This window comes from Euleptes europaea, chromosome 16 (genome assembly GCF_029931775.1).
Source record: "Euleptes europaea isolate rEulEur1 chromosome 16, rEulEur1.hap1, whole genome shotgun sequence".
Taxonomy (NCBI): domain Eukaryota; kingdom Metazoa; phylum Chordata; class Lepidosauria; order Squamata; family Sphaerodactylidae; genus Euleptes; species Euleptes europaea.
Window position 1 is genome coordinate 40,229,638 of NC_079327.1, and position 72,089 is coordinate 40,301,726.

The window sequence follows — 72,089 nt, forward strand, 5'->3', positions numbered from 1 at the left end:
CCTTCCAAATATAGAGTGATGCTCATTAAGAACAGTGTAATTCATTTTCTGGAACAATAAGTAGCCAAACTCCCTTCATATATAGTCTGCGTGGATTTCATACACTGAAATATATATTGTTGTAGACAGAGGGTCAAACAGTGTGTATGGAGAAGTATGGCCTACTACCAATTTGCATGGCCCTTGACCCTCTTCGTTTATAACATCTTGCTGGGATAGGGTTGCCAGGTCCCTCTTTGCCACTGTTGGGAGGTTTTTGGGTCAGAGCCTGAGGAGGGCGGGGTTTGGGGAGGGGAGCAACTTCAATGCCATAGAGTCCAATTGCCAAAGCGGCCATTTTCTCCAGGTGAACTGATCTCTATCGGCTGGAGATCAGTTGTAATAGCAGGAGATCTCCAGCTACTACCTGGAGGTTGCTGGGTATGCCTGGTTGATTGTAGGGAATATCATTTTAAGAGAGAGGATGATCCCCTGCTGCCATAGAAATTGTCACTAGGCTACTTTTAAAGGACCCAGTTACGAATATCCTTCTTTGGCAAATGCCTAGAAAAGGGAAAACAAACAATTGTGTACCTCACTTCCAGAATGCAGAGTTATAGGAAGAGGCTGAGGTAAAACGTCTGTCCTCAGGGCATGCATGGTTTGAAGCTGTGTTTCTGAGGGGAGGAGGTATTTGTCTCTAAATCTACAAGTTTACAAATCATTGGCTGTGCACAGGTGCAAAGCCGATCACTATGAAGCAGAGGGACCACAAAGAAGTCAATAGTCCTATATAAAGAATAAAGTCCCATCTAATGCAACTGTGTTCTGATAGGTTTGAATAACTAACTATGAATACAAGGAAAGAATATAAATGCATGTGAAGGTCTGTATCCTTACCAGTTTGACAGTGCTGGATGTGGGAGGATGTGTATGTGTGTGTGTTTAGCAGGTTGCCTTCTTTGTTCTGTATAGTTTCCTGTTCATTCTTCCTAACTAGCAGAAGCAGAACTACCAAAAACAAAACATTTGCAAATGTCTGCAATTCGTAATATTTATTCAGAACAGATTCTGGATGTGGGTGAGTAATAAATACAGACAATTCTATTTTCCATAAATAACATTGGAGATGAGATCACTATATATACGGTGGATACGGTTGAAACCTGCAATGTACAGAGCCTCTCTAGAATATGGTAAAGAAATCAGTTTAAATGCTATAATGGCAATTTGGGAGGAAGAGGAGGGGGAGAAATGATATTTTACTTAGCAGAATTCCAAGAGCAAAAGGTTTGTGGAAACTAGAAGAAATGTTTTATGTACTGTTGGTACTGAAAGGAAACAAATGGCAAAAAAAATGTGAAAATAAAAACTGGGAAAAATATGAAACAGGAAAATAAAGATTCTTGTACAAAAAAGTCAAGAACAAAGAAATACTTACGTGGGCTGGTAATGGTTACCTGAATAAAGAGGCTAATACTACTATTTCTAATCGATTTCTTTCGAAGTGCTTAAAACTGCCAAGTGTCAGATAAAGGTAAAAATTAACAAGACCCTGCCTGAAAGCTTCATATGCTTTGATGATCCCATTCAAGTTAAAAATGGAAATTTCATGTGACCTGCTTAGCATACATTGAGGAACAGAAGATTGCAGAAATGTGGAATGTCAAACAAGGCAATACAATAGAGATGATTCAGAGCCCTTTTAGGCACACAAAAGAGTTTTTAATCCACGGATTTCTCTATTTTACTTCTGGCAGCAGCTCATTGCACAGAATCTCAGAGCCTGCTAAAGTGGTTCTGAGATTTGGGGTGATGAAGTCTGGGAGGAAAGAGGAGGCTATAATATATGTTCTGCATGCAGAATTTACAAGGCCCATCTTTCCATCTAGCACCAGTAGATTTGAATAAATGAGTTACTCCTACCATTAATTATAAACATGGAACATATAATTGCAATAGGATTTGTGTGCACTCTGAATAAGTAGTCTATCCCCCCACCAATAAAGAATGGCTACATTAAAACAACAGTAATAAAACACTGCTCAGGGAAATGGTGGTAGACCAAACAATTCTGGCTTAAAATGATTCATAGACTGAAGTACTAGAGTTGCTTCTTTTGTGAGATCTTTGTTCAGGTTTTCATCTGGAACCATGACCACTTGCATCCCAGCTGCCAGACCTGCTCTGACTCCAGTTGGAGCATCTTCAAATACAAGACACTGAGAATTGAAAAGGAAAAAAAAAGTATCAAAGGGCTACCACTGGGTAAGGTAAATTCAGACTTTTATGCTCATGAAAGAGCAATTCAATACACTGTTTTCCATAGATATCACTGTGAAAAAACTTACTTATTTCACAGAACATTATTGCAGTGCTATGATTAGAACTATGTATTACAGTTGTCATTAAAAGCCAAGCACATTACCACTAAAATATTTTTGAACTTGTATTGATATATTGCTCAGTTCTCAGCTTGAGACAAATGTTCAAAACGGAGCCTTGGCTTACCTGTGAGCGCTCCTTCTCTGAGGGAAGGGGACATCTTCAGCGATGGGTGTTTCCGTTCCTATGCTCAGGGAGAGGCAGGATCTTAAACTTGCAGCTTCCTGCCCTTGTCCTGCAACGCCCCCTAACTTCCAATTCGAGGACTTCCAAAGCAGGTAGAAGACAGGAAGCACATAACATGTTAAACAGAACAAATACAAATACAAACAGTAAAACTTGTTGGTTCGCCAATTCAGACCTAATAAACTTGTTGACGAGACCTCACATGAAATGCCACACATGCAACACACAGCAAGGTGCTAGTTGCCTATTTTAGTGGGAACCTATATTGATCAGATGACAAGTCCATCACTTCTCAGGTTCTGGAAATCATCATTTCTCAGGCTCCCTCGACTGGTTTTGTTTTATTCTTTTTTTCTTTTTTTTCCTTTTCTTTTTTTTATATCCTTCGCCCTGGGTGGGCAAGATGTCCCCTTCCCTCAGAGAAGAAGGAGCCCTCACAGGTAAGCCAAGGCTCAGCTCTCTCTCTGAGCTCAGGGGATATCTTCAGCGATGGGATCTTCTAAAGCTGCTCCATCCGGGTGGGACCACTGCTTCGCACTACTTGCTGTAACACTCGTCTTCCAAAGGCCGCATCTGCTGAGGTGTATGCGTCGATCTTGTAGTGCCTTGTGAATGTGGAGAGACTTGACCAAGTGGCTGCTCTGCAGATCTCTGACGGTGAAGCTTGTCCGTCAAAGGCCGCCGAGCTTGCTGCTCCATGAACTGAGTGAGCAGTAATCCCTTGAGGGCATGGAGTGCCCGAATGCTGGTAACATAACCGTATGCACTGTCGTATACATCTACTGATGGAGGCATTAGATAACTTGAGCCCTTTGTTTGGAGGCGAGATGGAGACGAAGAGGGCTTCTGATCTTCTGAACGACTTAGTGCGCTTGAGGTAGACTCGAATGGCTCTCCGTAGATCCAAGAGATGCCAGTTCTTTTCCCTTGGATGTTGTGGCTTTGGGCAAAAGGAGGGAAGGATAAGCTCCTGTTGTCTATGGAAATGCGTGTTTACTTTAGGCATGAAGGTCGGGTCTAGTCAAAGGATGACCTTGTCAGCATGAAAGATACAAAGACTGACCCTTGATGAGAGAGCTCCCAGTTCTGACACCCTTCTCGCCAATGTCACCGCCACGAGGAACAGCACCTTCATGTTCAGAAAGGAAAATGGGACCTCTCTTAAAGGTTCAAAGGGAGGTCCGGTCAGCACGTTAAGCACCAGGTTGAGGCGCCATGTAGGGAATCTGTGGACAGTCGGAGGTGAAAGGTATGACACCCCTTTCAGAAAGGAAGCTATATGCGGATGTCGCATGGTCGCGTATCCATCTAGATGAGTGACTACGGTGGCTATTGCCGCACACTTGTCTCCATAGCGTGGATGGTTTTAATTTCTGAATCATGCCGTTCTGAAGAAATGCTAGAAGGCTGGCCGTCGATATGGTGAGAGGATCTAGATGTTTCCTGTCGCACCAGCGCACAAAGGCCTTCCATGTAAAGTTGTATATGCGCTTCGTGAAAAGCTTTCTAGCCTCTAGCATGGTGAAGACAACTTCTTGAGAATAACCCAGATCTAGCATCTGCTGCCTTTCAAGTCCCAGGCGGTCAGTTTTAGCCACGCTGGATCCGGGTGCAGAATGGGTCCTTGATGAAGGAGGTCTCTTGTCACTGGTAGTTCCCATGGTTGCTATATTGAAAGTTCCTTCAGGGTTGGGAACCATGGGCGACGAGGCCAATGTGGAGCAATTAGGATAACGAGAGCCCTCTCCTTCTGAATCTTCCGCAGCACCTTGGGAAGAATTGGAAGTGGCATAAAGTAGACCCTGTGGCCAAGGAGTCTCCAAGGCGTCCACTCCTTCTGCCTCGGGGTGGAAGAACCGTGAAAGGAACCTGCTCGTCTGCTTGTTCTCATGGGACGCAAACAGGTCTACCTCTGGGCGGTCGAATTGCGCTTGTATGACTTGGAACGTCCTCTTGTTGAGTGACCATTCGCCCTCGTCCACTCGTTGCCTGCTTAGCCAGTCAGCTTGAAGGTTTTGCACTCCCTTGATGTGTTCCGACCTGATAGACGCTAGATGTTTTTCCGCCCAGTTGAGAATCTTCAGAGCCATTGGTGGACACATTGTCTGTCCTCACCAGTATGTGTTGATTCTCTATCATGGGTTGGAATTGTAGAAGCGCGTTGTAAACCGCTTGCAGCTCTAGTCGATTGATATGTAGGCATGCCTCCATCCGATTCCACTGTCCCTGTGCTAGGTGCTGGTGAAGGGTAGCTCCCCAGCCCTCTAGGCTGGCGTTGGTGAAAATTTGTGTTGTCTGTTCTTGTATGTATGGTAGACCTTTTTAAAGGTTGGATCTCTTGGCCCACCACTGTAAGCTGTCCTTGACTTGACGAGACAGAATGAGTAGAGGATTTCTCTTCTGGGAAACCTGTAGCTGGTACGGTTTCAAGAACCATTGAAGATCCCGCATGTGTAGACACGCCCATGGAACCATGCTTATGCACGCCACCATGAGGCCTTGCAATCTCACTAGAGACAAGAGGCCTATCCTTCTGGAGGCTATAATGGTCTTTGTCAGCGTAATTAGTGTGGATATCTTGTCTGCTGGAAGAAATAGCCTACCCTGGACCGAGTCTGTGACGGCCCCTAAGTGGTGAATGGACTGTGTTGGATTTAAGCGGCTCTTGGCCATATTTACCAAGAAACCGTGTTGTTGTAATGTTCAGATGACTATGGCTGTATGGCGGCTGGCTAGTGACCTTGACGGTGCAGTCACTAGGTAGGGAAAGATGTGGATCCCTTGCCACTAGGGTGACCAGCACTTTGGTGATTACCCTTGGGGCTGAAGTCAACCCGAAAAGCAACACCCTGAACTGTAGGTGCGCGTGGTTGTGTGTGAACCTCAGGTATTTGCGGAAATCTGGGTGAATCATGATGTGCATGTAAGCCTCCATCAGGTCTAAGGATGTCATAAAGACCTGGGGCCGTAGTGCCTCCACGATTGACCGGAGGGTCTCCATTTTGAAGTGTTTTTTGCACACGAAGCGGTTCAGAAATTTGAGGTCTAAGATGGCTCTCCAATCTTTGTTTTTCTTTGGCACGGTGAAGAAAAAAGAGTAGACCCTGTTGTGCCGTTGCGAAGTTGGTACATGTTCTGTTGCTTGGATGGTTAGAAGGAGTTGAATGGCCTTTTGCGTGCGTAGAGCCTTTTCTGGGTTCTGAGGGACGGGGGAGACCAAGAACCGGTCTAGGGGTTGTCTGTAAAATTCTATTCCGCAGCCCTGAGATATTGTTTTCTGCACCCAGGCATCCGGTTTTGACAGTTCCCAAGTTTTTGCGAATAACCGGAGCCTTCCCCCCACCGGGCTGGACTGGGAGTCATGGCTTGGTGGACTTATCCCCAAAGCGGCCAGATTTGTCTGATCCCTGGTTGAAGGATTGGAATCCTCTATTAAACCTGGATCCTCGTCTGAAGGAGCCTCTGGACTGGCTCCAGTTGTGACGCCTACCGTCTGGTCTGGGTCTCTGGAGAAAATGCGACGTCCTGAAGGGACAAAAGGAAGAGGAGAAAGGGGGTTCCCCATCCTTCTTGATGAATTTTGGAAGGGCCTTCTTTTCGTCTTCTTTGTTTCTCCCCTCCTTGTTCCGCCGTCTTGCGCTTGCTGGAGGGAAGGATCCCCTCGGTGACAATTTCGTCCCCGGAGAGTATCTCCTCTCCGGACTGGTTGTCCGTAGCCACCATTTTCCCTGATCGGGAAGATGCGAGGGGGGGGGGGGAGGTTAAGTCAGGCGGAGAGTTTAAGCAGCCGACTTTGACACTCACACAGGGAACACAGGGGTATCAGGCTAGAAGGAAGAATATTTAGAAGGAAAAAGATATGTTTAGTAAGGATTTAATTAGTTAGAAGGAAGCTTAGCTCAAGAGCTCGCTCTCGACACAGCTTCTCCCTATGAGGCAGGAGTAGAATTGGAAGTTAGGGGGCGTTGCAGGACAAGGGCCGGAAGCTGCAAGTTTAAGATCCTGCCTCTCCCTGAGCATAGGAATGGAAACACCCATCGCTGAAGATGTCCCCTGAGCTCAGAGAGAGAACAAACATTTTATTTAAGCCATTCTTATTGTTTATTAAGCAATAAATATGCATCAGACCTGTATTTTGAAAATTAAATGTACTCATTTTAGTCATAAAATATCACTTCCTTGCATTTTCTCTGTTCTCTTCCCTCCAATTATGTTATAAGTTTGGGGATTTTATATCCACAGATATACACTCTTCATCTACATTTTGTCTCAAATGTGCTGGTAGAAAGTAAAGGTGATAATGAAGAGTGTGTCAACTTTGCATTTATACAATGGAAATACCCTGCAAATGCTTTGCACAGAACTTACTACACACTATGAGTTTACATCCTACTGTAGGTGAAGTGAGAAATCTTGCTCCAAGCTAAGACTTTCTCCAAATAAAGTGAATTTTCTGCCAGATAAAGGCTGCTTCCATCAGTTGAGACTGATTAGGCTGGAGGAAGGTTTCAAATGTTGCAGGGCTAAGTGGTAGGACTTGCATCCACCAGAAATTCTCACAGATTGAAGGATTTCCACCCACAAAGAGTGACTTTCTCACCTTCCCTTTCCTTTTAAAAGCACAAAATGCCCTCCCAATGTTTTGGTTAAATTTTGGGCTGCAACAGAAGGGGGAGATGAGAAAGTGGTGCTCCAAGGGCAGAAATGCTTCCATCTTTGGAATGCTCTGGTGGATCCAAGCTTATGTCTTTTGTAATATCACAGGTTTAGAGATCAGTGTAAAATATATCCTTTATAATAGATAAAAACTTGATTTCATCAGTCAGAATTGTAGTACATATTCCTTCCAAACAGATGTCTTAAGAAAATATAATCAAATGTGTTTGGTCAAAATCTTCTGGAAGTTTTGCTTAATGTGTGTATCACAGGCACATCTCACTACTGTATATGGAAGTTACCATAGATCCACATATTTGAAGACTTCCATCCTTTTACCTATATTTCCACTTTTTCAGAGCTTTTACTATCCCCATCCCTTACTTAAAATCCACTATGACACAACTGCTTTTACAGTGGACTTTTCTGCATGTTGGTTTTGGCCCCATACGGCTTCACTTAATCCCTTGATTTTCACATTTGTTTTTGCTCCTTTAGTTTTCACTTCTTGTTTTAGTTTGTTTTTCCAACTCTTTTGAGACCACTTTTACTCCAGTGCTTTTTTCTGGAAGCTGATTTTGGATTGGCTTTTTCCTAGTGCATAATTTTTCTACCAGTTTTCTTTGTTTAACCCACCTCCAGACTACTTTACAATGACTGGACTCTTGTCATCATTAAACCACTCCCCTTCTCTACCCCACTCCCTCTCCCCCCCAAGATGATTTAAAAAATGGTCCTAAAATATCAACATAGCGCCATAATGTTATAATGATAGTTTAAGCAGGTTCTCTGAATTCCCAGCTTTCATTTTTTTAAAAAGTAAGCCTCTAGTCTCTTCCCTTGCAGAAATATAAGGAAAAGGGCATGTCTCCATGAGGAAAGATGCTAGAGACTTACTTTTTTGTTTTAATGTAAGCTGGGAATTAGAGAACCTGCTTAAACTATCGTTACAAGACTACAGTATTAGATTGATATTTTAGGGGAATTTTCTTTTTAAAAAATAAGGGGGTGCTGTGATATCACTGATAACCACACCGTTGACAACAGCACGCTCCCTTGAAAATTCTCATTATTTAAGCCATGTGTGGAAGAAAATAAACTGGTTCCACAACTATAAAAATGCACAGGGTTAGCAGATGTGCAGAAGAACCCTGTCCAAACTGATTCCAATGCTTGTGGACTGACTCCCAAGAAAATCAGGAGTAACTTGAGCATGTGGAAAAGGTCAGTCTCTGCTGTACTTTGCATTACAAAGAAGGGGAGACACACAAAATAAACAGAGAAAAAGTGGGAGTGTAAAGACTGCACCCTCATATTTGCGCAAAAGTAAAATCTCAGATTCTTTCAAGCTAGTGTCCTCTTTTACTTTTCTATTGATTCATGGATTCTCTTTTGAGCATCTGATAGCTCATAAGTAGTAGGCATGTATGTAGCATAACCTAGAAGCAAAATGCATAATCTCACAATTAACTGGAGGAGGAGGAGGAGGAAGAGGAAGAAGAAGAAGAAGAAAAGTTGGTTTATATGCCAACCTTCTCTGCCACTTAAGGGAGAATCAAACCGGCTTACAATCACCTTCCCTTCCCCTCCCCACAACAGATTCCCTGTGAAGTAGGTGAGGCTGAGAGAGAATGACTTGCCCAAGGTCACTCATCTGGCTTCGTGTGTAAGAGTGGGGAAACCAACCCAGTTCACCAGATTAGCGTCTGCCGCTCACGTGGAGGAGTGGGGAATCAAACCTGGTTCTCCAGATCAGACTCCACCAAACCACCGTTCTTAACCACTACACCACACTGGCTCTCTAAATTGTGCGGTTTCCAGAACTAGCGGGCTTGGGTTCCAACCCTCACTTGGAAACGAAGCTCAGTAGGTAGTGAGTCAGCATCTCTCAGCCTAACCTACTTCACAGAGATGTTTTGAGGATAAAACAGAATAATCACATGTAACTGCCCTGTGGTCCTTCTAGGAAGGGAAAGATAAAGGTCTGATGGATTAGATACACAGATAAACCTGTTCACAAACAACATTCATCTGAGTGATTTTCTAAATGTTACTAGTTCACATAAACAAGTGACTTATCAGATGTTAAATCCAAAGGAAGATGCATTCTTTAGCCTTTATTCAACCTTTATTTAAACTGAAAACATGTTTAAATACTTTATAATAGTCACTTGCAGACTATATATCAGATCAACACCACTGTGTTCAAATATTGCTCATTATGTTCTTCTGTGCCAGTGCATTACTAAGCATGTTTTCTGCTCTTGATGAATAAATGTAGTTTTTGCTTTCCACAGCTAAATGTTCCATGGCCAGGAGTATCTCAAAGATGGAGCAAATTGATATAGAGAAGTATTTTCATCCCAGATCATAATTAAGCTAACATTTTTACAGAACTTCAAATGACTCCTCCATGAATAAAAATGTTTTCTTTGTAGACTGTAAATGGTCATAATTGTGACTAATTATCTACAAAAGAAATTCTCAGAGAAAATAAAATTTTGGGATAAAATCTAGAAGCATTTGAGGGTCTGAGACATATAAAGAAGCACTGATGCTACCTACCATTAAAGATTTTCTCCTGAAAACAATGCACCTATAGCAGACAGATCCTTCCATCTTTATGCAGGAACATTGTTTCCATATAGAAATTTTCTCCCCAGATGGAATATAGTGGGCTCCCATTTCATTTGGGGGCTTCCACATGATGCCTTGATCTTTCTGAAGACATAGGGCTCCTCAGGAATTCACTTTTAAGCTGGAGCAAAGGAAAACCTGCTTTGCTCTGACTTTAAGAGGAAATGGCATTACAGCTGTGGGCAGAGCCCCTGAGTGAAAACTTTGCCAATGGAAGGGCATACTTTTGTGTTGCCTTTGAAATGGTGGAGCTGAACTCCGTTCTTCTCTTCCCCTTTCAGCTCTGAGCTTTTTTTCTTCAACAGTTTAGGGGCAGGTCAGCTGTGAGCTTAGGGTTGCCAGGTCTGGGCTGGGAAATACTTGGAGATTTTGGGGGCAGAGCCTGAGGAGGGTGGGGTTTGGAGAGGGGAGGGGCTTCAATGCCATAGAGGCCAACTGTCAAAGCAGCCATTTTATCCAGGTGAACTGATCTCTATCAGCTGGAGTTCAGTTGTAATAGTGGGAGAATTCCAGCCACCACCTGGAAGTTGGTAACCCTGTGTGAGCTGCATCTTGGCTGTTGAAGGAAGGTGGGTTGCCAGGCTGCAAGAGAGCCCAGAAATATTCTTTGAATCAGTGCTTCTGCACTGATGTGACTAAGGGGTGTGGAGGGGAGCCGCGAGGAGATGGCAGTGTATGAATGCTGTCCCTGCCTACCTCTAACTTGCTTGCTGCTGCTTCTACTATGGGGGTCACATTTTTGTGCCCCTGTATTGAACCAGCCAATGTTTCACAGGGAATTCTTCAACAATGTGACTTATGACTATGCAAACTGCCCTGCTTGAATTCTTTAAAAGAGACTGGCGGAGACAGAATAATAAATAGTAATGAATGTTGTGACTTTCCATATTCATTTGCTGTTATAACGAACATTAATAGAGCTTTCATTTGTTCATAAACAAATGCAAAATGTTTAGTAGGGATAAATTTTCACTGGGCCAAGGCACTTCAGTCCATCTATATTCTACCAAATAATGTAGCCAAATTAATTTGAATATATTGGGTTGGATCCAACCAGGGGTTCCCCTAGTGTAAAATGGAGGAGGGGGTTCCCTTTTATCATGGGACCAGAATGGATAAAAGCCGTGGAATGGCAGAGGAACTGAACAAGACTGAATGAAAAGTTTGGCTGGATCCAACCCAATGCCTTCTATAAATCAAACTAAACAAAGACTGAATATCTGAGTCAATATGAACTCTGTTTCACTTTTCATCTTTGCATAGCACTGGATTCTTTCACTTTGTTTTCTTTTCAATGCAGATAAAGAGCAATTTCATATATAAGGCTGAATGCTTCTTTTAGCCTAGAATGAGACACTTACAAATATGAATGCAGTACAGAAAGCAGAGCATTTACAAATTGAATGTTTTTTCTAGCTATGTCAGTTTTTCATTTGAATTAAAAATGCCACACTGCCTATCCCCAACAGACTGTTGATCACTACCGATAATAAACAGCTGACAAATATTGTCATGCTTTGAACAATTCCAGTTAACTTCTTGAGGAACTGTTCAGTCTATGAGCTAGTTTTATGGAGGAATTGTCTTATCTGTAGGTTTGTTTCGTTAGAAGCATAAAACCATGGTCTTCAACTTCTCACTGCATTTAGTCTTGATATCTGCAGATATCTGGCCCTTTTAAATGCTTATATTTCACATAAAACATTATCAAGTTTGTTCAAAAACTTTCTCTAATCCATACCGTACAAAGAAACATACTTCAGTAGAAAGACCAAATAGATTTCAATGATGTCATTAAGCTTATTGTATGAAAGATAACTAACTATGGAATACAGTATGAATAATGAAAATGCTCACCTAATTCTCTGGAACCAGATGCAATTAAAACACTTAATTACCACGGAAGCTAGGGAAATGACCCATAATTATGGCAGTTTTAAATGTCACAACAAATAAATGAAGCCAGATCTCCCTTTAGTTTTCTTTGGCTATTGACACCCATTGTTTGCCAAAAATAAAAATAAAAAAAGGATCCATTATAGTCTATGGGGATTTTTTTTCAAAGCTCCTGTGAGGGCATTTTTTGAGTCACCAAATTTGTAGAATGGCTGCAAGGGACTCTCCTTAGACAGTTACCCAAGTTTGGTGAACTTTGGGACAGGGAGTCCATTTTATGGGCCTGCAAAGGAGTCACCTCCATCCCCCAGGCATTTGTGAGCCAAACCATCCATTGGTTTTCAGGTTCAGAAGTTCAGCATTGCTGAGGACTGGTGGAAAGAGCTGATTGGCAGGCTGGCGCCTAAAAGTCTGGGAGCTCTCTTCGTATCTGGGGCGCGTAGCATGATGTCCATGCAAATTAGCTTCCAAACTGAGGAAAATGGCTTAAATGCAAGAAAAATAAGGCACGGAAAAAAATCTTTTGTTGGCAAATGACATCCTGTGAGCAGTCCTTTATTATAGTAATCAAAAATCTGATTTGAACAGATGGTCATGGTGTGGGGAAACAAAACCTCTACTCGGGGCAACCTTCAGTTTGAGAGCAGGTTTTCGGGGGGGGGGTGATTTTGGAGTCAGCCGATGTCATGACCAAAGCAGCTGTTGTGATGAAGATTGCTCAGCCGTGTGGGTGAGGAGTCTTTTTCAGAAGCTTGGTGGTCAGCAGCTATAGAAGCTGGCACTTTTTAGTTGGAGGGTATATCCCTCTGGAAGGGACTGGGTGAGCCCTGTCTTTTAAATAACCCTTATGCTTGATGCAGAATTGCAGATCATCCCACTGAATAGTTGTCAGACCAAGTTGGCTCCAATTACATGACGCCTACGTCTAAAGGGCCCCAACCATGGGGCCCTAAGAAAACAAGTCAAAAGATAGAAAAATGGGAGAAAGCACAGAACTGCGCATCTGAGCAGAGGTGACTAGCCAAACCCCAAAAAGCCAAATATATATTCGGCTTTTTCAGGCATCGCCTATTCGACTTTGGACAGATTCCCAGGTTTTGGTATTCGGTCTACCCAAAACCCAAATATTGCCAAAATGGCTAATTTTGGGTTTATTTTCGGTTTGAGCATATCGATATGCACAACCCAGGTGCTCATTACAGACTTCAGGGGCACTGAAAAAGCCTGTGCAGTAGTAGTCGTCATCGTCGTAGAAGAAGAATAGGTTTTTATATGCCGACTTTCTTTACCTTTTAAGGAGAATCAAACCGGTTTACAATCTCCTTCCCTTCCACTTCTCACAACAGACACCTTGTGAGGCAGGTGGGGCTGAGAGTTCAGAGAGAACTGAGACTAGCCCAAGGTCACGCAGCAGGCTTCATGTGTAGTAGTGGGGAAACAAATCCGGTTCACCAGATTAGAGTCCACCTCTCTTAACTTCTACACCACTCTGGCTCTTGAATGGGTAGCAGCAGATAACCAGGCTAGAGATGGGACAAGCTGCTTTGTTGGTATTTATTTTTATCCACTTGGTGAAGTTATCAGTGAAAAAGTGGTCTAACCCACCCAATGAATGGTGATTCCTTGATTAGGGATGGGTTACAGTAGTAGGGATGATGACTCTGAATTAAACCCTTCTTTAATGCTAACGTTATAAACTGATTTTCACCTGAACTCAGGAGAAAATGTAAATGTAAACAAATAAATTTGTGCAGGGGCAAAAAAATATGATGCTAATGTACAATGTGTTGCTTTAATTGCACAGCCTTGTATCAACAGAAATCTAGCACACTTGTCTTGTTCTTCCAAACACTAGAAGCACTTTTAACATACTATTCATTAATGCCATCTGAAGCCATAAATACACAAAGTGTCTTTTCAGTTAGCTTTGTAAATATCTCCTATACTATCACCCTGCCGATATTTATTGGGCTAAATAACATGGTTTGATGGCTATTGTTCTTGCTATTGGATATTAATATCATTTGTCTAGAAATGTTTGAATAATTTAAATGAACAATTGCTAAGGAGGTAAAATTGTTCTGCTTAGCATTCTTTCAAACTGAGTCATTTGTGAATGGCCCAGCAAACACTGAGAGTGTATAGTAGACATTCCATTAAGCTTTTACAAATGCATTGAACAGATCTACATAGTGTTCACAGTGCTTTAGCATTATGGCATCAAAGCTATTTCTGAGAAAATATATGTGCTTTTGATCCATGTTTAAAAACTGGTCTTGGACCTTTTAAATAATCTGAAATATGCTGGAATGAGTTGTTAAAGATTAATTGAGGCTCCATTTAAGCACTGGTTTAATTAATTAATTTTCTACAATGTGTTATAATGGAGTATGGAAATTAAACGAAGTAGTCAACCTATAGTTGTTTCTTCTGGCTGCCTCTTTGCTGCTATATCAACTAAATGAATCAGTTTGGTTATCATTTCACTACAACAAAGTAATCCCACATGCATTTTAACATCACACAAAGAGAACTAAATTAGTGTTGGGTTGACTGTCGTGAATGCATACGGCACTGTGCCTCCCACAGATATTACTCCCAAATCTGTCTTGCAGTTCATGGGTTAAGCAGGTAAGTGAGTTGAACATTCTCAATATAAATCTGAAGTACTTTATATCCAGATATGGGAACAGCTTGTTGGATACAAGTCAGTCCTGGAAAATGCAACACATGTATCAGCCCAGATAGCTGAATGTGTAATTTTCACTAAAATTCACTGGGGCAAGGGCTCTGCAGGGAGTACCAGCAGGTGCTTTCGGGAAATTTTCAATTACAGGCAGCCTCAATGCTTCTCTTATCCCTATCCTTTTAGAAATAACATCACAAAGTCTAAAATGAATGGAACACTGATAGAAGGTGGCCCCGCAAGGAAAGTTACAATTTCCAGAAATGCAGTGGTTGCACCTTAAATAAACTGAAGGATTAGATCTATGGATTAGATCCAGTGTGCCTTGCTACCTACTCTTTTTAGGTTATGTGAGAGTGTTTTTCCCAAGGGTTAATTCCAAAAATTGTTTTTGCATGCCAGGGACCATGTAGTGTAATAATCAGAATCCCTGAGCATGTACAGATTGCTTTCTCACACCATTTAAGAAATAATAGTGCAACTCCATGCTATTCAACTTGTAGAACAAAGAGTTGTCAGACAATAGTCCATAGGCTGAGCCATAGCATTGAGTATACTGTTGCCCTATCTCCTTTGCAGTTGATTATCATGGTGGTCACTAATCAATAGTGCTTATTATATTTCTTGTAGTGCTAATTCATACTTTACAAAGTATGGTTGTGGCAAGCATGTGAATACAAGCAATATATCACTAAAATATGCAACTGTAGAACTGAGACTGGGTAGAGCTGAATGTCAACAATGGAAAACGTGGGTTTGTGACTGAGTAATGTATGAAAATATTCCTTACTTGTTTTGCTTCAAATCCTCATTCTCAACAGTGGCTGCACTATAAGAAAAAATGGAAACGTTGCAAGATATTTTGTACCTTTCAAATCAAGGACAGATCAATAGTGGCCACAGGACAGAAATATTGTGCGGTCTGTGGAAAAGTGACACTGTCTCGCAGGCAGTACGATGTGTTAAAAAAGCTGTGACATAAATACAATGTATTGCTTAGCTAGTGGAAAGATTACTGTCTCTCGCTCTATGTAGGGCTGCCCTTGAGACTGATCCAAAGGCTCCGAATGTGGCGGTGAGGCTCCTTACAGGGGCCTCGCTCGGAGAACATACGCAGCCAGTGCTCCAACAACTGCACTGGCTCCAGCTGGAGTATCAGATCAGGTTTAAGGTGCTGATTTTGACCTTTAAAGCCTTACATGGTCTGGGACCCTCGTATCTTTGGGACTGCCTCTCCTAGTACACCCCCTAAAGAGCATTGTGTTCTGCTGATAATAACTTGTTGGTGGTCCCCGGCTTTAGGAGTGTGCGGCTGTCCTCAACAACAACCAGGGCCTTTTCAGCCCTGGCTCTGGCCTGGTAGAATGCTCCGCCTAGTAACATCAGGGCCCTGCGGGACTTGAAAGAATTCTGCAGGGCCTATAAGAGGGAGCTATTCCACCAGGCCTACAACTAAGGACAGCTGCAGGTGGTATTAATGCTGGCCTCCCTACTCCCCTCTCTTACTTTTACAACTGGTGTTACTGGAGGTGGGGTCTGCTGGCTTGGCTTTGGCACTTACTATGCTGCAGCGGGTTTCTGTATTAATTGGTGTGACATCTGTTTTAATAACTTTTGAGCTTGTTTTTATGGTTTAGATATTTTATTGCTAAATATATATTTGTGATTTTAATGTTGTTACCCGCCCTGAACCTGGTTTTGGCCGGGGAGGAAAAGTTAGAAATTTGAAAAATAAATAAATAAAAATAAATTTAGATACAATTTAATTGGCAGATCCTGTTGTATAAGCTTGTTTCTAACAGTTTATGTAAATGAAAGTAATTACATTATAGATATAGCCTTTTGCATATTATTCAGACCAGAAATATTTATTTGAAACATTTTAATGCTACCTTAACACAGGGTCAGAATCACCAAGGCGGCACACATCAAACATTAGAACAATTAAAAACAACATTAAAATTATAAAATAATAAAAACACATAAATACAACAGTAGAACCAGGGAGAAAGACCAATAACGGTTAATGGAGGTATGAAAAATGAAAAAAAAAGTATTCACCTGCTGGCGAAAGACATGGATAGAGGGAAGCAGATGACTCTCACAGGGGAGGGAGTTCCAAAGTTTTGATGCCATGATTGAGAAAGCCCGAGAAAATAGGAATTTTACATAGACTTTCTCTAAAACATTATTTTTAAGAATAGCTTAAACATATGAAAATGAAACCCCCAGATTAGAGCAGCAATATACATTCCTTTTAAAATCAGAATTGCATGGTTTTCCTTTTAAAAACTTTTAGCTATACTTGGTTATACACATGCACATGTCTTTCATTTCATTACTTAGCCCCATTATCAGTTTTATTTCAGCAACATTCAAAGCAAGCCTGAATCTGACAGACAAAATAGAACAGAACATTTTTGGGAGCAGAGAATTTGATGATTTAACAATGGGCTCACAACAACAGCATAAAAAGATATTGGCATAAGTTTTATGTTACTGTTATAGTGGTTTTTGAGATAGTTCTCAAAATAAGACACATTAGCCAGCTTCAGCATTAACTTAGAAAAATACAAAATGTAATTTACAAGTGTACCATCTTAGCAATGTGTAATAAAGCTTTTGGAGGATTTAACTTTTCTTATTTTCTACTTTGGTGTACAGAGTATCTAGGGAAAAGGGAAAACATAGTTGACTGACTCGCTTAACAGTACAGTATAGTGAAGTATTACCAAATAAATTAATTTTAAATAGCAACAAAATTTGCAATTTCTGGATTCTTGCTGTCTGTTACTGATGCTCCTACTATGTAATTTATGCATTGTTGAACATGTCACGTTTACACGCTTTTGCTTTGTTATCTGGGTGGTTTTAGCTCTATGTCAGATTTCTGCAGTCCAAACTCTATTGCACTGTTTATTGGATGCTACATCCTGTTGACTGTATTTGACTCACTGTATTATCCACTTTGACTCTCAGTCAAAAAGGCAGACTACAAACAACATCAATAAAGTAAATTTTAAAAAGAAATAACACTTTTTACTTGGATTCCTCAAGAGGGGGGTGTGTGTATTAAAGAATCTGTTTTACTGTCCAAGAATTGTCTGGAAATGAATTTAAATTACAATCATTAGCTAGGCTTCAGTATAAAATGAAAATTTGCACCCTTGGAAATTCTAACAGGGGAATGGAATTAGAAGGCATGGAATATATTCAGCCCCTTAGACCAATTCTGCAGAAGCAATATAATATGTAGAGATGAAGCATCCTCATGATTTTATGGATAAACCAACATACACCACTAAAGTTTAAAAATGGAGGGTGGATTTTCAAAGAAAGTCCAAGATGTCTGTTAAACTCCAAACAAATATGCAAGGAGCTGTGAAAGCCATAACGCTAGTCCCAAAATACAAAGATCAGAGGATCTCTTGGAGTCGTACAGTCCTTGAGCCAACTTAAAAGGGAAAGGCTTTCCAGGCTTGAAGGGAAATGAACTATGCAGTTTTGAATCTGGGCAACAGGACAAGGCTCATCTTGTCTAAGCTCAATCATACAATCTTTATATAACCTATGCAATCTCACCCAGTGCACATAATTACTGATGGCTTTTTGCCAAAGATGCTGAAGTAGGCTGGTTGAGTCAGGAAGCTTCCCTGGGTATTTTGGGCTACCTTCCTGGATGACATGGCACCTGACAGTGAGGTTCTCTGTTGGGGTAGCCCAGGGACTGAAAGTCTCTCTCACCTGCAAATTACTATGTTTATTGGAAATCTGCAGATAGGTATTTCAGGACATGCATTCAACACAGTATAAACCTTATCTACTTAATACAGAATTCTCTTGGCTACCCCTAACCTAATACAACAGTCAGAACCCATGCTCATAAAAGTTTAATTGATGAATGACATTGCCATTTCACTAAGGTTGGCTATTGCTTGGATATTCAAATATTCATATAGGATGGCAATTGAGAAACAACATATTTGCATTATTTTTTATAACAAAATTTTTATATTAACTTGCTGATGCTACACAATGGGAACTCTGAAAAACTAGTTTATGGCACAGGTGCAAAGCTAAACTGAACACCATTTGAAGAAGTCAGGAGCACAGAAATAGAAACTCTTACATTTACATGTTTTAAATGCCCTTCAGCAAGTTGTTAATTAGAACACTCAGCAATTTTAGCAGTTGCATAAATAACACTTCATAAAACCAGAAGCTGTTTTTTTCTGAAAAATTCACAGGAAGTTCTCTCACAGGGGTTCAGAAGACAGACATGTAGTGATGGATGCAGCTTTGCATGTATTTATTTACATCCTGCTTTTCTCCCAAACGGGATTCAGAGAGGTTTAAGAACACTGTTCTCCCTTCTTCCATTTTCTCACAACAACCCTGTGAGGTAGGTCAGACTGAAAGTTTGTGATGGGCCCAAGGTCACCCAGTAAGCTTCCCTGGTAGAAGTGGGGATTCAGATCCGGTCTCCTACGATCTTAATTTGACACTCTATCCACTACACCATGTCGGCTCTCAAGAAGCCAGGAAAATATAACTTTCTTATAGTTGTTCAAGTGAAAGAATTTGCTCCAATAAGTGACATCTAGACACAAACAACATGATTCTAAAGTAACGAGAAAGTCATATTTACATGCCAGATTATCCTTATTTTTTTCAAATGGCTGGCATACAGTGCAGTGACTGGCCATCTCCAAACCAGCCCTATGATGGCTCGAGGAGAACATTCAAAAATCAGGGTTTCAGCGGTCAATCAGTTGCTCAATATATGCAATCAAATTCCAATATCTGGATATAAAATGCCTCAACTACACAGATACTTCCTTAAAATGTAAACCATTTGTTGATCAAATATGATTCTTCCTGTGCATGAACCAAATTTAATTAGCACAAATATGTGCTGGCATTATTGTGAGATTTAAAAACAAAGCTACATTATATTGTTAAATACCTGCTTATCAGAAAATTCTTACTGGTGTGTCATTAGATATTGGGGCAAGCATGTCTTGCTATTATTTGATACACTGAGTTTGGCACGCAGAATTAGAATTTATTATTTAGAGCGAAATATAGTTTGAAAAGTACATACAGTTGTGTGTGTCCACAGAAAGTTATTCTCCTCTAAAATGTTATCTTCTTGACCTTGAAACAGATGTGTCAAAATGCTTTCTGTAAGTATGGTATTTCATTTTATGTATGTATGTATGTTTTTATTGTACAATAGGATATTGGTCAGGCCTTGAAAAACTAGGGTGCAGGAAGGAAGTCACATAGAATTTTTTTGCAGATATACTGTCTACTCTTCACATCTTTGGGGGGGTCTATTTTCTTATCTCTTTAATTTTATACTAGTAAAAAGCTGCCTAATTTCATTATTATAGAATTTAGATGACAATTATGATCAATCTTCAATGTTTTTAGTTTTCTCATTACGAAGTCTATTTAGTGACCTTCCCAGCATTTGTTTCAAACAATATTTGCTCCCTTGCAGGGGATTATTATTATTTTATTCTGTTTTATAGGTGTATTTATTTTATGCTGTCTTTATGACCAACTTGAAAGTGAGCCATTAAGAAGGAACAAAAAGTGCATTTCTGTCAGGATCAAGGTTTCCTTTAACATTTACAAGGGCATACTGTAAGAAGGTACAAAATGAGGGGAGATTTGGCAATACAGGGAAGCTCATGGTCTGTTTTATTTAGGTGTAATGAAAATTTCCTTTCCATTATCTAAGTCACTGAGTCCCAGTACAAGAAGCATTAGAGAAGCCTTGAAATGTAAGATTTATATAGTTCTTAAAATAAAAAAAAAAAGATAATGGGCAGGCATCGTTATAAACACATCTTAAATATGTGGACTTGTTTTTACAGCAACAGTCATGGAAGAAACTGGATTAAATTCTGTGGGCCATCTGGAACTACAGAAAGCCAATATACGGTACTCAATACTTTTTAGATTCCATTATAGCTGGCAGATGACTCTGCATATCCTATTGGTTTCAGGTCAAGAATCTGGATTTGTTTACTACAACTATTGTCATCCTCTGGTACTATTCTTCTGACTTTTTAAATACAAGAATGTTTTTGCTATCATGGTCCTTATTTTCAGTTCTGTACTTGGATCCTCTCTTTCTTACCCGCTGCTCCCTTTGGGCTTGGTATTCAACATTGTCAATTTCAGGCACAGACTTTTATTTTACTATTCTATTCAGCCTGTGACACCCCTTGGTCTGAAGCAATTTATATCAGGATCCTCAGAAGTTTTACAATAAAATGGGTCTGAAAAAAATGGATGAATGGTGGACCAGCCTTAGCTAACGTAGATTAAAATAGATGTGAATGATTCTGATTTGTTAAAGTTCTGAAAATCCATGTAGTGGGCTTACAATTCACTGTGAAATTCCCATCTTTAGCTAAAGCAGTTCAAACTTCCTTTTAATAAGAACTTTATCATCATTAGAGGTAACTAGTCATTATGTGTAGGTAATAGCACTTACCATCTGTGAGACACTATAATAAAGAGTAGTAATAAATAGTAAAAAGGGTGTAGTATTACTACACCCAAAATAGGACTGATTTTTATTCAGTACTAAAACATAATCTTGGGTTGAGATGTAATGACTTCTTTTTAATATTAACTATGAAAGTTAAGCTGAATATACAATGTTATGCTATTAAAGTATTTCCTATTCCTCCCTGTATAAAATTTACTTCCTAACGTCTGTCACACTCTAATGTGCCCAAGAAAGGCAATGTATGATAGAGCTATGGAAGAAGAACCAGGTTTAATTGAACTCATGGTGAGGACCCAGATATGGTGAAGGGGAAGAAAGGATGAGGCACAATACATTGTGTGTGTAAAGTGCCATCAAGTTGTAGATGACTTATGGCAACTTCATAAGGGGCTTTTAAGACAAGTAAGAAGCAGAGGTAGTTTGCCATTGCCTTCCTCTACAAAGTCTTCCTTAGAGGTCTCCCTTTTAAGTACCAACCCTGCTTAGCTTCAGAAATCTGATGAGATCGGGTTATACCATGCTGCCTTCCCTTCCACAACACATTAGTTTGGATGAAAGCAAGGACTCTGTAGCTTCCAGCACAATTTTTAATGTTATCTGTGGTGTCTCTGTGAGTGTGTTCTAGGTGCTATCAAGTCGCTGCCGAATCAAGATGACCCTATGGATCAATGGGTGTTTCCACACCAATCTTTTAAAACGTTTAATGAAACGTTATATTTATTCTTGACCGCACCATTTTCCTTCTATTTGGAGTTGGAGCCATCTCACACTCCCTCCACCATCTCTCCCCTGTCACTCTCTTATTCTTTACTTTTGCACAATAACACAACCACATACACACTTCAGAGAAGGATCTGAGTGTACATGGGCCTTGAGTGGGGTGATGCTGGGGGGGAAAGGAGTGTGCCGGCATGCATGAGCTGGGGAGGGTGGTGGTTTAAGTTGGGGAGGACCAGTTTCCCTCTATTAAAATTATTGCTTGCTTGCTTAAAAAACCTCTCCAGAAAAGGAAGCCAGGCGCAGTGACCAATCACAGTGCACCATTGCTACAACACATGCTCACAAACAAACAAAAATGGGCAAGGAGGAGCTACCACAACATAACGAATGCCTAGGAATCATTTTTTTAATGTATTGTTTGGACATTTATTTTTTACCTCATTGTAAGATAATCTCACTCCTTTTATCTGATAGATCTCCTAACATTATCCTCGCTGTTGTGAATTTTTTCATTGTTCAGGCTTAAAAGCTTGAAGATGATATTTATCAGAGGAAGGTATACAACTGCTTAAGACATTTGATCAAAAGAGTTTTAATCAGATGAAAGGAAAGGAAAGTAGTGCCCTGCTGGATCAGACCAGTGGTCCATCAAGTCCAGCATAATGCTCCACACAGTGGCCAACCAGCTTCCCTGAAGGGCCATGAAACATAATGTTAACATGACATAAACTAAATCCTATTCCCTGGCCCACCTGCTGGGAATCCAGGAGGAAAACTGGCTTTAGAAGAATACCATATATGGACATTATACCTGCTTCCACTAGCATCCTGGGAACATCACATACGCATCTTTTGTGAGCTAGAAGGACTAACATAGGGTTTGCCAACTTCCAGGTGGTGGCTGGATATCTCCTGCTATTACAATTGATCTCCAGTTGTTAGAAATCAGTTCCCCTGGAGAAAATGGCCACTTTGGCAATTGAATTCTATGGCACTGAAGTCCCTCTTCTCTCCAACCCTGCCCTCCTCAGACTCCACCCCAAAAATCTCCAGATATTTCCCAACTCGGAGCTGGTAATCATAGGACTAACATCTTATCCCTGGGTTTCTTACCAGAGACCTCCTTTTTATGTAGGATTGCCAAACTCCAGGTACTAGCTGGAGATCTCCTGCTATTACAACTGATCTCCAGCCGATAGAGATCAGTTCACCTGGAGAAAATGGTCGCTTTGGCAATTGATCTCTATGGCATTCAATTCCCTCCTCAAACCCCACCCTCCCCAGGCTCTGCCCCAAAAACCTCTAGGTATTTCCCAACCCGGAGCTAGCAACTAACTTTATGGGGCCTGTGAAAATCCTACTTTTGCCTGCTCCTTGACTGTGGTCCTTGCCCAAATTCAACCACAAATCCAGTTGTGACAAGATTCACATAAACACTAGAGAATAGGTTGTACATAAACACACAGCCTAATGTGATTCTTCATCAAAAAGACTGCTTGCTATGAGGAAGACAAAACAAAGAACAACAAACAAAAAACCCTGCAAGAGTTTGACCCAGTTTTCCAGCTATGTAAAATTCTTTCTTTGTCCTGATAATCAGTGACTGCATGATGGTTCATAGCAAAATTATGTAGTATCCCTGCCAAGCCCTGTTTAAGGGTGGGCTTAGCTGCAGCCCCAAAAGAGACTGCGATGAAAGACCCCGAAGCCCCTTTTATAGAGCAACAGCGGATCAGAGGGAAGTCTTCTTCACCCAGGTCTACATTTTATGGTGCCATCCTGGAACTCAAGTGGAATGACCAGGTGGAATGTGTGTGGCAAACACCACCAGCCCAAGCCTACACACTCCCATACCACAACCCCATACTGCACTGGTTGCAATAGGGTGCCCTGCTGAATGTAGCGGAACTCTTCTTAATGACTGCTGTTTTTAGGTATATGAAGCAGCTTAGCCCCTGCCCCTTGATATTCCTAAAAGCAACCCTTCCCCCCTTGCATACAAATGAGTGGTTAAAAGCCACTCCTTTTGGGGGAAACCCCCCAAAATGTTACACATGAAACACTTATCTGGTTAGCTCAGAATTTACCTTCCATCTCTGAAATATTCATCCCCCCTACCCATTATAATGGCACAAGTTTCAATAGTTTGCAATGAAAAAATTATAAAGGGTCTGAACAGAGGGAATTAAGAAATGACAAACTATTACCAACAAAAGATATCAAATGCCATTCACGTTTTGGCCTTCTAATGTGAAGCTTGACTCTGACTTTCTTAAATTGAAAATGGGTTGATCGTTAGAACCTGTGGACAATACTTTCAACATTTCAAGAGAAACAGTTTCAATAATGCTGTTTTATGAACAGCAACTTCAAAATCAAATTTCAGGCATAATAGTTTCATACAAAACAGCTGAGACAAACACTGACTGAGATATTAACATGCATCTTATTTTTAAAAGTCTTCAAAATACAAGGTTATCAAGGAAGCATCTTTCCTCTCACTTGTGTATGTGTTAAGTGCCGTCAAGTCGCTTCTGACTCATGGCGACCCTATGAATCAAAGCCCTCTCACTTACTTTATAGGAAAGAGGACGAGAAAAAGAAACCGAGACAAAAGATACTCTGGCCAGGATTTTAAATAAACAGAACATGGGGCTTCAGATGTACTTTATTTGTATCCCTTTCTCTCCCAGTGTTTCACAGGAAAACATTTTCAAAACTCAGGTTAATTTCCAAAAGCAGCAGTAAAAACAAACAAACCCCTTTCCATTAATGTGGTAGACCCTGATCTCTGATATCAAGATTTCCTCTGCGAAAGAATCAAAGACAAAACAAGAAGTCTCTCAGAAATTAGTAACTACAATTTGTATTTCAAATACTGAAAGGAAGAATAGGAAAGCAAGCACTCATTTTCAGATGTTAGAAGAATTACTATGATACATTGAACAAATGATGAGTCAAGACAGGTTACTAACAATATAATGTAACTAACTATTTAAAGAAATGCTTGACTAACGAAATTAACTAGGTTGTTCACTGTACCATTACTCAATATATGGTTCTATATAGAACTCTTTCTCACTGAGACTCAAGGAAGATTACATAATGCAAATCAGTTAATCAATATGTGAGGAGAGATCTAATAAACAATGTAAAAAGAATAGGATTGCAGAAATCTGACACAAGGCATAAGTATTAAGCATGATATGTTAAACCGTTCAAAAATTGATATTACATGAGTAGAAATATAATGAAGTGAGAGCAAAGATTAAAACATATGGCAACAGATAATAGTAGTATAGTCCACAGTCCCGTTCCCTCTACTGAAGCATCTTTCTCAATCAGTTTATTATAATGCAGCCCTACTTCTTTTATAAAAATGCCCTTCTGAACAGTTTTGTTGGACATAGTTTGTGGGAAGCCAAGAGCACGGCAACCTTCCTGACCTCCTTGGGCAGGCCATTCCATACAGTGGATGCCACAACAGAGAATACTTGTGTACAGGCAACTGCTGATTTTGCCTATTTGCAGGGTGGCACCCGTAGGTGGACCTGTTCAGATGAGCAAAGTTGTGGCAACAGAATGAAAATATTTGCTATGAAAAACCTGACTATCAATTACTGTCAAGAGTGATTTTTGTAAAAATTAAAAATGTTCGGCTAAAAAGCTCACTCTTTCTTGATACGGCACTTAATATGCAGTATTATATATTTCTTAACATGCTCTGTGTGAAATACATGCTACAGATTTCATCGTAATTACTATATCTTATGCAGATGAAACTAATTTTGTTGCAGAAAAAGAGGATTTTGTACTCTAGCATGACTTGGTTCAACCTGTGGTAAACTCAACTCATAAACAGCTGCTACTTATAACTAGAGCAAACCTCTCTGCTTTCTAACAAAGCCTCCACTGAGGATGCAACCTCATTTCCTTACAAGTAAATGGCATAGATATCTTCCCTATCCACCATTAGCAGTAAAAAAAAGAGAACAATTTGCAAAATCCAAATACATATAAAGGAACTTTACAGGTTGGAACAAAGAATGGATCTTGACACGATTAAACTGACGCTTAAAATTTTCATAAGCATAAGGGAAGTAAGCTAACAGTGTGATCTACTAATCTGCTGAAATGGTAAAAGAAAACCTTATGTCCAAGCATGTTAAAGAGCAGGATGGTTCTGCTGCCCCCTGCTGATGCAACCCCTCTTATCAAACACTCCCCCCCCCCCCAGGAAAGCCATAGAAAGAGCTGTTCTGGATTCCCTTTTACCCTTTCCAAATTCAGTGCATTTTACTTTGGGAGAGGAGGGAATCTTACAGATTGCTGTTATGTGCAGCATAGCACAGTTTCTTGTTTTGCATTTTGCAGGGCAAGACAACATCAACATAAATGAAGTAGAAGGCACTGTTTTTTAGAACATCAGGATAATCAAATCCTAAAACAGAAACTGTAAAGACAAGGCAGCAATCTAGACAACTTGACATGCAGGTCAGTGGCATTCTAAGCAACTTTCTGTTAACTTGGAAGATTGAACTCAGAAGCAGTTATAAGACTCCCCAGGGAAACTTACCAGCTTCAAGCATGTCAAGATGACAAAGCATTCCCTACCACACAATCTATTGACTGGAGTTTTCGGGCAAAAGAATAAATACTATAACAATATCAAAAATGGTGAAAACCTGTGATTACATATAGGTGAAGAGCGGTGTTATTCTAGTTTGAAGAAAGAGAGTGAGCCTGGCTGGCTGTACTGAACAGTAACTTCTGTTATTTTAAAAGCATAAACTTTTGCAGGCTGCAATTAGAACCATTTATGACTATCGTACAGAACTTTTTCCCCCTGATATGTGAACTCCTTTGAAAAATAGCCGTGAGGGCACATTAATTTTAACCATGCCAGCAAATCTTATTTTCCTGGAGCTGAAAAAGCCCAAATCATGAGTACTACTGTACACAATAAACAACAGTAATTGGTACTGGATGGTTTTGCTTGAGAATGTCATGTTTATATACCTCTATGTTTGTCAAAACAAGGTAAATAATGATTCACAAGGCTGTTTCGGGTTGGGAAAACAGCATAGGGAGACTGTATGTTGTGGTTTTGATTGGCGTGGGAACCCTATGTGTCTGATCATTTACAGAAAACACTTGGGGAGCACTACTTACCAATCTCTGAACATCATGTCTGGTTTGGCCCTCACACAAGTCTGAGCATTTTCAAAGAGACATTCCTCTGTGTGAGAACTTATTTAAATCAGGAGCACATAGCAAAGTAGTCAACTGCAGAGATACCAAGTTTTTCAAGATGGTGGAAACACACACTGTGAAGAGCATCAAAATGATTTTTGCAAACAGGGCAAGTGTGTAATAAAATGGCAAAGGTTCAATGAAGCAAAAAGCTGAAACAGATGTATATGCTAGTATCAAAACAAATAGAAATCTGGGGGGGGTGATGGTAGGGTAGTTTGGTATGTAGTAATAGTGAAAAAGGCTAAATTCATGTTAGTGCTTATAAGGAAAGGCATTTAAAATAAAATTATGTGGCTGCTCAAAATATTGTCGAAGGCTTTCACGGTCAGAGTTCATTGGTTCTTGTAGGTTATCCAGGCTGTGTGACCGTGGTCTTGGTATTTTCTTTCGCCAGCAGCTGTGGTAGGCATCTTCAGAGGAGTAACACTGAGACAGTGTCCTTCAGTGTTACTCCTCTGACGATGCCTGCCACAGCTGCTGGCGAAACGTCAGGAAAGAAAATACCAAGACCACGGTCACACAGCCCGGATAACCTACAAGAACCTATGTGGCTGCATTTGGAATATTGCATATGGCATCTGAAGACAAAAAAAAAAAAAGGACAGCTCCTCCACAAAACTGGGAAAATCTCTTCTGAAATGGTGCATATCCACAGTTTGTCTAGGTACTTGTTTTAAAATGTAATTTAAAATGTCCTAAAAGTCTGCTATCAGGGACAGTTTGACAGACAGCAAAACTGTAGCAAACTTTGCAGTACTGACACAACACCTCTCCACCTTAATAAAACCTCCTGATCTATTCTTCTGTTCCATTTGAGATGTGTTACAATTTCATTCCTTACAGATGTGCACACAGAGACAAAAACAAATCTCTTAGAACAGGGGATGTCAAGTTCTGAAAGGTTGGTAGATTTAAATTTTCTACAGTTCATAACACAACTGATCCTGGAAAGAGCTTATAATGTCAACAGAAGGTTAGCATTTCAACATCTGTACTTTGTATGTGCTAGCTGTTCAACCACTGTTGTATTTTTTAGAGACTTTGCCAATTAAGGTAATTTGTGTTTTGCACTAAAAATGTGAACCAGGCAAAAAACTGTAAACAAACCACAAGTGAGTGTGATGTACTTGTAAGAAATACAAAAGGAGAGAAAGGATCGTTGTTTTGTCAGGCTATGCATGCTTTTAATATCGCTAGTCATTCAGATTTTCAATTGAGATTTATTAACCTGTCAAAACAAAAAGCAATTTTATAACATACACAATTGCAGTTCATTTTAGCACATTTATTGCTCTATAAACAAAACATCCGGCCTTGCCTTTAAAGAGGCTAAACCTTTGTTTTTTTCTTCCCCCTGAAAAAAGAAAAAAAATCAAAAAGAAAATTCTGACGAGGGAGGCAGAGAAGAAATTGCCATGGAATGAGGAAATTCTCACGGGGATTATGCTGCCTAATTTGGGTGGGTGAATTTTTCTATTGAAGTTTCTGTGAAAAAATTAGGTGTGTTTCTTGATCCAGCTATACTGCTGGAGAAGTAGGTTAGTATGGTGGCTAATGATGCTTTTTTCATTCAGTTATTCAGGCACAGTTGCTTTAGATAACTCGGTTGGGAAAACTGGGGGGTGGGGTGGAGGGTGACAATTAAGCAGTGTTTCATTACTAAAACTGGATACTCCTAAATTACACGTATCTATAAATCTCTTTCTCCAGCCTAGAAATTAATACCAGGCAGGTAGATATGTGTGGTAACTGTGCAGTGAGGGGAAAAAGCACTCTATACATGCGGCAAGTGTTTGAGCCTTAGCATCCAAAAAAGGGGATTGTTCCTGGCTCAAATTCATTTAGATCATCCCAAAGACTTCAGTTTTCTGACATAAGACTTAAAACAGCCTAGGTCAGGGGTGTGGCCCACGGAGGGTTTTCCTCTGGCCCGCAGAGCTGGCAGCCAGCCCCCTCTCCCCTGCCCCTGCTGGGCTTCCCGGGGCTGGGGCAGCCCCACGGGCCCAGCCAGCCGCCTTCCCACCTCCTTTCTTGGGCTTCCTGGGGCCACTCCAGCCCCACGGGCCCAGCCAGCCACCTTCCCACCTCCCTTCTTGGGCTTCCTGGGGCCACTCCAGCCACATGGGCCCAGCCAGCCACTTTCCCCTTCCCTCCCTGGGTTTCCTGGGGCTGAAGTAGCCCCGTGAGCCCAGCCAGAAAACTTTTCCCCTCCCTCCCTGAGCTCCATGGGGCTGGAGCAGCCGTACAAGCCCAGCCAGCTACTTTTCCCCCTCCCTCCCTGGGGCTGAAGCAGCCCCACGAGCCCAGCCAGCAGCCTTTCCCCCCTCCCTGGGCTTCCCAGGGCTAAAGCAGCCCCGCGAGCCCAGCCAGCAGCCTTCCCCCCTTTCCTTTCCTTTATCCCTTAGAAGCTCCTTGATCAATTGACATTGAGTGTAAATCTAATGTTTAAGGCATATAAGGACTGAAATCTTGCCACAATATAACCTTGGGGGGGGGCCCTTTCTGCACATCCCGGGGGCACTCCGACCTCGGGGGCCTAGCTAGCAGCCTCCCCCCCTTTCTGGGCTTCCCGGGGCTGCTCCGGGCTCAGGAGCCCAGCTAGCAGCCTTTCTCCTCCCCCTTTCTGGGCTTCCCAGGGTACTCCGGCTTTGTAAGCCCAGCCAACAGCCTTCCCCCCCTTTCTGTGTTTCCGAGGGCCGGGGAAGAGCAATAATCTTGAGTATCTAGCACATTTGATTAATTGACAACCCCCTTTCCCCCATGAGTGCCAGATAACAAAGCTTTTAGTGTGCCTTTCTTTTGGTAGTGAGAGGTTCTGAAGTTTAAGCCTGCCTGAGCATTATACATTTAGTCCTTTAGCCCTAATCACAGATTTTAGGGGAGGTGAGGACAAGCACTTGACAGGGGTTATTCATTGGTGAGGAAAAAGAGTTCTGCACATATTGAAAGGTGCACATTCTTCAAATTACTGCAAGGTATTTTGCAATTAATGTTTAAAAACAGATGTCAGGCTAAGTGAATTAGCTCCCATTCTCCTGGATTTTCCCTGCTTTCCTTTAAAAAGCTATTTCGGGGTTTGCAAAAAATTCAGCTCCATTATAGCCTTTGGGGAATCTTTCTGGGGCTCTGGGTGGCTATTTTTTAAGGTAGCTTAAGGAGGGGAGTTCAATTTTAAAGCCCTGCGGAACCCAGTGTGAATGTGCGGAAGTGCTTTTTTTTCTTTTAACAGGATTTTCTTCTGTTTCTAAAATCGCCTCGACACATCTGTGCCAGGTTCCGCAGGACTTTAAAGTTCACCTTCCCCCCTTTGGATTCATTATAGCCTATGGGGAATCTTTCCAGGGCTCGGGGGGGGGGGGTGTGTGTCTGTATTGCAAGGAAGAGACATAAAATTTTCAACATAGCTGCTGGTGACTCTCCATAGAAGAACACCCAAAAATGGTAAAGACCGAGTCAGAGGGTCCAATTTTATGAGGCCCCATTTTGCTCTATTGGTAATAATGGAGGATGGATGGGGCACCCTCTTTGGGGCCCCCAAAACTGGACTCCCTGATTCAATCTTTACCAAACTTGGGGGTTCTTTTAAGAAGAGACACCAGAACCTATGTTGAAAATTTGGTGGCTCCACCTTAAAAAACAGCCCTCCAGAGTCCCAGAAAGACTTCCTAATAAGCTATCATGGATCTGAAGGGGGGTTTAAACTTTCAAGCCCTACAACCCTGTGTGAAAATGCTGAAGCATTTTTTCCCATTTTTACAGGGTCTCCCCTTTTATCCTCCTAGTTTGTAGCCGGCAATCCTGAAAAAACCCATGTGGGGGATTGGGATTGCCAGCTACAGTTTGAACCACTTTTTGTCAGCTTATAAAAAGCCAAAAAATACCGGTAAGTTATTTCCGGCTTTTTTTCAATTTAGCTTTTCTGAATGCACAAACAGACCTTCATTGAATGTATCAGTGTATAATGTGGAATATTGGCCCTGTTTTAATGATATGGATTACATATGCATATTGTTTTACTTCTAGGACCTTTTTTAGTGCAAGCTGTCTTGAGCCCCTCACAAGGGGGGGGGAAGTGGAATACAACTGTTTTAATAAATAAATATGTAAGGTACATGCTAAAATACGTTTGACCAAACATTGCTGAATGTTTAAAAAATATATCGACTATGGTTTACTACAAAGCACAATTATGTGGAAGCATGTCCCATTTAAATCAATGAGACTTGGGATCTCTTCTTACATTACTCATATGATCTTTTCTACTTCTCAGCTGCAGTAGCTTCTGGAGGTGATATGAGGGGCCCTTACTAGCAAGTAAATATTTATATGATTGGGTGTCATCAGAACAATTCCTTGGTAAATTAAGATGTTATACAAAGTAGGTGAAAACTTCAGCCTTCCACCAAGAAATAATGAATTGTACACAGCATTTGGAATGGTTCATGCTACTGTCTATTGTATTCAGCAATTGAACTGAATTGCAGGTGGTTTACTCTCAATATCTGATATTAAGGAAACAACAGTACAGCCTGTTTCAAACACCAAGGTTTTGTTCAGCACTGACACCAAAATCCTTTTTATTAAAGTATAAAATGTTCACAGATGAATTTCTTCATCCTTGAAGTGACATTGAGCCTGAAGCACTTTTCCAGTAATCGCTTTAAGCAAAGCCAAAAATTACATACAGGTTTTGCATGAGGAATCTAAGGATCCATTATACCAATTGCTTGTGTTTTAAACAACAGGGTAAATTTTTCAGAAACTGTACTTTGAGTGCTCAGAAAAGAATGGTTAGAACGCCTGTCACAATTCAACTCTCTCTTGTTTGTCCCATATATCTTTACAATTCAGCATGGTAGAAACACCCCTGTTGAAACTATTGTTTTTTATAATGTAATAAAAACACGATGCTTCACTGCCAGGGATCTACAAAGTCAGGCTGATCTCAGCAAGCCACTCACAATCCTCTGACATTCTCAGAGGATTTATGGATGAGGATTCTCTAATTGTCTGAATGATGAAAATGAAGCCATCAGAGCAATGCTTTTGTTGTATCTGCCTTCTCTAGTACCCATAACAAGAATGACACAAGCACACACACCTGCAATGCAGATGACTTGGGTGTCTCTCTCTCTTCCTATGGTATGGGGAGGAAGAAGGTCCACGACCATTTGTACTACTTTTGCCAGCTTCTCTGCTAAATATTATAATATGAAACACTTCTTTCAACCTCAGAGGATGGGGGTGGTGGTTTTTATAATGTGCTGAACTTTGGAGCAGGCAGAATCAGTGTGTGTTGATTTTGACCTCATCAAAGCTCACTGTGATGTGAGAGTACTTAGAGAGGGAACCTGTGTAGTGACCTGGCAAGGATTTGTCCACACAAATAGAAATGTGGCTCCGTGATATAGCATCTGCTTTGTATGCAAAAGATAGCAGGTTCAGTCTCCAACATCTCCAGTTGAAGGGATCATGTAATAAGTGATATGAAACACACAAAAACATAAGAAGAGCCATGCTGGATTAGATCAATGGTCTTTCTAGTCTAGCAAACTATTTCATGCAGTGCGCCAGCAAACAGTGCACAGAGGCCAAAACCTTTCCCTTGAAGCTAGCTCCCAGCACTGGTATGCAGAGGTTTGTTGCCTCTGCAAATAAGAGTTCCTTTACTCACAAAGGGTAGTAGCCACTGATGGACCAATCTTCTATGAATCTATCAAACTGCTACTGAGGCCATGGACAGTCACTGCCAATCAAAATACATAATACTGACTAAAACAAACCAAACGATCTTACTCAATATAAGGTAGTTTCATGTGTTCTTACTTGAACACAGACCCAAGATAAAAATGGTGGTCAGCATCATTTTGATTAGCTATCCTTAGTGCACCTGATAATACTGAAGCTCAAGCGGTAGCTATGGAAACAACTGTAAATTAAACTGAAATAAGCCTTAGATCAATAAATGAAAGATTAACTAATTTTCTTCCATCAGGCGCATCAAAAGTCAGCCAGCAGCTATGAAATATTATGGCTTGGTTTTGGCATAGTTTAAATGTTAGAAAGTAAACTGATTTTAAAGAGGAAGAAGATGAAAAGGTGGACAAAGAACTAGAAGTTGTTATTTAATATTAAATATAAGCCATTTGCTATTGAAAAGCTAAGTTGTACCATTTTAGCATTGTAAAGTTTGTTATTCATCATTTTTTTTCTAAGATGTAAACCTGGGAATATTATATTACTTTGCACAATATCTTACAATGAGAAAAGGGAAGACAAATTTGTAACACTGGGCCAGTCTACATTTGATCATGTTCTTTAGGGAGAGTAGATTGATTTAAATTAAGGAAATCTAAACCACTGCTTTAAATAATAATCACTGACAAAAGGGCCAATTTAAAGCAATTAAATTCATGCATTTCCTGAACCGTACAGAGAATTTTCAGAAGAAAATCAGTTTGTATTTTGTAAATTACAGCAAAGCTTTCAACTATGTGGATCACAAAAAGCTATGGATGGTTTTAAAAGAATTGGATGTGCCACAACATCTGATAGTTTTGATGCATAACCTATACTCGGGACATTAGGACAGAATATGGAGAAACAGAATGGTTTGCAATGGGCAAAGGCGTCAGACAAGATCATCCCTAGGGGGTGGAGGGCATGTTCTCCCCATTGCCTGCCTTGTTGTTTCTTGCCTGACAGATGTAGGGCATAAATCGGGAAACAGTGCATATCCTGGTATGGAGGGTGCAATCGATAAGGGTGTTTGAACCTGTGGTTGTGTCCCATGTATGGGAATGCACCTTGGCTTGAAGGTCTGGATGAGAGGACCTGTTATGCCAAATGTCTTTGCCATTAGCTTATTTTTGCACATCCAGTCTAACACCTCATCAGTTTGCACACTAAATAAGTCTTTCCCCTCAAGGAAATGTTTTTGATCTTAGCCTTAGTATCATTTGGCAAAGCAGTACATCTCTGCCCAAAATGTCTTTGGAGAATGAGTTCTAACACCACAGATCTACTGGCTGAGTCAACTACATGCCTGGCTACATTGAGTTAGAACATAAGAAAGGCCATGCTGGTTCAGACCAAGGTCCATCAACTCCAGTAGTCTGTTCACACAGTGGCCAACCAGGTACTACTAGGAAGCCCACAAACCAGACAACTGCAGCAGCATTGTCCTGCCTGTGTTCCAAAGTACCTAATATAATACGCATGTTATCTGATCCTGGAGAGAGTTGCTGTTAACCAAGTTTTAAATCCTTTGCCTGAACGACTTTGGCTAAGGTCTTCTCATTGTCTGGTAGCATGTCACTGTATTGAGATATATGTTCCCATAAAAACATTTAAGAGAGTCCGATGATGTCATTACAATTAGCCATCTGAAGATTAAGCACTCCTAATGAATACATGTTGTGGCCCAAGCCATCCACTGTTCTGCCCTTCCTATCAAAGGGGAGGAGTGAGAACCAGAGCGTTGTTTGGAAGGTATGACCTCTGTAACAATAGCACTGGCAACAGGGTGGGTGAAAAAAAATCACAACCTTCTTCACACATTTTTTTTACATATTCTTGATCTTTCTAGGAGATGGAGAAACAGAGGCAGGTTTTGCCCAAATGTCTTTTGCTATATACAAGAGGCCCTGCAGTATGGTAAAAGCTACAGGGCCAGAGTTGGCAGACTTTAAGTATTGGATCTGAGTTGGTTGGTTCCAAGCACAGAATATCAAGCTGCAATGATTTCGCCATTCATATTAACTCTTCCAAATATAAATAGAGATCCTCTGAGATGGGTGGAGAGTTGCTGACAGACTCATCTGGAGACGATTCCGATGGGATCCAAGAATCGATGGAGCCATATTATCATCCAATTCCAAAACATTCAGATCTGAAAGGCAGTGGAGGAAAAAAAGGTTGAAGATGTCTGCCATCGATGGGAAGTTCTAGGTTCCAGTGCTGGAGTTAAGGTGGAAGATGGGTAGAAAGAACTGTGGTGGCCCAAGGCATATTGGGCTGCCAAAACAACAATGGAACTGAGGGGAATGGGTACCATTGCCTCTGAGATGGACCCCAATAGTACAGTACTTATGGAGATAGCATTTCATCCTAAACTGATCTGTGTTTTAAAATATTGTCGAAGGCTTTCACGGTCAGAGTTCATTGGTTCTTGTAGGTTATCCGGGCTGTGTAACCGTGGTCTTGGTATTTTCTTTCCTGACGTTTCGCCAGCAGCTGTGGCAGGCATCTTCAGAGGAGTAACACTCTCTGTGTTACTCCTCTGAAGATGCCTGCCACAGCTGCTGGCGAAACGTCAGGAAAGAAAATACCAAGACCACCGTTACACAGCCCGGATAACCTACAAGAACCAATGATCTGTGTTTCTTTGTCAGAGGAAGTTTGATGTCTGGCAATGGAGGTGAAGGCACCTCAATAACTTCATTGTCAAATTATGGAGGGCTCTCAGTAGGTCTCGTAGTAGGAGAGGGTTTCGTGGGCACGATGTTGTCATGGAACCAGGTCTAGAAGGTGATCCCAGTTGAGATGACAAGTCAGCAACCTTGTGCTTTGACTTTGGCTTCTTCTTTTGCAGTGGTTCTGAGGGGCATCAAGGAACCATAGTGCACCTGGTATCCCAAAGTGCACAAATTGCACTTGTACCTTCTGGAAAACTGTTCTGGCTGAAATATCTGGAGAATGGTCCACTTCCCAAAAATTTGGAATTTTAAATAATAATCAGGTATTTTTTGTCTGCCCAGCAGAACAAATCCATGCCTACTTTTCTCTGGAATGTCATCCTCTAATGTTTCTTTAGGTTGACCGTCTTCCCAATACCTACACATATCCCATTTTCCCATGAAAGTATTTAATTTCTCATTAATTCCTGGCCAATAAATGGCTTCCCTGGTCCGTTGAAGACATCCATCAATTCCCAGATGAGACAAGTGTACTTTGTGCATGATTTCTGTCATAAGAACTTCTGGTATTACTGCCCTTTCTCCTCAGAAGATGATGGTCTTTAGTTTCTGGCTTGCCCTGCAATATCGTAAGCTTTAGTCTCTGGAGTATGCTATCATCTTCTGTTCACTGTTGAATTTCCCTCAGCCTTTCCTGTGAAGTAGGCAGGTAATGTACCAAATGAATAGTTTCTATTTCCACATCAATTGAGTCCTCTATGGCTACTTCTGGTAAATATGCTCGTAATAGGATATCTGTCAGCACTAGGACTCCGCGAGGACAGTATTTAAACTTTATGTCATACTTCTGTAGACACATAATCACGTGCTAGATATTTTGGCGCACTGGGTAAGGGTTTTTTTTCTATATATTTTTCAGGGGTCACATGCCCATTAGGGCAGGAAGAGCCGTTTGTTCTGGTGCAAGATGGAGGGGGGGGGCTTTTTTTGGAGCTGATCTTCCTAGAAGCTTGGAAAGTTTTTTTTCTTCATGGCTCACCTGCACAAGCTCAGTTTCCATGTGGAACTGCACAGAAGACAGTTCTTTTAAGTCCTTTGTTCAAGGGCTTTGGACCTATGCATATCCTTAATTTACTGGATAGCTTCCTCATCACCACCATACTGCTTATTCACTCTGTGCTTTTCTCTAATGGTTGTATTATTCCCTGCTTCTGTAAACGTTGCAGTTCATCCTTCAAAAGTTGTACCAGAGCCACTGGTACTTTTCTCTTTGGTAACTTAACGGGCTTCATGTTGCTGTCAATTTTAAAAACACCCTCAAGCTGTTCATCTCCCTTGAACACATCACTAAATTCCTTTTGTATCCTTTCTAGACTCCATCTTCCTTGTTCTCTGGAATCTGCTGTTACTCCACTGTACACGTTTAACATGTTGTGGTACTGACCATCATCAAATTTATAGCTTGCACTGCTATACTGCCTAACAGTGGAATTGATGTCTGATCCTGTACCACCACAAACTGCAGCCTTTATTTCTTGCTTATTCTTGGGTTGGTAATTTCGAGTTTACATTTTCCCACTGGCTTCAATGTAGTTAATATCTGCTTGGTTTCTTCCAGGGGAATGCTGGGATTTAATAGGTGACTGAGGATAATGTTGCAACTGGCACCACAATCTAACTGGAATTGTATAGTTTTATCCTCCCACCCCATGCCTGCATACAAGTGCTTCTCGTGCTTTGCTGGGTTTTCCTGTACTGCATTTATCACTTGATCTGCTACGTGGAACATATCTTCACATTCACTCCCCATATTCACTGTATGCACTCTAGATTTGGGCTTGTTCTGTTTGAAGAGACACTTGGATGCAAAGTGGTTCAATTTGTCACATCTATGGCTTTTCTTTCCATAAGCTGGACATCATTCTTTTTGTCTTGGGTGTTAACCCCCACAGTATTTACATTGCTCAGCTGTATTCACTGGTGGTCTTGTGTTTGGTTTCTCCCTCTCTCTCTGTTGGACTTTATGTACTGGCTATATTATCTGTCCCTCCAGGATTCCAGTCCTGTCTTTAGACAACTCAGCAGCCCTGCATATTTCCAAACTTTTATCTAAAGATAAATCAGCTTCCCTCAACAATCTTTCATACTCATGTGTCCTGAATTCCACACACTATCCTGTCTCCTATCAGTGAGTATTTAATATCTCCAAAGTTGTAGCTAGTAGCTGCAAGCATTTTCAAATTTGTGCAAAATGCATCAATACCTTTCCCGATTGCTTGATTCCAGGTAAAAGAATTGTACCTTTCTACTATTTCTTTCTTTCTTTCTTTTCACTTGTACTCACTGATGTTGCTGGTCTTGTCTAGGATTCAGTCACTGCTGCCACCATGTTTCAAGGTGTGTTATTTCTATCTTTATATTAAAACAGTCTTTGAACAAACTTCAAATTTTATGGTAATAACTTATTCACAGAGCTCTCTCAGTCTTGGCATTCTCTCATTCTGCTCAGGCCAAATTGAGGAGAAATAGAAAGTGGGTATTGCATTTTCCTAATTCCTGGCTCCTCCCAGGAACTACAATATAATCAGTTTTTCCATATTACTACACACCAGAGAGGTGAGACTGCACAATTTTGGATGGCAGAACAGTGATAGGAGCCAGCATTTTAAAAAATCAAAATGTTGGCAGAGTAATTAATGCCACAGAAGTGCACAAACTGATTAAAGTGTAGATAAAGGTTCAGGAACTAACATACTTGATAGTAAAGAGACAGAGATAGGTTCCTAGCTACATCACTAGCTGAGAGAGAGAGCAAAAGAAAGAAAGAGTGACTCTGGAACTTCTGAGAAGCAGGATATTGAGTAACACATCATATGCCAATAAAGAGTTGTGTTGTGTTGTGTGTGAGTAACGATCTGGAGGAAGATTGGAAATGGCATTTAACAGGGGAGAAGGTGCTGACCTTACTATCCTAACTATCCTCCTGCTACTCCCTGCAGGGTCTTCTTCTCTTCGTCTTTGCACACCAGACTTTGCCTATTCTAATCAGGAATAATTGTAAAATCCAGGAATCCTGAGTCCAGGATGAAAATCTGTAGATTTCCTGACTCTGATTGCAATGAGGGGTGTGGGGCTTCCCAGGAATGTAACAAAAGGTGATTGTATCCAGGCAGGATAGACAAAAGGGCTGGCAGGGTTGAGGTTTCAACCATGCCTGAGGCATGGTTTGTAGAACACCCCTTGGTAACAAGGGAGACCTCCAAGGACATAATGGGATAAATGGGAACTAAAAAGGTAAAGGTAAAGGTCCCCTGTGCAAGAACCAGGTCATTCCTGACCCATGGGGTGACGTCACATCCCGACGTTTCCAAGGCAGATTTGTTTACAGGGTGGTTTGCCAAGGCGTTCCCCAGTCGTCATCCCTTTACCCCCAGCAAGCTGGGTACTCATTTTACCGACCTTGGAAGGATGAAAGGCTGAGTCAACCTTGAGCCAGCTACCTGAAATCAACTTCCATCGGGATCGAACTCAGGTTGTGAGCAGAGCTTGGACTGCAGTACTGCAGATTACCATTTGTGCCATGGGGCTCTTCTAGACTGTCATTAAAATAGGTTGTGCCTAAGCATATTATGTATTATTTTTAATGCATTCCTGAAATGTGCTGGCGGCCTCAGCGAAAGGCCTTAGGAGGCCGACAAAGGCCTCCTCCGGCACAAGGGCCCTCACTGCCGGTGCCTGGATGGCGCACGTCGGCGTGAGTGGCCCCAGAGCCGGCGTGCATGCCCGGATGCCGGTCCCCGCAGCACTGGGTCCGGATGCCGCCGCAGACTCCCGCTGGCCTCTGGATGCCGGCACAGGTTGCAGCGGCGAGCCGGGAGGTGTTTTGGCGCCCAGGGAGGGGTTCCCGAGGCATTCCAACGGGGGGCAGGGCTGATGTTACCTCCCATGCAACCCTATGAGGGTTGCATGGGGTTTGGTGCAGGGTAGAGATTTCGGCACCGCCGCTGGGTTGCCTCCTAAAACTGGCGCAGGCATTCCTTTCAGGAATGCACTTTAAGTTATGAAAAATGCCCCAGATATTCCTTTTTTCAACAAAAGAATTTCTCAGACTTCTAGTTTGTATAAAATTGAAATGACACATTTGGCTTCCCAACAGTACTTATAAAGTATGTTCTGCAATCATCTTATAATTGCACAAATTCATGGCTACAGCCTGCTGCACTAATATCCTATAAGATACTTTGCCCTCTCCATGCAATAAATATTTTGTTAGCATTAATAAATTGTGCTGTATCTGTAGCTTTGTTGCCAACTGAGGAAAATTAATATAGAACAACAAGAATAAATATATCTCACATAAACAGCAGGCAGGTTGATGAAAATGTGGATGATGAAATGTGGAGGCCCAAATATCAGATTACCTTTAAAAGCATGTTTTACAATAAGGAACTGATTTGTTTTGACTTAAAAATTAAGTCCAGAACAGGATACATTTAGCTTTCCAGATTGTGCACTGTCTTTTAGAACACTAAATTACAGAACAATTAAAAACATCTAATAGTTTGATTATTTGTTTTACTAATCCTTAGTTCTAATAATCTGAAGGTTTACTACAGAGATCAATACATCAGAAGTTTTTACAAAGAGGATTTATTCATTGCTTGTTATATCCCAGAATATATCTTAATATGTTTTATGGGAGAATTGCTGTAAATTAAACCTAACTATTCCAACGATTGTTCTGTTGGCATCACCAAAAGTGCTGAAGGTCTTGATAGAAAAGAAAAATGATAACTCAGAGACTAGTTTATCATAAAAGGAGGATTTTTGTCCCCCCACTTCCTATGTATAGAATATAATAATACCTGCAACGAACTCTCTCAAACAATAAGCAGCATATCTCTCATGGGAATATAGTGCTTTTTACAATTATGTTCCTTCACACCCATATCACATAAAGGAAAAGGATACAGAACACAATTTATTATTCTGAATCATACTGTATCTTGTCCCATCCCCACAGCTTCATATATTATCAAGACAAATGCAAGCATGTACTTTCTCCCAAAAATAGGCAGACCCCAAAGAATATTATCAAATTACATTATCTTTCTTACACTATTTGTAGCACCTGGGAAAGGACAGTATTGCCCAAACTGCCCTGTTCAATATTTTAATTTTTTGGCCACATACAGAAAACATGGAGTGAAGTGTTATGGGCAAAACGTAGAACACTTTGCATCAAAATGGCACTTTAGGCAGGCAATATCTCACTCCCCTTCCCTGATTTTTCCCCATCAAGTTGCAGCCAAAGTATGGTGACCTCATAGGGTTTTCAAGGCAAGTTACTTTAGAGGTGGCTTGCCATTGCTTGCCTCTGTGTGGACTGATAGAGTTCTGAAAGGTTACCCAACAGGCTTCATGTGGAGGAGTGGGGAATTGATCCCAGTTCTCCAGATTTGAGTCTGCCACTCTTATTTATATTTATTTATTTGTTACATTTACAGCCCGCACTCATTCCCAGCCAGGACAGGCTCAGAGTGGGTAACAACATTTAAAGCCATAAAAAAATCTACTGAAACCACAATATCCTAGTATAACTATAAAATAAAATGTCAAGATGGCATTCTCATAGCAGGATGATAGCAGCCACTGTAGACCCAATCGGGCAGTGTAACTCCCACAAATCAACAGGAAATGGGGGGGGGAGGATGGGGAGGCCAGCAATGATGTAAAACTTGTACTGCCCTCAGTTATAGGGCTGAAGGAATAGTTCCGTTTTGCACGCTCTGCGGAACTTGTTAAGGTCCCACAGGGCCCTGATGTTACTAGGAAGACTATTCCACCAGGCCGGGGCCAGGGCTGAAAAAGCATTGCTTCTTTTAAGAAAGGGAAACAGATTGTTTGCCAGTTTAATTATGCCGACCGTAGCACATTCCATGGCTTTTGTTGTTTATGCACCTTGCAAACAAACCTGTTTAAAGAAAGTTCTGTGAAAACAAGATAAGCCAGATAAATGCATTCTTTTTTAAAACTCGAAGCACAGTTCTTAACCACTACACCACACTGGCTCTAGACTGAAAGTGGCAGAGGGAAATAAGATTATATATATCCAAAAAGCAGCAAAGAAATAGGAACATGCCAAAAGCAAAGAAGATAATATTCAAGGCTTATAAATGTATGCACATTAACAAATCAATAGAATAGGGGAAGCATAATTTTTAAAAACGACAGATTATAGACAAGGAAATGGTAGAATCACAGCTGAACTAATAACGTGTTCAGCTCAGAACTAAGAAACAAAAGTGTAGAAAAACAGTAATAGCACATAATGTGCCTTCACATGTTAAAGAAGCAAGAGATTCAGAGTACCACACACATAATCAGGTTTGATATAGGCAATTTGGTAACATATATGATTGTCAGTGTTGCTCAGTCAAGAAGTTCAGGTAAGAGGAAAAGTGACAGTCATTACCTATCATACTTTCACAATGGAAAAATCATTGTCTCTCAATTGTTTTACAAAACCTCTTAACTACGGTAATAAACTGCATTTTCTACAGTATTTCCTAGAGATTATTTATCAGTACAACAGTGCATTGTTTTTTATTCTATGGGAACACATTTAAAAATTACTCCTACAGATTAGACAAAAAGAGTGGAATATATAACTCAAATATGTAGAACCATTAGAAGCTAGTATTCTTCAAGTGATATTCCGTGCCACTGTATTCAATATTTAACTCATTAAAATGGTTGGCTTAATTTATACTAAAAACAAGGGGCAGGATGTAACAAAAAGGCAGATGCAAAATTAATAAGAGCACACATATTTTCATTCCCTAGTTGTTTACCACAAATGTCAGTGACAAGTTGAATTCTAAAAAATCACTTTACCTTTTCAAAAATCCAAAGGCGTTCTAGGTCTGTATTTAAAAAAGTCTGTAAAAAATTGTTTTTACTTAAGGACTCAACTTTATAACTTCATGCATTCTAAATTTTTCAAGAAACAGATTTATAATTGATAAATATGCAGTGACATATTTTCAAGTTCACCAGGCATACTATACCAATTTATTTGTTTCATCAGATGTATTTGTTTTAAAAGGAATACTCCTTGTTTTACACACAGGTTTAGTTCTATGGATCTCACCCATTGGGAAAAGTTAAACGTTCTTATTCCTTTGCAGTATATACAGCAAACTAAGAAAAAATTGTATTACAAAAAATTGTAATGACAAAATAAGCCTCTTGCCAATGTTTTCAGACACATACTATTTATTTTCATTTTTTAAAAGTCCCACTCTCCCATTAACACTCCCACACACGCACACACATATATGTGCAGTAACATATGTGCCATAGAAGTCCACTTGGAATTAGCTGTCCTGAAAAAAAATCAAAAGATAATGTGGATTTATCACCATAGTTCCTGTTAATCTTATTATTCCTACCTTTTCTGGAGCTGCTGGTGGCTTAAATCTCTTACAACAAATCAAATATATATCAGGATCTGGCTTGCCGTTCTTCAAATCAGGGTCATCTCCCAACACAATATGATGAAATAATTTAAATAAGTCTTTGTGTTGAATTGTTTTCATTTCAAATGGCTCTTTGGCTGAACTGGTGGCAACAGCTATGGGTATATTGTGTTGATGTAGGTGGTGGACTAATTTTTCAACTCCTACGAAACAAAGATATATGAACGTATATGATATACTTGATAAAGTAAAACTAGAGCAACACAGTAATTTTTGCTCATTTATGAACACTTGTTCTACTCTAAACCTCCTCCAAAGGTTAATCTAATTTGATTCTCAAAAGTAGTTTACATGAAGGACAGAAAAAGAGTCACTTGCTCAACATTACTCAGACAGCTTCCTGTCTAACTAGAATCTTCAATCACAGTCCTCACAAACTGGCTTAGAAATGTAGTTAGCCATTTAACTCATCAAGAAACTTTGGTCAGTTGACAAGCCAACTATTATTAAATAATGGTTAAACTTTTAAAGCATTAATTTAGCATATCTGTAACAAAATTGGTAATTACAATATCCCAATTAATTAACTGGTAGGAAACAAGAAGACTAATTTCTAAACTACTCCAATAAATTCTTATTTGTAGCTAATATTATACAAATATAGATTATGTCATTGATATTTCAGGGATCAAATAGTTATTCTTGGCTTCTGTTTGGACAGTCTAAATAGTTACAAATAGTGATTATTAAAGGAAATAACCAGTTTCTCAAGGTTTATGTATGTGTATGTATAACAACTCCTTCAAGGCTTGTTTTTGCTTTTAGATGATATAAATACACAGTTCAAAAGGTAAGGTGCCAGACATACAATGGCATCCTTCATGCTGGAATGTTTGACCTTGATTATGGCATTATGAAATGAGATTCTATCTCAGCCCATTTAGCACCCAAATAAAGCCTAAAGTCTTAAGTTCTCTAGCAAAACAGAATATACCTACCCATGTTTCTTATGTTAAATAGCAGTTACAGCATGAGTGAGAGCAGATTATATTGGGAAACCAATGCAGGGAGAAAAGGGCTAAATCCTCCCTCCCTTGACAATGGTTCCAGTCCAGTTTGGGTGATTCCACTTTCCACTGGCAGTTGCTTTTAAGAGACAGTAGAAAAGAGGAGGGTGAAGATTATCCCAATCTTCAAAAAAGGGAGGAAGGATGACCCAGGCAACTACAGGCCAGTCAGAGGATGTTGACAGAATAGAGCAGGTGCAGAGGTGAGCGATGAGGATGATCAGGGGCCTGGAGACCAAGCCCTACGAGGAAAGACTGAGGGACTTGGGGATGTTCAGTCTGGAAAAGAGGAGATTGAGGGGGGACATAATTGAAGGGCTGTCACTTAGAGGAGGGCAGGGAGCTATTCCTGTTGGCAGTAGAGGATAGGACTTGCAATAATGGGTATAAATTATGGGCAGAAAGGTACTGGCTGGACATTAGGATTTTTTTTTACAGTAAGAGTAGTTCAGAAGTAGAATCAGATGCCTAGGAAGGTGGTAAGCTCTCCCTCACTAGCAGTTTTCAAGCAGGGGCTGGACAAACACTTGACAGGGATGCTTAACACTGATCCTGCATTAATCAGGGGATTTGACTAGATGGCCTGTATAGCACCTTCCAACTCTATGATTCTAAGAAAGATACACACACACAAAAATTTGCTGCACTTGGCAGCAAAACAGCAATAAAAGGCCCATTTGAAAGTGACCACTGATGGATTTTAAAGAACATTGGTAATTATTGTTGATTCTGTTTCTTCATCTTTTAAAAATATAATTTGCCCTCAAACTAGAAAGATGGGCTGGCTCAGAAATTACTTTGACCTAGTTTCTTTGTTCTTGGCATACCCGAGCACTCAGAGGTAGGAGAAAGGATAAACATTTCAAGAAGGATGTGGGGACTTTATGCTGGAAAAGGTCAGCTGTCAATGGACTCATGGAGTCACGTGTGAATGCCCCCGTAACACCATGACTATGGAATGAAATCATATAATAGGAATTGTAAAACAATATTTCATGTTTTACACCTGTCTTTTTATCATGTGCTAACAGATAAGATTACTGAAAAGTGCATCATATTTATTCCTCTGTTCTTGCAAGATTGCTCAATATAATGTTCCATTAAAGTGATAATTTCCTTCAAACCATCCATGGCCCTCAGAAAATAACCACATGAGAAAAAATTGTAGAAGAAATTATTAAAACGAAGACTGACAGTATTAAGTACTATGATTTCTACATATTTCAACAGTTGAAATACAACCTGGCATCAGCACAGATGTGTGAAATACTTTTTTTAGCTTAATTTCACATTCATTCACTATTTCTTCTTTGGTGATTGGAAGGCCTAGGACATTTCGCATGATCTCTGCACCATCCAATGCTCTTCTACCCATAACTGATGATTTCAAATCCCAGGTGAAGACCTTTCCGTGGCTTTCACAGATTTCTTTATACACATTAGTATAAAGACGTTCAGTATCTGGTAAAGAAAAAAATTGGCATTACTAATATACTGAATTTGATATTTGAATCTCTAGCTCCAGAATCTAACTTTAGTAAATTGTAACAATAGAGCTTTATTTAAAAGTTCTGAAGATTACATCCCTAACTTTGGCTCAAACGAATTAGTATTAATGCAAGCAGGGGTCCCACAAAGACTTGTAGGGGGCATTTCATTTCCCCCTCCCACTATTTTGTCTTTTCCTTCCCTGAAAGCCCCTATAGCTTCTCCCACTTTCCCTGCTTTCTTCTGTCCTTATCTATCAGCCAACCAATCTTCATCCACCTTCCTCTCTACAGCTTTCCCTACTTCGCTCCCCCCACTGCCTCTCCCCAGGAAAACTGGCCAAGTTGTACAATGGAGAGCCCACAAACACTGGCAGGGGTATCTCATGTTCTCCTTTTCTCCACATTATTTCCTCTTTCCCTCCTCCTGGCAGTCCTTACATCCTCATCTTTCCCTCCCTCCTTCTCACCTTCAACCTACCTTTTATCTGTCCCCATCTTCAGCTATTTTTATTTGCTCATTGATGTCCCACTTTTCTCCATAATGGTGACCTAAAGCAGCTTTCATCATTTTTCTCTCCTCCATTTTAACCTCGCAACAACCTCAGCCTGAGAGTTTGCAACTGGCCCAAAGTTACCCAGTGAGCTTCCACAGCAGAGTGGGGATTTGAACCTGGGTCTCTCAGATCCTAGTTCGAAGTTCTAACCCAGGGGTGTTGAACTCATTTGTTACCAGGGCCAGATATGACATAAATGTCACTTGGTTGAGCTGAGCCATGCTTCACCAGCCCAGACTGGGAGTGACAGGGTGGCTGCCTCAGCTGCCTTGTGGGCCAGATAAGAGCTCTCAAGGGATTGAATTCGGCCCATGGGCCGTATATTTGACATCTTTGTTCTAACCACTACACTGGCTTTTGTGGGGTAACTGCAATTGAATAGTAGCAAGCAGCTGGGCCTGGGTGAGTCGTGCAAATTGTGTGGTAGCAAGTCAAGCAATGGTTGACCTGACACCAATGAGTCCTCCTTGAAAGGCCAAACAGCCCTGGAAAAAACTGCTCCCTGTTCCCTGATGGAAACCAAGTCTCAATTATTGTTGCATTTGCCTAGGAAATGGCTACTGAGAACATCTGCTTTTACAACTACAGTGGTCCTTTAACAATTTTGAGGATTTTTAACCCTTTTTAAAAAAATTCAAATTGGGGGGGGGATTTTCTCAGGTTTGAAGAAAGATCTGTTTTATCTGCCCATCGTTGCAATCTACGTTGCTTGGTGTGGCCCTATTTTTATTCTCTTATAAAAATATATGACAGGTTCTGTTAATTTAATTTCCATTAAGAGAACCATAGGAAGGTGGTGAAACTACTCTGCGTGTAGAACAAGAAAGCAGTATAGAAATATTTTAAATAAAATAAATGCTGAACATAGGGAAATTATTCATTTAAAATATCATGTAAAAACTCTTTCAGGGATTTACAGAATTTAAGGCTATTCTTTATAATACATTGTGAGAGCAGAGCCATTTCCATTCTCTTTTCCATACCTGCCAATCACTTTTGCACCCAGGTGATCTGGTTGAGAAAGCCAGAAATAGTCAATGAGTGCCCTCAGAACCTTTGCCAGGTAAGGAAGGGGAGGGGCAGAGGAAAGTGGCAATTTAATTGATTTTTGGTCAGATAAATTTTACAGAACCCAGAGGCAGGTTAGAGATATTTGGCTTTTCCTTCAATCACTCCGGGGTGACAATGACTGCGTACTGTGGTAGTATGGAGTGGTCCACAATGTTTTAAGGGTTTCTTACATAGTCTTTCTGGTGTATCTGAACACTATGGAGAAGACTGAAGTTTTTGTTTAAAAGCTTCTTAAAAGTATGTAAACCTGTGGGGAAAATAACAGCTTTTACAGTCAGAAGTACTGGAGGTTACTGGCACTCTCTCCATTCAAAAGCAATATATAATCTTTAAAGAAAGTGTATCTCTGTCTCTCTTTTTCTCCATCAATTACACTTGTATAAAGTTGATTGGAGCTGCGCATATTGGTAAACCTGAACTGAAAATAAACATGAAATTAGCTGTTTCGGCAATATTCTGGTTTATTTTCAACTGAACACCAACACCTGGGAATCTGCCCGAAGCTGAACAGGCAATTCCTGAAAAGTCAAATAGATATTCGTTTTTTCTGGGTTTCGTCTATTCTCCTTTGCTCAGATGCATGGCTCTGTGCTTCTCCCATTTTTCTATCTTTGACTGGTTTGTTAGGACCCCATAGTTGGGGCCCTTTTGAGGTAGGGGTTGTGTAATTGGAGCCAACTTGGTCTGACCAACTTTCCAGGTACATCACTCAACAGAATAGTAATATGCATAGCAGAAGGGTCATTTAAAGGACAGGGCTCATCCAGTCCCATCCAGAGGGATATACTCTCCAACTAAAAGTATGAGCTTTAACAGCTGCTTATCAGGCTCCTGAAGAAGACTCCCTCACCCGCGTGGATGAGCAATCTCCTTCAGAAGAGCTGCCTTGGTTGAGACTTCAGCTGGCCTTTTTTTGCTGCTGCATCATTCTGGCTGCTCATATTTAGCTTACTGTCCACCTGTACCTCAAGACTTTGTTCACACACACTACTATCCAGAAGTGTATCCCAATCCACTATGTGTGCTTCTCTTTTTTGTTACCCAAATGTAGAACTCTGCACTTATCCTTGTTGAATTGCATCTTGTTCACATCCACCCACTTTTTCACTGTGTTCAGACCTCACTGAATTGCATCTCTATCTTCTGGTGTGTTTGCTGTTCCTCCCAATTTGGTGTCATCTGAAAATTTAATGAGTAGTCCCTCCACCCCCTCATCGAGATCATTTATAAAAATTTTGAAAAGCACTGGGCCCAGAACCAAGGCCTGTGGCACCTCAATGATTGCCTCCCTCCAATCAGATGAAATACCATTGACAACCACTCTTTGGGAACGGTTCTCCAATCAGTCCCCTGTCCAACTAACTATCCTAGTCCACACTCCTCCAGTTTACCCATCAGAATATCATGGGGTACGGAGTCAAAAGCTTTATTGAAATTCAGGTAAACAACATTGATGGCATTCGCTCGATCCAGTAAGCTTGTCACTCAATCAAAGAAGGAAACAAGGATCTGCTGGTGACAAATCCGTGCTGACTTCGCCGGATCACCAAGTTGTCCTTCAGATGCTCACAGTTTGATCCCTTTAAAATCTGTTCCAGAATTTCCCCTGGAACAGAGGTTAGACTGACTGCTCTGTAGTTGCCTGGGTCATCCCTACTCCCTTTTTTGAAGATTGGGATAATATTCACCCTCCTCCAGTCTTGTGGCACATCTCCCATCCTCCAAGAGGTCTTGAAGATGATGGACAATGGCTCTGCAAGCTCTCTAGAAAGTACTTTGAGCAGTCTCGTCTGCATACTGTCTGACCCAGGGGATTTGTACACATCCAATGCAGCCAGGTGCCTCTCAACAACTTCTTTGTCCATGTCAACCATGATCATGGATGACGTCCCTTGCCTACTACCATCTCTAGATGAGCCCATTCTCTTCTTCAGGGGGAAAAAACTGAGGCAAAATAGGCACTGAGACTTTCTGCTTTCTCTCTGTCCGAGTTTCTCCATTTTCACTCAACAGTGGGCCTATTGCTTCTTTTACCTTGCATTTGCTATTCATATATGTGAAGCTTTTCCTGTGGTAGCGAGCCTCCCTGGCCAGTCTCAGCTCACTCTGAGCTTTGGTCTCTGTGATGACTGACCTACAGTGCCTAAAAACCCTCCGATACTTTTATTTAGAAGTCTGTCCTTGCCTCCTTAAGCATTTCCTTTTTCTTCCTTAGCTTGTCATGGAATTCTGTTCATCCATATTTGCTTCTTGGATCCCCTACCATGTTTCTGCCTTGTTGGAATAATGATGGCTTGAGCTTGTATGAGCTCTTCTTTTAGGAGAGCCCACCCTTCACTTGCTCCTTTCCCTTGTAGCTTCCTCCACCATTTGAAAAAGGAAGTTGTTCGCCAGGCAGGTCAAGAAGTTGTGTGACTGTGGATTCTTAGCAGAGGTGTCTCCCAGCACACATCAGGGAAATTGAAGTCACCTATAACCACAAGGTCATGTTGCCTGGACACTCAGTCAAGCTGCTCAAAGGGAGAAGTATCAAAATATTTTGATATCTACCAAGCGTTTGTTCTGTTAATTATAAGCAACTGAAAAGTCCATTTTAGGTGTGTCCCTGTGGCTTATGATCTAAAATTCCTCTGATGTCTCAGGACCAAACTAAACTATTCACCACTGCTGCAGATCCCTCTTTGCTATTGATGATGCCCAATGTCATGTCCACAGGCATCATGTTATCTACCAATGTGTTCCCACTTTTTCAAGTCCCTCAGTTGGGTTACTTCCTACCAAATGATATATTGACCTGAAAACATGGAGCTCATTTTAGGTAGGCATGTAAGAGCAGTAAATCCTTAGTAACAGACAAGCATTGCCTTATGACTATATCATGGGGTCCCCATCACAGCACCCACCAACACATTTCCAGGCACTCTCCAAATGTTTGTACAAAATGGGTGGGCCTCCTGCCAAGACTAGATATCTGATTTGAAGTGCAGATTAAAATTACGTTGTTTTGGCAGCAGCTGCCTCTTCTGCTCTTACAATTACACTCCCCTTGTCCACTGCACCTGTGCTTCTTTCATGCATCTGTGTACAACTCCATTTTCTGTAGTGGCCATGTTGTGGTTGCTTCCATCTCCCACAGCTGCCATTTTATGATTGCCTGCATCACCCTGCATCCGAATTCCAAAGGTGCCCAAAGGCTCACAAAGGCTGGGGAACCTTGGTCTATGGGTTTAGCAAGTTCTATTTGGGTTCCAGTAGAGAGCAAAGCCTCCTCTTTTTCTGGAAACCAAATAGGACTACAGAGATTCAGGACTGTACAAATAAAACAGGTCTATTTATCCAAAGGATTTTTATCAAAATATGAAGATCACTATTAGCTTACAGACATAAATAGCCCACAATTACACAAAATGTTTTTCCAAGATCCACAATCAGTTTCTTCAAGCAGAAATATGTATTCACACCACCTACTTTTCATCTATATGTTCCAAAATGAATCACAACACCTCTTTCCTTGAGGCAACCTTACAACCAATGCAGATCCAGTAACTTCTGCTATGACAGAGAAATGGAGGATACTTGATTAACTCAGGGAGGCTCTGGTCTCAGAAAAAAATATTCTTTCCTTGGAAACAAAGCAATGCACTTCTCAGATTCAGGCTGTGTGGAGATAAAGTAGATAAACAGGCTATATTGAGATGACCATTTAGCCACCTGTCAAGAAGGACTAAGATAGCTGAGTTGGTTCATAAAGGTTTTGGGATGCGTGCTTAATTTGATTGGAGAAAGGGTGCAGAGCAGGACATGTGGTACCCACTCCAAATTTCATTTGTTAAAGTGAAGCCTTCCCAGCTGGAACAGGAAGAGGTAAAAAGTCTGGGCACCTTGTCAGAAGAGTGCAAACCACAATCCAGAGACCAGGGAGAAAATGGAGTGAAGTTTGTCTTGACCAGCCTCTATTTTCAGGCTTCAAGTGGGTTCGCATCCATTCCAGGGAAGGGAACGTCAAGGTAACACGAGTGTTACAACTTAGCTTCATATGTATTGTTTTCTGAATTCTGTGACACTCTGTAGTGCTTTCATAAAGTTTTCCCTTCCTCCTCTAGTGAATTTAGATTATGTTTCGGTAAATACAGACATTTTCCTTTTAATGATCTCACACTGTGTAAAAGATCTCACCCAGGCTATCTGACTGTTCATTCCTTCCATGGACCAGAAACTTCTGACTGGTCTATCAACAGTTAGCTGGCCAGAGAAGACAGTGTGCATAAAAAGTATATATATATATATACACACACACACAACCCCTATCTATGCCTCAACCTACAAGTAAAAAAGAAGGGTATAACTTGAGAAGCCCTTTCTCATGCAGGCTGATTTCCCTTCACCTCATGAGCAAAGGCAGTGGGAAGGAAGGGGGAGGGTTTGCTTTACAAATTCAACCAATTTCTAGATTCTGGTTCCTCGAATCCTATCAAGCAGCTAGTTTTCACGGATCTGAAGTCAAATGCAGTTTGTCAAGCTAAGGTCATGTCAACAACTGGTCAACTTTATATTTTAAAATGACAGAATGATACTAAACACAGATCCATATACTACTGATATAAGGAGCACAAGAGTACTGACTGAGGAAGAGCTAAGCACATTTTCAGTGTAATCATTGGTGCCCCAAAAGCACAAGAGTTATATATCACAAGGTTTCTCAGTCAGCACAAATTCAGGTGACTCAGCTCTGAAAGGTGCTAAGATTGATAGCTTGAGGATGCAAACATTAAAAAAAATTCCATACCCTTGTTCACTTGGCACTTCTTTATGATGCTCTCAACAAGCTTATGGGAAGAAGAATTGGCAGGATAATGATTAAGACGTCTCACTCTGAGTTCTCCTCTGTTTCTGAAATGCTGAGAAAGCTTTGTTGCTGCCTAAAAGAATCTCTGATCTACTTAACAAAGAAACCACTCTATCAACTGCTAACTTTTCAATTATATGCAAAAATAGTGATATAAAGATAATAATGGTATAGAAATTATTTTATTGAAATTGGATCATTTATTTTTAAACATATTTAATACAATTTCCAATGTAAATGTCCAATTTATTTTCAGAGTGGCTTATATAATACATTAACGCTAAAAGTGAAAAACAAATTTTAATATTGAACAAACTTACCTAAAAGGAAGACTCTGCACTTAAATATGATCTAAACTTTCTCAACCATACAGGCATCAATCAGAAAACAGTAATAAACAAGTGGACCACATGAAACTCATGGGGGGGGTGCCATCTCCCCCTTGTGGGGGGGAATCCATCTGCTCCTTGTGAGTGGAAGGAATCCTATTTCCCCCTTGCAGGGAGTGGGAGGAATCCCATCTTCCCCTGGTGGAGGGAGAATCCCCTGGCCAGGCCCACTCTTTCAAAAATCGAGGGGATATGAACCCCACATTATTTAAAATTTCAGATTTTTCTGCAGACTCAGGTGGTCCCCCAAATCTGCAGAAAAACTTGTTGGGGGAAGCGTGCCCCCTATTTGCAGATTTAAGTATCCACAGGCAGGGGATACAGTTGGGAATTAGATATACAAGCATACGTTGGAGATATTGTGGGTTCGGTTCCAGACCACGGCAATAAAGTAAATATCGCAATAATGCAAGGCCATGGATTTTTTTTTTTGCTTCCCAGTGCATATAAAAATTATGTTTACACTATACTGTAGTCTATTAAGTGTGCAATAGCATTGTCTAAAAAAAATGAACTGCACTAATAAAGAAAACTTTTGAAATATTGTGAGAATGACCAAAATATGACAGAGAGACACGAAGTGAGCACAGGCTGTTGGAAAAATGGCACTGACAGACTTGCTTGAAAATGCAGTATCTGTGAAGCGCAATAAAGCGAAGTGCAATAAAATGAGGTATGCCTGTATAGATATTTGGGGAAAGCTTTATGGAAGTAAAAGTAATTTGTGCTTCTTGAATGCCAACTAAGGTGGATCTTTTCGTACATATGTCAAGCCACTCCTCAACAGAGGACTCCCTCTTTAACCAGCGCACCTCCAAACCCTTCTTCCACTAAAATCCAACAACCCCCAACTCTGTTAGTTGGAAAATAACTGCCAAAGTCCTCCCCTCAACATTCCAATCCATTGTTTGAAAGTGATTTGCTGAGGCTCCTTTAGGGCAAAACTTGAAACTGTCCATCATAGCATCCGTTTAAAAGGTTAACATAGTTATACCACCATTCAAAGAAACGCACTATTGACCTTAGAATGAAGAAATGACAGCTCTGTGAATGTCAAGCAGGATCAAATTTCATGATAAACCAATTTTGAAGGAAGAACATACTCATTCTGGCCAATGGGGTCACACATTTGGTAGATGCTGTGAGGCCTAAGAGTTTCTGAATAGCTAGGATGGACTGATGATGATGCTTGGGGGAAAAATTGTAACCAGTGTCTTAACACTATATATGTCCTGTCCTTGGGGAGGAAAGCCTCCTACATTTGACCATTAAGCCCAGGTGCTGAGTGGTATTTAGAATAAACTCATGTGGGAATTGCTCAAATAGGGCTGACATCAAGCCAGTCATCCAAGTAAGGTTAAACAGAACCCTGGAAATAGAGGTACACAATAACCACTGGCTTACATTTTGTGAACATGGAGATGTGGCTGGATTGATATATAAAAATAAGCATCCCTCAGATACAAGAAAACAAACCAAGTATTTATTTCAAATAACTGAACGTGAGTTATTGAAACAATATAAAACTACTTAACCTGTAAGAACTTACTACAGTCCCTCAAAACAAGGACAGTTCTTTTACCTGCACCTTTTTAGTCAGAAAATACCAGGAATAAAAACCCGGGTGACTTTCCTGAGATTAGACTTGCTGAACCGCTCCGTTTAGTTACAAATTCTGCAGGCCCTTTGCCAACTCTTGTGGAAGAGAAGATATAGAAAGGAGAGGAGCTCTAGGAAGAGTCCTAGATTTAAATTCTAAGTTATAACCACGTTTAACTGCAGATAAACCCAAGAATCTGCCATTCAGGTAAATAATACACCAATCTGTTTAAGAAAACTGGGATATCCAGTTAATCAGAATAAAGATTTTTTTTCGGTTGGGTTTCTTTAGGTGACTATGGACCTGTTTAGACTTTGGCCTTTTATGCAGCAACGTTCCCCACAGTCACCCCCACTGACTGCTCCAGGGCTTCCTTTCGATTATGCATGCTTTTTCCGACCATCAGAGGTCACGTTGTTTTCCGAGCGTTTTGCCTGTTTTCCAGATGCTGTTCTAGCCAGAATCTGCAAAATGCGGGCAAACTGCATGGAGAGAGCGAGACGACCTCTGATGGGCAGAAAAGGCATGCATAATCAAAAGGAAGCCCCAAAGTAGTTGGCGGGGGTGACAGTAGGGAAACTTCCTTGCATAAAACATCTAAGACTTCCTAAGTTTTTTCCTGCCCTGAGGTTGTTGAGGGGCACAATGTTTATATGAGAGATAATGTTCAGGAGGCTAGAACTTTTAGGACTGATGATAGTAAGGCTGATATTGGTGACTTGGCAAATACTGGTGTTTATATGGAGGAGGTCCTGATACTGTTACTCTCAGAGATTTAGATGTTCTTTTATTCTTTTAGAAACGATCAAGCAAGTCATCTCGTTTGAAAACAACAGTGTACCTTCAAAGGGTATATCCTCCACTTTCCCTCTTGTATCATTGGGGAAAGTTGTGGACCTGAGCCAAGAGTGACGGTGGAGAACCATAGAGAATGCCATGGTAAAAACAAAACAGTTCACTGCATGGCTAGAAGCACAGATTTCTGGTTTAGACAGCCTCATGGCTTATGATTGAAGTTCCATTGTTAGGGAATTATTGGGTGGCGTAAAATCAATGAAAGCAGACACATGCTTCAACAAAAAGCTGGTATCTACCCATAATCATTTGGTAGACAATCTGTGGGAAAATAAAGGGAACACCAAGCGATTTGGCTGTTTGCCTATTCTTTTTTATAGTTGAGAGGAACTCATCAGTAATGCTCAAAAACCGTGTACAGTCCACTCTAAATCTGGTCTCCAAAGGGAGAGCTGTAGTGCGGAGCCAAGAATGTCTTCACAGGACTACCACTGATGCCATGGACTTTGCAGAGGTATCTGAAGCATGTTTCCCGGCTTTGATCTCTTGTTTGGACAATTTAATCACCTCTGATTGAATCAGCTTAGCCAAGGATCGGGCCTCAACCAGGGAGGGATTCCAAATACTAGGAGAACTTTTCTCATAAGAAAAATTGATAACCTCCCATAATGGCCTGGTAATTCATGATCTTGAGGGTTAGGGCAGCCGGGGAATATAGCTTGAATCCCAAGAAGTCAAGCCGTCTGCTCTCCCTCTGATGGTATTGAGTGTTTTCCAGGTTTTTGTCTCGTCTGCATTTCCTCTGTGATTGTGGAGGAAGGTGGTGGAAAGTTGCAGGACTTAGAAAGTTGCAGGACTTCTGCTTTATTCTGTAGAGATTTTCCTCTCTATGAGATGTTGCAGGGACAGATGCGGGTTTCTGCCATATTGCTCAAGTAAAATATATGAGATATGTGAGGTAAGATATGTGAGATATGCGAACCCCTCAAAAACAGGGAGAGTGATTATACTTGGGGGATCCAGATAAAGACAGCTGAGGATTTGGTCCTTAGGTTTATTTTCAGTTGTTCTAACATCTAAAGATTTAGCCATTCACAGTATCTGTTCCCCATAAGAGTCGGAGATCTTCATTAGGGCCATAGATGTAGGGTCCCCAACCTTCTCATCAGGGGAAGCCTCTGAATGTCCTTCTGAGCTATAATACGAGGTACCAGCTTCCTCCTCATCCAGTTCTGATTCTGCTAATGATGGTGCTGTGGAAGGGGGCTTATGGGGGAAATCAGAGCCTTGGCTTACATGTGCAAGTTCCTTCTACTCTGAGGAAAGACATCTTCAGCAGCGGGTGGTTCCCTTCCCATGCTCAGGGAGGCAGGATTAAATTTCCCCTTCCTGTCCCCTGAGCCGGGACTGCCCCCTGTGCTTCATTTTGAGGACTTCCCAAACTAACTTAGACAGGAAAGGAAATAACGGAAGAAAATATGAACAATATAGAAACTATAGTCAGGTATTAAATTGCAATAGGTAATGCAATCTTTGCATTCTGCAAGCTTGGGTGTATATCTAGCTTTTTTCCTTCTCTTTCCAGCTTGCCCATATTTTATACTTGATATTTTATACTTTATATGTAGAAATAGTTTTTCTGAACAATAGAAGGTAGTATGGTTTTGGACCTGCTCTGAATAAGGGCTGATTAAGGTCTTGTCTTAGTTTTGTATTAAGTATGTATGTTGTGTGTTGCATATTTTGTTTTGTGTTAAAGATAAAAATAAAAAAAAATTATTATAGAAACTATCATTAGTAATGACTAAACGTAGTTAACTGTGAGAAAACTATGAACAATTGTAAGGCAAAAAAAGAACAGAAAGACTCTTTCATTGCTTTATGGGTATGCCATGGGTTCTGATGTCCTTCAGCTATACTTGATGTCTTTGCCCTAGGTGGGCAAGATGTCCTCCTTTCTTCAGAGTAGAAGGAACCCTCACAGGTTAGAAACCTCACCCTCAATGTTCCATTCCCACTCTGAGGCGGAGCACATCTTCAGCAGTAGGATTTTCAAAAGCTGTCTACTCTTGGGTGGGATCAGACATCACTCATTACGTGCTGTTTCAAAGTTCAATCAATTTGTTTTCTTCTCCTTTCAAGTCATTTCTTCAATTTTTTTTCCAGGAAAAGGTAATTTACATTTGGCCCGTCCACAGACACCTGTAGTATTTTTGCAACTGGTAAAGATATGCTTTTTTGAAACTTCTGAAGAAAAACACTGATCAAGTACCATCTGGAACCTTTTTGACAGTGTTGATCCCAAAAACAAACCACTAAATCCATCTGACCCATTTGAATCACCTTATTCAAAGTTTCATCAAAATAGATAACAAATGTCTGCCAATGTTTCAGTTATTTCAGTAGAAGGTCAGAGAAATATGGTGCCAAGCCAAAAACTACAACATACATTGCTTTTGTTTTTCCAAGATAAAACTGTTAGGCTATTTGGCTATCTGAGAACATTCGTTTGAACAACTCATTGGTGTTGTTGCAAGAGTTAAATGACATTGTCACCACTAGCTGCAAAGTCCACAGGCACTCTGCCATCCGAGCACCATCTTTGATTACATAGGCAGCCATACTTGGTTTGTGTACCAGGTAGTTCTTTGATTTTTTTATCACCCCGAACATATTTTTCAGACCTTCTCTCTTCCCCCTGTTCTTTTACTATCTGAACTTGTACTTGGTTTTGAACCAAAACACATTGCAGTGGACTGCTGACTTGATTTAATTTTCAAGTTCTCCTGGTGTGATGGTCCTTGTGCACAGTACAGCTTTAATTCCCACATTATTTAATTCAAACTTTTTTGAACTTTACAATAACCTTTGTATTAGTCTCCTGCCATAGAATGAACTCAGCATGAAATTTGACATCCAGCCACTGCATATTAAAAACTCTCCTCTGAAAAGCCATCTTCAAAATAGTTCCCAATGCAGCCTTCCACAGAAGCACTTGTCATCCTGCCTGGCAAAATAGGAGCTTTCTGGGGCTAGAACTTTCTGGGTTCCAGATCAGTGGCAAGGAAAGAGGTGGAGCTTAAATGCTTGGAGACCATTTCTACAATCTAGCAGAAGCAGATATACACATCTGCAAGCTTTATGTTTGAGAGCGGTCAGGAGAGGGGGAGCAAGAGTTTGTTCTCTGTAAATTTCAACAGGAGGAGAACCCCATTTGCAAACTTTGCTTTGCACAGTGCACTGTGGAAGGTATTTGTTCTCTGTGAAATCCAACAGCAGCAAATTTCATGTGCATGCTTTTCATTTAACTCAGCTCTGTGTTGAGCAGAGTCAAAAACTCCATCTCATGTATATAATTCCCTTAACAACCCCCAACACTTGGAGCTGTCTAACAAATATTTTGTCAGATTGCACAGAGAAGCCATTGAAATTCATAAACATCAGCACAACTTTAACAGAAAAGAAGAGAGTTTAAGAATGAATAAGGCTTGGCTTCCTGTCCTGAAAACCTCCAGACTAACAAAGACTACAGTCCACAATAGCCATGCGGATTAGACTTGGATTCCACATGTTAACAGATCACTTCAGGATACAATGGTTCCACATTAACATGCCACACCCACATTAGCACATTATCTTGATACTTACAGGACAATGATTAGCACATTACCTTTAATACTTTGCAGGACAATGACTCAGCTCAAACCCAACCCCCTTCTGACTATATATTACTCTTCCTACACATTTGACACTGAGAGACACTGTCCTTCAGTGTTACTTCTCTGAAGATGCCTGCCCCAGCTGCAGGCGAAACATCAGGAAAGAAAATACCAAGACCACGGTTACACAGCTCGGATAACCTACAAGAACCAATAAAATACTTCTCTCAAATGGCCTACAAGAAACATGCTTAGATAGAATGACAGTTGGAAATTACTGCTTTCTTGAACACCATGGATAACTGGCTTGATACTTTTCTTTGGTTAACTATTTTGTCATCTTCCTTATGTTAAGTTACCATGTAATGTTTGTTTCATGACAGATATGCAATAATTTCCTTTGTGTAGAAGTAGAGAAGAGGGGTCTCTGCTATATATTAGAAATTGTCTAAATTACTGGGGTTTTTTAAATTAACATTTTAAAATAGTTTTTTTAACATAGTTCTGCATTATAAGGTATGATTTTTAAACCAATCTCAAATTTATTGTTGAGAGTAGTATTGTGACATATTTGGACTTCACAGCTGGCTAGAAGAAATAAAGCACAATTTGCTGACCTGTCAAAATATCCCCATCATCAAATCAACTGAAACTGATTCCAGTTGTTTTAATACAAAAAAGTTGCAAGAGGTCAGTCAGCTTTTCCATAAAATAATGCTATCTATCACAAGTTCATTTTATTCTGTTTTATTGTTAACAATCATCAGCAAATAAATATTTTCAAAACCATATAATCAAACTATGGAATCTGTGTGCATCATTACATTTCACTTGTATTCTGCCACTTCTCTGCTTCAGCTGTCATAAGTGCAGACTGTCTTCTTGTGGCGGCATTTCAAAAGTATGTTTTAATCACATTTTCCCTGACTTTCCCTGATATTTAACCCTTTCCCCTGACTTTCCCTGACCATTTCCATTTCCCTGACTTTCCAGAAAGTGGCAACCTTGCATAACAAACGTGCAGTGTGATCTAAATTTATGTTTCCAGATATACGCTTTAATTACTAGTACACATATGCAAGCCTCTGTCTCTTACTCTTCATGGTCCAAAACCTAGAACAGACAATCCAAGGTACTCTATAATATAAATAAAGCAGAAGTGCTTTAGTTAAGTAAGCCATTCACCTCAACCCAATCATTGAAAACTCAATTAATTACACATACATTTTCAATTAAAATTTCCACAGCATCAGAGCAATTTTCTGGACACCTTTTCAGGACATCTGTCCTTTCAAACAGTATCCATCCTTCAGGATGGTTTGAAAAAAATTATTCAGGTAAAAATTATTCACTAAAGTAAAAGAAAGAAAAATCAGAAAGTTATCACAGGCTCTTTATTTCAAAAATAAGTATGCAAAGTTTCTGCTGACCCTAATGTCAGCGAGACTGTGTCCCATAGGCCAACTATTTCGATTAATTAGGCCTCTTGACAGCAGTTTTCAAAGACAAGGGAATTCATGCACAAAATAATTATAATATTCCCTTAACAAAATCTTTTAGTGGGTGGAGTTTTTACTTCCCCAAAGAAGCCCTGGATAATACTAATATACCCTAAAGAATAAGCATCTACAATTCAAAGGCAGAATAACTGAACATTGTTTTTTTTTTGGGGGGGGGGGTCTCCCTGCTTTGGTCTCCCTATTGCCATATAAAGGAGAATTTTAGTCACCATTTTTGTTCAAACCTTCAAAGTCAGTCATTTCTTTCATCACACTCGGGAAGTTTCATGAAGCAATTGTGGATGTTGTGTCAGCAAGCCGTTTATAAACCACTATTGTATTAAGAGGATTATCTCTTGGTGGTAGAAAGTGAAACAACATTTTTAAAAATACAAGGAGGCATTTAATACAAACTAGCTAATTTGGCAAAGTGCATCTTTCTGCCACCACTGCATCTTTAATATAGAAAAGAAACAAAAATAATCCAAATGGTGGATCCAGTTTAATTGTGTGTATTTCCAGGGGAGTCTGATTAAGGACTTAAAAGCACAGTGGGGATTTTTAAAATTGCCACAACAGATAAAATCATTACACTGTATCATTCACTAAACTTCAAAGAAAAATCTACTACAGAATGTAACTGATCAACAGGCTTTGTTGCACTGGCCACCAGAATAATCTTAAGGCTTAAGCTTTGACAACAGTCTTTCAGATATATTATTTAAAAATAGTGTTTGGAGTTATCTGTGAGTCAGTGTGGTGTAATGGTTAGACTAGGATCTGGGACACTCAAGTTCAAAGGTCTGCTCTGCCATGAAAGTTATCTGGGTGACCTTGGGCCAGTCATATGCTCAGCCCAACCAACCTCACTGGGCTGTTATGAGAATAGAATTGAGAAGAGGAGAGTGATATAAGATGTTTTTGGTCTCCATTGGGAGTAAAGTTGGGGTAAAAATAAATTAGTTTAGTAGGTTGGTGGTGATATATGTCATGTGTATTACTGGTAAGAGCTCATTTGGCTCTAAGAAAACTTTTAAATCCCCAGAATCTAAGTTTAACAAACTTTTACTTGTCCTACAAGTCATGACATAGCTCTATAGTTGACCTACTTCAGCTGACCCCTAGTGTATTCCTCCTTAAATTTAACTCTAAGTTAGGGATAGGAATTGCTTTTCTCCCGAGGCAAGGGCATCCTGAGCTGCGGGTTGTTTTCCCTCTCCATCCGGGTAGGCAGGACTAAAAAATTCTGACTTCCTGTGATACTTGGCGGGAAAACAGCCTGAGGAAGCCAGTTTCCGTCCTGCCTATTCGGGTGGAGCAGGCGACTCCGCACAGCTCCGTGCCTTCGGCTTTACTTCTTTTAGCTAGAAGCGATTTCTTCCCTTTCAGTGTTCCACCTTACCTCTCAGTGTTCCGTGAGTCCTTGGTCTTTGCCTTTGGTCCTTTGCCCTCGTTTTTTAAGTGTTAGTCTGTCTTCTCCCCCCCCCCTTGTTTCTTCCCGTCCTTATTACCTTAGCCAAGATGGCCGACGCCATTTTAGTCAGGGAAGACGACCTTCTCTCAGAGAAGGACTATCAAAGGGGGCTGGTGCAGAGCAACCCCAAGGGCTCCGGTTCTCCCAACGGCCGCCCAGGCGGACCATTAGGGAGCAAAGAGGAACCGGGAGAGACCCAGGCGCCTGATCTGGAGGCGCCTTCAGAAAAGCCTAAAAAGGCGCGCAAAATCGCGCCGCAGCTACCGGGCGCCCGGAGAAAGAGGCGCGGCGTTAAGGTTGGAGCAGGGGCGAAAGCCGGGCGCAAGTCACCCACCTCTTCCCCAAAACCGGCTAAACCTCCCAACAATCATCAGGGACGTTCGGATCCGATGGCAGCTGCATCCTCTGGTAACCCTGCGCAAACGGGAACGTTCCCGCCGGGAGTTGGCAGCCCCCCCCCTCCCAGGAGGTGGCGGGCGCACAATTTATTTCATGGCAAAATGCAGATGACCTTATTAATTATGCCCTCCAGCGTCAGTGGATGGCTTTTCAATCTTTTCAAACTCGCCTCCCTCCCCCTATGGGATTGGACCCCTCCCTTCCCCCCCCAATCTCCCGCCTAATCCTTCCTTTTCCAACTGCACTTCTGCTGTTAATGAGGCAAAATCAAAGGTCAGTGCTCCCTCTGCTGGCAGGAGTGGGTCATGGCCTACAAAAGCAGCAATGAAGGCTAAGCCATGTGAAACCAGAGAGAATCAAATGGATCTCTCTAAGTCTCCCATTTCTTCTGTAGATTATGAGGAGGAGGAGGAGTTAGAGGAGGGGGAATTCGATTCCGATGAAGACCCACCTCAACAGGTAGAACAACATAACAGACTTTTTTCTGGGGAGGATTACCAGGCCCTTTTGGCAAAGGCTATCCTCGCCCTTGATCTCAATGAGGAATCAGATCAATCTGAAGAGCCAAAGTCTAAGTTTAAAAAGGGGGTCAAGGAATGCTTTCCAAGACCTAAACCAACAACTAATTCAGTACCCTTCCCAGAATTTTTCATTAACGCGGTCAGAGATGAATGGGAGCACCCAACTCCCAATAAACAACTCCCCACTAGTATCAAAAAGTTATACAATCTGGCCCCACATGCTATGGAAATGCTCAAGGTTCCTTTAGTAGACGCCCCAGTTTTGGACCTCCAGTCACCAGGTTTGGTCCCAGAAGACGGGGTGGGCTCCCTGAGGGATCAGTTAGACAGAAAGTCAGACTACCTGGCGAGGAAGGCGCATGAGGCCTCAGCCATGGCCATTCAGACCAGCGCTACCACTTCCATCTTCGCTAGGGCTTACTTATGGGTCAAGAAAATTATACAACTCGTACCAGATGATAGCCTCAGAGTTCTTGGTGGTCTTGACAGAGTACAAACTGCCTTGACCGTGATGGCGGATGCTTCCCTAGATACCATGTCCTCAGTAGCAAGGTCAATGGCATCAGTCACCTCCATTAGAAGGGGTCTATGGCTCAGGTCCTGGCCAGCTGATTTTAAGGCCAAAACCACACTGATGGCCTATCCAGTCAAGGAGGGGAGGCTTTTCGGAGAAAAGCTGGACAGTATCCTTGTTGAAACAAAGGATAAAAAACAGGTCCTCCCCATGCAAATCAAAAAAGACCAGCGTTCTCCTCTGTATCATTCCTTTCGTTCCCCCAAATTCATTCCAAGATTCAGAACAGACTTCAGGAGAGGCTCTTGGGTGTCAAGCCGGGGATCATGGAACAATACCAGATCCTTTCGCAGAGGGGGGAGATTTTCTAGACCCCAAAACTTCCAGGCCAGGTCGGATAAGGGCGACCGATTATCCAAAAAAACCCCTCAGTGACGCCAGTCACACCCATGTGGGGGGGAGACTACAAATGTTCACAGCAAGGTGGACCTTGTCCAATCCGGACAAATGGGTCTCCCAGATCCTATCAAATGGCTACCTCTTGGAATTCACGTTCCGACCTCGGGATCTCTTCCTAAATTCCCCAATATCACTCAAACCAGAGAAACACTCAAGAACATTAACAGCAATTCAACACTTGCTACACATCAAAGCCATAGAGCCAGTCCCCAGCTCTCAGAAGGGCCAGGGAGTATATTCCATATTTTTTACCGTGCCAAAGAAAAACGGCGACTGGAGGGCCATCCTCGACTTGAAGTATATCAACAAGAGGATGGCTCGAAGACACTTCCGCATGGAAACAGTCAAGTCAATCGTGGAATCTCTACTCCCTGGCACCTTTATGACGGCTGTGGACTTGACGGAGGCTTACCTCCATATTCCTATACACCCACTACACCGACCATTCCTCAGGTTCGCCTATGGCCCCAACCATTACCAATTCAGAGCCCTCCCCTTTGGGTTGACCTCCGCCCCGAGGGTCTTCATGAAGGTGCTGGTAACCGTCATTGCCACCCTCAGACAGGAAGGAGTCCAGGTACATCCGTACTTGGACGATATCCTGATCTGTGCTCCAACACCGAATCTCTCCCACACCCATACAGATCGCGTTATCCAGGTCCTCCAGGAGCATGGATATCTCATAAATTTCGACAAGAGTTCCTTACAACCTTCCCAAATTATGACACACCTGGGAACCAGAATCAATTCAAACACCAATTCTTTATCTCTGACCCAGGAGAGAATAAGCAAACTGAAAACCTTTGCTACCAAACTGACCAAGTCAAGGTCCGCTATGCTAATGTCCCTTGCAGCTCTACTGGGCCTGATGGTGTCGTGCATAGCTATCGTTCCATGGGCGCGCTTTCACTCACGCCCCCTTCAGTGGCTTCTACGTCCCCACCAAGTAGACATAGCAAGAAAAAAGATCAAGTCAGTGACAATTCCACACAGTGTCAGACACAGTCTCCTGTGGTGGACCGCTCCGTCGAACCTGAGCAAAGCCATACAGTACATTCACGAAGACCCAGTTCAAGTCTTCACAGACGCCAGCCTTCTCGGATGGGGGGCCATCCTGGGAGATCAGGTAGCCCAGAGACGCTGGACACACCAGGAATCACGGCTTCATATCAACCTGCTAGAGCTGAGAGCTGTGAAATTAGCTCTCTGGAAGTTTGCAGACATAATCAGGAACCATCATGTACTTATCAGAACGGACAACGTCGCTACAAAAGCGCACATCAACAAACAGGGGGGGTCCAGGTCCTCTTCCCTACACAGGGAAGCAGTAGCAATTCTCTCTTGGGCTCAACTCAATCTTCCCTCAATCAGAGCGGAACATATCAAGGGAGACCTCAATTGTCAGGCCGACTGGTTAAGCCGGCAAAATTTAGACGAAGGAGAATGGGAGTTAGACTCAGGAACATTTCTTCAGATTACAGAAATATTTGGCACCCCCTTAGTAGATCTGTTTGCCTCCGAATCAAACCGCAAGGTTCTCAGATTTTACTCCAGGTATTTTCACCCAAAAGCAGAAGGCACAGACGCCCTTCTCAGCCCGTGGCCCAAGGGACTGCTGTACGCCTTCCCTCCAATCCCCATACTACCAAAAGTCCTCCGCAAGATCCATCAATACAAAGCCAACGTGATATTAATAGCCCCATACTGGCCTCGAAGGCCATGGTTTGTAACTCTGAAGCGCATGTCCTGTCAAGACCCATGGCAAATTCCAACAAACTCCAACACTCTCAGACAGGGACCCATCCTACATCCAGACCCTCAATGGTTCTGTTTGACCGCCTGGCACTTGAAAGGCAGTCACTATTAGAGCTAGGCTATTCCATCGAAGTGGTCAACACAATTTTAGAAGCCAGAAAGCCCTCCACTAGGCGCATTTACAACGCGTCGTGGAAGGCTTTCGTCCGCTGGGCTAGGAGAAAGAAAATGGACCCACTTCACCCTGACATTCCCGGCATTCTGGAATTTTTACAGGATGGGGTTAGACAGAATCTTAAGGCTTCCACCTTAAGAAGACAATTGGCTGCCATTTCTACTGTCGTTCCTTTCACGGACAGACATCCCACGACACAGCATAGACACATCTCCGCCTTTATAAAAGGGGTATCCCAAATTCAACCTCCAGCCATCCACAGGTTCCCTACATGGAATCTTAATCTGGTCCTTAAGATTCTCACGGGCCCACCATTCGAACCCCTCAAAACGGTTCCGATGAGGTATCTTCGCATGAAGGTCCTCTTTCTTACAGCTATCACCTCAGCTAGGAGGGTTTCGGAACTCAGAGCTCTTTCCATTAGAAAAGGCCTATGTGTCTTCCATAAAAACAAGGTCGTCCTAACTCCTGACCCCACCTTCAGTCCTAAAGTAAACTCTCATTTCCATAGATCTCAGGAAATAAACCTCCCATCGTTCTGCCCCAATCCATCTGGCACAACCGAAGCATTATGGCATACCTTAGATCTCAGGAGAGCCATCCGCACATTCATTAAGCGTACTGCAGAAATTAGGAAGTCAGACTTCCTATTCATAGGAATTTCTAACCCCAGTAAAGGACAAAGGATGTCAGCCGCTGCCATCAGTAACGCAATCAAGGCATGCATAGCTGAAGCTTACAAGATAGCTGGCAAACCAGTGCCTGAGGGCATCACAGCTCATTCCCTCAGGAGTATGGCAACCACTGCAGCCTTTCACAAACAGGCCCCACTGGAAGAAATTTGCCGGGCCGCAACCTGGTCCTCGGTTTCATCATTTATCAAACATTATAAAATTCACACATGGTCCTCAGCACAGGCGGCCTTTGGCTGCAGGGTCCTGCAGAATGTAGTTGAGTAATTGTAGTTTATCCCACCCTTTTTTGGGAGCTCTTATAAGTCCCGCAGCTCAGGATGCCCTTGCCTCAGGGGAGAATATAGCCTTGGATACTCACCATGAGGGCTTATTCTCCTCTGAGGCGAAGGGCATCCTGCCCCTCCCTTCTATCGATTCCTACAATATAAATTCGTATACTCCTATTATACGTTACCTGTTCAGGTTTCTGCTTAGCGCATGAATATGTTCTATCTTTCTATTTGTTCATGTTGGGTTATGTGCGGTTACAATTTACAGTTAGTGTATATCGCGAGTTATTCCTACTGCTGTCCATGTAGCTAGTCTAGACGGTAACTGGCTTCCTCAGGCTGTTTTCCCGCCAAGTATCACAGGAAGTCAGAATTTTTTAGTCCTGCCTACCCGGATGGAGAGGGAAAACAACCCGCAGCTCAGGATGCCCTTCGCCTCAGAGGAGAATAAGCCCTCACGGTGAGTATCCAAGGCTATATTCACTAAATAGATGGACTTTAGTCATGGTGTGAACCAGGTGATATATAACTTATAGGGCGTTAGATCTGTAAAAGAGAAAACCACAGGGTTTATGCATTTAGAAAGGTTTTACGCAGGAAGGAGAAGAGTTGGTTTTTATACCCGATTTTCTCTACCTTTAAGGAGTCTCAAAGATGCTTACAATCACCTTCCTTCCCCTTCCTACAACAGACAACTTGTGAGGTTGGGGGGGGGGGGCTGAGAGAGTTCTGAGAGCACTGTGACTAGCCCAAGGTCACCCAGCAGGCTTCATATGAAGGAGTGGGGAAACAAACCCGGTTCACCAGATTGAAGAATTGACCTATCCTACAGCTAAACAGAAGAGTGTTTCATTAATTACAGGATGTGTTCCACTAGCAGAAAGAGGGCATTTCTTTCTGATTTGCCCCCTCAATTCAGACCCTGATTTATTTATTTACAAAATTTATATCCCACCTTTCTGCTCTCACTAGGGCCCTCAAGGCAGCTAACAAAATATGTGATAAAATCACATTTTAAAACCATTAAAATCATCCCCCAACACACATCATTAAAGCAAATTTAAAAGAGTTAAAATATGTACAAAGACATAACAACAGCAATTCAAACACTGGCCAGGAAGGTGGGATCACTGAGGGAATGCCAAACTAAACAAAAAAAAAATTCACCCGGTGGCGGAAGATGGCAACAGATGTGGACAGACTGCAGTATCCAGAGCCTTAGTACCACAACCGAGAAGGCCTTCTCCCTGGATTGCCACCCACCTAACCTCAGGAGGTAGGGGCACCCAAAGAAGGCCTCCAGAGATGACTGCAGTGGTCAGGCAGGCTCATCAGGAAGTAGGTGGTTCATAAGGGAGATATGTTGGTCAACACCAGCACCTTCAATTATGCCTGGAAATAAATTAGGCACCAGAGTAGATGGGCCAAGACTGGAGTGATATGGTCCCTATGAATCACTCCAATCAACATCCAGGTTACAGCATTCTGTACCAGTTAAAGTTTCCAAACACTTCTCAAAGCCAGCCCCATGTATAACACATTGTAGTAATTTAATCTAGATGTAACCAGGGTATGGACCACAGTGGCCACATCTTTTCTGCCCAGGAAAGCCACAGTTGGCTAACCAATTGAATCTTGTAAAAAGTATTCCTGGCCACTAAGTCTTCCACACTGTTCCTGAGGATCCCATGTGCCCCAGGCACAGCATTTTGGGAAGCATAATGGGTTGTGGAAGGGAGGAAGAATGAAAGCAACTTTTGGAGTGAATCCATATTTATCCATTTCTATCATGCCTTCTCTCCATATGCTCAAGGCAGGTAACAACGTAGCAACCAAAGTTAATTAACAAGATACAAACAAATCCACAAGGTTAACTCCAAAATTAAAAACCAATACAAATTAAAAACAAGGATTAAGAATACACACACATATTAAAACAACCACACAGATTTAAAAACTAATGTACTTAATCAAGAAGAAAGGCAGGGATTTTTTCTCCAGTGGAATTCAAATGATTAAAGTTTAAATACCCATACTTTTTAAAGAATTTCTTCAAAACAAAATTGCAACTGATCTCCTTGCCTAGCACAGGTTAACAACTCCTCTTAGAAAAGTCTCTTCATAGCATCATGCATTTGCCTCTGCTTTCCCTTGCTGCTACACAATGTAAACTATCAGACTTTCTGTAATGCCATGACAGATGGGATAGACAGCTTGAAAAAACAACAATGTTGCATTATTGTTACTCCTTTTCTGTATATAATGAGCCAATGGGAAGAGTGTACTTTCCTGTTAAATCCAGGAACGAGTATATACCTGGCAATGATAGCACATCAGTCCTTTTCGGGGGGGGGGGGGTTTAAATCATGAAGTTAAAGCCACCCAAACAAAAATACTGCAACAACAACATCTTGTGATATTCTGTTCATCTATGGCTGGATTTTCATTCTTAAAACTTTAATTACATTAGTTAGGCTTGGCTACATTAAGAAGGTGCTTTGGAAAACAAAATTGCTGAACTTTTGAAAAGTTCAGAGAGTAAGCCAGTTCACATATATGACAACAGGCTTACGTAAGAAATGCGTACAAGTGAAGAGGATATTTTACATCCAAACATTCTGTGATACATGGTGGACCTTCAATAAGGATGCTGCCTAGCATGTACGTCTCCTAAACTGTAGTAGATACCACTCCTGGTGTGATGTTCTCCCATAGGAACATCAGTATAAACACACAAAACATGCCTCTAGCCATGAATTGGCTCTGTGTTCATAAACTCCTTAGAAATACAGTTATGTATATGCAAAACTTAGCCATATTTCAGCCAGAAACACATAACCTTCCCAATATACATATGTAACACAGCACATGAATGAAATTCACTCACTTTGAATTGACTGGAAAGCCTACTTAATTTTACAGCACCACATTTGGATGTGTTATATTTGACATGCTACCTCATTAAAAAATATTTTCTTAAAGAAGGAATACTTGTCTAGAACAAAAATCACAATAATTCTCTGTGATTAAAAATCTGGCATCCTTTGTTAGTTTGCCACTTATTTAATATTGTCTCAAATTCAATAAAAAGATAAATTCCCAATTCTATCTTAATTTTTTTTAAAACCCTCTTCATTATATTTCTAGATAAATTATAAAACACAGTTTTGAAGTTCTTCCCCGCAGCTACCATTGTTGTAAAATCAGAGTCATTAGTCAAATACTTGAATTATGTTTTTACAGTTTCAATGACTGTCACATAAACCAAAATTACAGTGCAACAAAAACCAACACAGAATTTCATTACCAGAATAAGATCACATATCATGTATATTATGAACAACAACAGCATTACAAAATGGGATCATAATGAGATGTCTTCCCTCATAGCAGCAATATGACTGAAGCATTCCTGGATTCAGTAGCATTTGAAGTCCAATTTGCCATGTCCAAATGCCTGAGAAAATTTAAATTACTCCCAGATAGTGGGGAGGAAATAACAGGGTTGCACTTACCAGTAACTGTTGCTCATCGAGTAGTCTTCTGTGCAGGCATACATGGGACTATGCATGCGCAGTCTAGCCACGGAGACTACTAGTAAGCTTCTAGAGGAGTTTGCTCTTAAGGAGTGCTCCCCTCCATAAGTGACGGAGTCCTAATGGCTTTTCTCACCTAGGGATCACATGATGACGGGGCAGGGAACACTCTTCCCTCAGATCTCCAATTGCCATTGTGGAGAGACCACATAAAAGAGGTGATAGCCCACAGCAGGGAAGCAGGGAGAGATGTGTGTCTGCACAGAAGAGCACTCGGCAAACAACTCTTACAGGTAAGTGCAACACTGTTTTTTGTCTTTGTAGCTTCTGTGCAGTCCCACATGGGAGAATAGCAAGCTCACTACCCAATGCTCTTGTCCAGTGTTTATCAGGTTACTAAGCAACCCTCATAAATTGAATTTGTGGGGTTTTTTAAACTTACCTTTTTCAATTTCAAATTTTTCTGAATCCAGAGCTACATTCATAATTAGATATAATGATCCTAAAGCAAAAACTGCTGCATTCTATACTACTTAGTACATTTCACTCATTTCAAAAGAAAAAAAAAAGGTATTTCCTATTAGGGTATTTTTTCAGTGCTCCACTGGGGAAAAAGACATCCACTGAAATAATTTAAGAAGTCTTCAGACTTCTTCATGTGATACATTTTGAATAAGTAACACAAACGGGTTTTCTCCATCAAAAAGAAAAAAATAGTTCATAGGAGTTTTTTCCCAAGTGCTCCCCACAAGTGTTCCCATTTTTCAATGGGAAAAATTGGGGGGGGGGGGAAGCCCTCAGAAAAATGTTTTTTTTTTTCAATTTTCTGCCCAGGCCTTCACATTTCTAATCACATCTGGAAACAATCCAGGGTCTAATCCAGTTCTTTGATCACAGACACATGTTCTTACTGCCAATAAGTGTGTGTCTACCTTCTGAGCCAACAATTTCTAAACTGAACTCAAAAGCAGCCTATATAGAACACAGTGGTAATCTAACCTAAAGGTTTCCAAGGCACACACAAAGAAGGCTAGCTTACTTTTCTTCAGGAATAGTCAAAACTGATGATCAACCCAAGATAAAAGGCTTACCTGGTTATGGCTGCTACATGAGATCCCAGAAGCAACACTTCCGTTTCAGAAGCACCTGACCCTTCCGTTTCAGAAGCACCTGACCCTTTTCCCCACCAATAATATCTCCATCCAGTCTGGACTGAGTTTCACATTGTTCCCACTCACCCAATCCATCATTGACCTCAGACACCCAATTTAAGGCATCATCATTTTAACTGACTCTGCTGAAAAGGAAGAAATAGTCATTTCATCATATTAAAATTATAGAATTGGAAGGGACCACCAGTGTCATCTAGTCCAAGCCCCTGCATAATGCAGGAAATTCACAACTACCTAACCCCCCTACACCCCAGTGACCTATACTCCATGCCCAGAAGATGGCCAAGATGCACTCCCTCTCATGATCTGCCTAAGGTCATAGAATCAGCATTGCTGACAGATAGCCATCTAGCCTCTGCTTAAAAACCTCCAGGGAAGGAGAGCTTACCACCTCCCGAGGAAGCCTGTTCCACTGAGGAACCACTCTGTTAGAATATTGAATAACTTCATTCTAAGCCTTCAGAGCCCCATGGCGCAGAGTGGTAAACTGCAGTACTGCAGTCAAAAGCTCTACTCCCGACCTGAGTTCGATCCCGACGGAAGTTGGTTTCAGGTAGCCGGCTCAAGGATGAGTACCCAGCTTGCTGGGGGTAAAGGGAAGATGACTGGGGAAGGCACTGGCAAACCACCCCGTAAACAAAGTCTGCCTAGGAAACGTCGGTGACGTCACCCCATGAGTCAGGAATGACCCGGTGCTTGCACAGGGGACCTTTACCTTTAAGCCTTCAGAACATCTCTCCTGTTTTACTATTAAAACAAAACAAACAAAAGAAAGCTTTTTTCCCCCTTGGAGAATGGGGCTGACAGACTAGGAAGGAAGAAAATGGGAATGAAGGCCATTATAGAAGGAATAGGGAATACAAAAGAAATGGGAAATCTCAACTAGTAGCAAATTCATTGTATTAGGGCATATTATATCATATTAGGGCATGAACTATACATGATGTAGAACAGTGGTTCCCAAAGTGGGCAGTACCACCCCCTGGGGGGGTGGAATTACCTAGGGAGGCACTAAGAGGCAAGGGGGCAGTAAGGGGGCGCTAGAGGTGGGCCTCTTCAACTGTGTTGTTAGATAGGACAAGGGACGCTGGGGTTGAGTTTGTGGAACCAAGGGGGTGGTGGCCCAAAAGGTTTGGGAACCAATGATGTAGAAGATCTGTAGATTAGGCTGTCCCATGATTTTCAAGTCAATAGCAGATATCACAACTGGGGCAGACTAGGTCAGGAAAATAGCACTAGAGAGAGGCTGTAGGTGCCATTATGCTTTCTTGTGTTCCCCCCAATGGGCAAACTGCAACTTCAGGAACAAGGTCCAAAAGCAG

At 41.3% G+C, this 72,089-nt stretch overlaps 1 protein-coding gene across 1 annotated transcript; it reads right to left on the reverse strand.

The window, feature by feature from the left end:
• Positions 1-2,024: 2,024 nt before the first annotated feature.
• Positions 2,025-48,884, reverse strand: PUDP (pseudouridine 5'-phosphatase). The gene is made up of 4 exons (XM_056861787.1): positions 48,809-48,884; positions 45,138-45,356; positions 42,802-43,031; positions 2,025-2,201 (listed from the first exon to the last, which is right to left on the reverse strand). Exons 1-4 carry the CDS (start codon positions 48,882-48,884, stop codon positions 2,025-2,027), a joined length of 702 nt encoding a protein of 233 aa, XP_056717765.1.
• Positions 48,885-72,089: the final 23,205 nt, after the last annotated feature.

Bases quoted from the DNA above. Each gene is read 5' to 3' on its own strand.
- PUDP (XM_056861787.1), bottom strand. From the start codon at position 48,884: ATGGTTGACATGGACAAAGAAGTTGTTGAGAGGCACCTGGCTGCATTG. The intron at 45,357-48,808 runs GTATGCAGACGA...TTTCTTTACCAG, and splicing joins CAAATCCCCTGGGTCAGACA to ATACTGAACGTCTTTATACT. The intron at 43,032-45,137 runs GTTGTATTTCAA...TTTGTTTCGTAG, and splicing joins CACATCTGTGCTGATGCCAG to GAGTTGAAAAATTAGTCCAC.